This window comes from Eubalaena glacialis, chromosome 1 (assembly GCF_028564815.1).
Source record: "Eubalaena glacialis isolate mEubGla1 chromosome 1, mEubGla1.1.hap2.+ XY, whole genome shotgun sequence".
NCBI lineage: Eukaryota > Metazoa > Chordata > Mammalia > Artiodactyla > Balaenidae > Eubalaena > Eubalaena glacialis.
The window spans coordinates 95,358,258-95,430,346 of record NC_083716.1 but is presented as its reverse complement, the minus strand read 5'-3'; positions in this window follow the sequence as shown (position 1 = coordinate 95,430,346).

Here is a 72,089-nt window from a genome sequence, read left to right as displayed (position 1 = left end):
GTCATGGGGCATTTTGATGACAAGGGCCAAGGAGCATTGTGATGATAGGGGTCATGGGGCCTTGTGATGACAAGGTGCATGGAGCATTGTGATGAGAGGGGCACTGGAGCATTGTGATGATAGGGGTCATGGGGCCTTGTGATGACAAGGTGCATGGAGCATTGTGATGAGAGGGGCACTGGAGCATTGTGATGATAGGGGTCATGGGGCCTTGTGATGACAAGGTGCATGGAGCATTGTGATGAGAGGGGCACTGGAGAATTGTGTTGAAAGGGGTCATGGATCATTGCGATGACAGGGATCATGGATCACTGTGATGACAGGGGTCATGGAACATTGTGATGAATTGGGTCATGGATTATTGTGATGACAAGGGCCATGGAGCATTGTGATGTCAGTGGTCATGGGGAATGGTGATGACAGGGGTAATGGAGAATTGTGATGAAAAGTGTCATGGAGCACTGTGATTACAGGGGACATGGAACATTGTAATGACAAAGGCCATGGTGCATTGTGATGACAGGTGTCATGGAGCATTGTGATGAAAGGCGTCATGGAGCATTGTGAGGAAAGGGGTCACGGGGCACTGTGATGACAGGGGCCATGGAGAATTGTGATGAAAATGGTCATTGATGTTTGTGATGAAATGCACCAGGGAGCATTGTGATGACAAGGGTCATGGATCATTGTGATGACAGGGGTCATGGAATATTGTGATGAAAGGGGTCATGGGTCATTGTGATGACAGGGGTCATGGGCATTGTGATGACAAAGGCCATGGAGCATTGTGATGACAGTGGTCATATAGCATTGTGAATGACAGGGGACATGTAGAAGTGTGATGACAAGTGTCATGGAGCATTGTGATGACAGGGGTCATGGAGCATTGTGATGACAAGGGCCATGGAGCATTGTGATGATAGGAGTCATGGGGCATTGTGATGACAGGGATCATGGAGCTTTGTGGTGAAAGGGGTAATGGAACATTGTGATGAAAACGGCCTGGAGCATTGTGATGACAAGGATCATGGAGCATTGTGATGACAATCGACATGGATCATTGTGATCAATGGGGTAATGGAGCATTGTGATGAAAGGGGTCATGGATCATTGTGATTACAGGGATCAAGGAGCATTGTGTTGACAAGCGCCATGAATCATTGTGATGAAAGGGGTAATGGAGCATTGTGATGAAAGGAATCATGGATCATTGTGATGAGAGGGCTCATGGAGCATTGTGATGACAATGGTCATGGAGAAGTGTGATGAAAGGGGTCATGGAGCATTGTGCTGAAAATGGTCATGGATTTTTGTGATGACATGTGCCAGGGAGCACTGTGATGCCAAGGGCCATGGATCATTGTGATGACAGTGATTATGGAGCATTGTGATGAAAGGGGTCATGGGGCATTGTGATGAAAGTGGTCATGTACCATTGTGATGACAGGGATCATGGAGCATTGTTATGACAAGCGCAATGGAGCATTGTGATGACAAGGGCCATGGAACATTGCGATGACAAGTGGCATGGAGCATTGTGATTATAGGGGTCTTGGAGCATTGTGATTACAGTGGCCATGGAGCATTGTGATGAGAGGGTGCATGGAACATTGTGATGAAATGCGTCATGGAGCATTGTGGTGACAGGTGTCATGGGGCATTGTGATGACAAGGGTCATGGACATTGTGATGAAAGGGGTCATGGAACACTGTGATGAAAAGGGCATGGAGCATTGTGATGACAATGATCATGGAGCATTGTGATGACAAGGGCCATGGAGCATTTTGATTAAAGGGGTCGTGGGGCATTGTGATGAAACGGGTCATGGATCATTGTGATTACAGGGATCATGGAGCATTGTGATGACAATGGTCATGGAGCATTTTGATGAAAGACGTCAGGGAGCATTGTGATGAAAGGGGCCATGGGTTATTGTGATGACAAGAGCCATTGAACCTTCTCATGAAAGGGGTCATGGACCAATGTGCTGAATGCTCCACAGTAATCAAAATGCTCCATGAGCCATGTCATCACAATGCACCATGACCACATTCATCACAATGCTCCATGACCACTTTCATCACAATGCCCCATGACCACTTTCATCATAATGCCCCATGAACCATTTCATCACAATGCTCCATGACCCCTTTCATCAAAATGCACCATGACCCCTGTCATCACAATGCTCCATGCCTTTATCATCAAAATAATCCATGACACCTGTCATCGCAATGCTCCACGCACTTATCATCACAATGCTCCATGAACCTTGCCTAAAATGTTACATGCCGGTGACAACACAATGCTCCATGCCCCCTGTCATCAGAAGGCTCCATGACCCTTGTCATCACAATGCTCCATGGCCCCTGTCATCACAATATTCCATGGCTTTTGTCATCACAATGCTCCATGGCCCCTGTAATCACAGTGCTCCATGACCCGTTTCATCACAATGCTCCATGACCCCTGTCATCACAATGCCCCATGACCCCTGTCATCACAATGCTCCATGATTGCTGTAATCACAGTGATCCATGACACCTTTACTCACAATGCTCCAGGACGCCTTTTAGCACAATGCTCCATGCCCCTTGTCATCACAATGGTCCATGACCTTGTCATCAAATGCTCCATGGCCCATGTAATCACAACACTCCATGTACTAGTCATCACAATGCTACAGAACCCTTCTCATCACAATTCTCCATGCCCATGTCATCACAATGCTCCAGGACACTTGTCTTCCCAATGCTCCATGACACTTTTCATCACAACGCTCCATAACCCATTTAATCACAATGCTTCATGTCCCTTGTCATCCCAATGCTCAATGGCCCATTTACTCACAATGCTCCAGTACCCCTCTCAACACAATGCCCCATGATCCCTTTAATCACAATGCTCCATGACCACTTTAATCACAATGCTCCATAACCATTGTCATCACAATACCCCATGCCCCTATCATCACAATGCTCCATGACCCCTGTCATCGCAATGATCCATGGCCTTTTTCATCACAATGCTCCACGCCCCTATCGTCACAATGCTCCATGACCCCAGTCATCTCAATGATCCATGACCCCTTTCATCACAATGCTCCAAGATGCCTGTCATAACAATGCTCAATGGCGCTTTTCATCGCAATTCTCCATGTACGTTTCATCAACATGCTCTAGAACTCACTTTCATCACAATGCTCCAATACCTCTTTCATCACAATGCTCCATGCCACTTGCCATCACAATGCTACATACCCTTGTCATCACAATGCCCCATGATCCCTTTAATCACAATGATCCATGAACACTTTCATCACAATGCTCCATGACCCCTGTCATCACAATGCACCATGACCCCTGTCATCACAATGCTCCATGACCACTGTCATCACAATGCTCCATTATCCTTTTCATCACAATGCTCCATGATCCTTGTAATCACATTGATCCATGACCACTTTCATCACAATGCTCCATGACACTTTTCATCACAATGGTCCATGCCCTTGTCATCACAATGCTCCATGGCCCCTTTAATCACAATTTCCATGCCCTTGTCATCACAATGTTCCAGAACTCTTCTCATCACAATTCTCCATGCTGGTGTCATCCCAATGCTCCATATCAATTTTGTCACAATGCTCCAGGACTCTTGTCATCACAATGCTCCATGACCCCTGTCATCACAATGCCCCATGGCTCTTGTCATCACAAAGCTCCATGACCCCTGTCATCACAATGATCCATGACCCCTTTCATCACAATGCTCCATGATGCCTGTCATCACAATGCTCCATGGCCTTTGTCCTCACGATTATCCATGGCCCCTGTAATCACAGTGCTCCATGAAAACTTTCATCACAATGCTCCATGACCACTGTCATCATAATGCCAGATGAGCCCTGTCATCACAATGCTCCATGGCCCTTGTCATCACAATGCTCCATGACCCCTGTCGTCACAATGCTCCATGACTGTTTTCATCACAATGCTCCATGATCCCTGTAATCACAATGATCCATGACCCCTTTCCTCACAATGCTCCAATAAACCTTCCATCACAATGCTCCATGCCCTTGTCATCACAATGCTCAATGGCCGGTTTATTCACAATGTTCCAGTAACCCTTTCATCACAAGGCTCCATGCCGCTTGTCATCACAATGCTACATGCCCTTGTCATCACAATGCTAGATGCCCTTGTCATCACAATGCCCCATGATCCCTTTGATCACAATGATCCATGACCACTTTCATCACAATGCTCCAATACCTCTTTCATCACAATGCTCCATGCCACTTGCCATCACAATGCTACATACCCTTGTCATCACAATGCCCCATGATCCCTTTAATCACAATGATCCATGAACACTTTCATCACAATGCTCCATGACCCCTGTCATCACAATGCACCATGACCCCTGTCATCACAATGCTCCATGATCGCTGTAATCACAATGATCCATGACACCTTTCCTCACAATGTTCCAGTACGCCTTTCATCACAATGCTCCACTCCTATTGTCATCACAATTATGAATGCAGTTGTCATCACAATGCTCCAGGACTCTTGTCATCACAATGTCCATGGCGGTTTTCACCACAATGCTCCATGATCACTTTCATCACAACGCTCCATAACCCATTTAATCACACTGCTCCATGGCCCTTGTCATCCCAATGCTCCAGGACTCTTGTCATCACAATGTCCATGGCGGTTTTCATCACAATGCCCCATGACCCCTGTCATCACAATGCTCCATGATTGCTGTAATCACAGTGATCCATGACACCTTTACTCACAATGCTCCAGGACGCCTTTTAGCACAATGCTCCATGCCCCTTGTCATCACAATGGTCCATGACCTTGTCATCAAATGCTCCATGGCCCATGTAATCACAACACTCCATGTACTAGTCATCACAATGCTACAGAACCCTTCTCATCACAATTCTCCATGCCCATGTCATCACAATGCTCCAGGACACTTGTCTTCCCAATGCTCCATGACGCTTTTCATCACAACGCTCCATAACCCATTTAATCACAATGCTTCATGTCCCTTGTCATCCCAATGCTCAATGGCCCATTTACTCACAATGCTCCAGTACCCCTCTCAACACAATGCCCCATGATCCCTTTAATCACAATGCTCCATGACCACTTTAATCACAGTGCTTCATGACCATTCTCATCACAATTCTCCATGACTTTATCATCACAATGCTCCATGACTTTATCATCACAATGCTCCATGACCCCTGTCATCGCAATCATCCATGACCCCTTTCATCACAATGCTCCATGGGCCCTGTAATCACAGTGCTGCATGACCAGTTTCATCACAATGCTCCATGACCCCACTCATCACAATGCCCCAAGACCCCTGTAATCACAATGCTCCATGGCCCTTGTCATCAAAATGCTCCATGACGCCTGTAATCACAATGCTGCATGGACTTGTCATCACAATGCTCCATGACCCCTGTCATCACAATGCTCCATGATCGCTGTAATCACAATGATCCATGACACCTTTCCTCACAATTCTCCAGGACGACTTTCATCACAATGCTCCATGCCAATTGTCATCACAATGACCCATGATCCCTTTTATCTCAATGTTCCATGACCCCTTTTATCACAATACTCCAAGACCATTGTCATCACAATGGTCTATGCTCCTATCATCACAATGCTCCATGACCCCTGTCATTGCAATGATCCATGACCCCTTTCATCACAATGCTCCATGATGCCTGTTATCACAATGCTCAATGACCACTTTCATCACAATGCTCGCTGACCACTCTCATCACAATGCTTCATGGCCCTTGTCATCTCAATGCTCCAGGACTCTTCTCATCACAATTCTCCATGCCCGTGTCATCACAATGCTCCATGATGACTTTCATCGCAATGCTCCATGGCCCTTGTCATCACAATGTCCCATGACCCGTTATATCTCAATGCTCCATGACACCTTTCATCACAATGCTCCATGACCATTGTCATCACAATGCTCTATGCCCCTATCATCACAATGCTCCATGGCCCTTGTCATCACAATGCTCCATGGCGCTTGTATTCACAATGATCCATGACCCCTTTCATCACAATGCTCCATGCCACCTCTCATTACAATGCTCCATGCCACCTCTCATCACAATGCCCCATGACCCCTGTCATCACAATGCCCCATGACCCCTGTCATCACAATGCTCCATGATTGCTGTAATCACAGTGATCCATGACACCTTTACTCACAATGCTCCAGGACGCCTTTTAGCACAATGCTCCATGCCCCTTGTCATCACAATGGTCCATGACCTTGTCATCAAATGCTCCATGGCCCATGTAATCACAACACTCCATGTACTAGTCATCACAATGCTACAGAACCCTTCTCATCACAATTCTCCATGCCCATGTCATCACAATGCTCCAGGACACTTGTCTTCCCAATGCTCCATGACACTTTTCATCACAACGCTCCATAACCCATTTAATCACAATGCTTCATGTCCCTTGTCATCCCAATGCTCAATGGCCCATTTACTCACAATGCTCCAGTACCCCTCTCAACACAATGCCCCATGATCCCTTTAATCACAATGCTCCATGACCACTTTAATCACAGTGCTTCATGACCATTCTCATCACAATTCTCCATGACTTTATCATCACAATGCTCCATGACTTTATCATCACAATGCTCCATGACCCCTGTCATCGCAATCATCCATGACCCCTTTCATCACAATGCTCCATGGGCCCTGTAATCACAGTGCTGCATGACCAGTTTCATCACAATGCTCCATGACCCCACTCATCACAATGCCCCAAGACCCCTGTATTCACAATGCTCCATGGCCCTTGTCATCAAAATGCTCCATGACGCCTGTAATCACAATGCTGCATGGACTTGTCATCACAATGCTCCATGACCCCTGTCATCACAATGCTCCATGATCGCTGTAATCACAATGATCCATGACACCTTTCCTCACAATTCTCCAGGACGACTTTCATCACAATGCTCCATGCCAATTGTCATCACAATGACCCATGATCCCTTTTATCTCAATGTTCCATGACCCCTTTTATCACAATACTCCAAGACCATTGTCATCACAATGGTCTATGCTCCTATCATCACAATGCTCCATGACCCCTGTCATCGCAATGATCCATGACCCCTTTCATCACAATGCTCCATGATGCCTGTTATCACAATGCTCAATGACCACTTTCATCACAATGCTCGCTGACCACTCTCATCACAATGCTTCATGGCCCTTGTCATCACAAAGCTCCATGGCTTATGTCATCATAATTCCCCATGACCCCTGTCATCAAAATGCTCCATGGTCTTTGTCATCACAATGCTCCAATGTGCTTTTCATCACAATGCTCCATGACCACTTTCATCACAATGCTTCATGACCACTTTCATCCCAATGCCCCATAGCCATTGTCATCACAATGCCCCATGACACCTTTCATCACAATGCTCCATGGCCCTTCTCATCACAATGCTCCAGGACACTTGTCATCACAATGCTCCAGGAGCCCTGTATTCACCATGATCCATGACCCCTTTCATCACAATGCTCCAGTACCGCTTTCATCACAATGCTCCATGCCCCTTATCATCACAATGCTCCATGCAATTTTCATCAAAATGCTCCATTGCCCCTGTAATCACAATGCTCCATGACCTTATCATGACAATGCTCCAGAACTCTTGTCATCACAATGCCCCATGACCCCTGTCATCACAATGCTCCATGATCCCTTTACTCACAATGCTCCATGACCACTCTCATCACGATGCTCCATAACCCCTGTAATCAAAATGCTCCAATGACTTGTCATCACAATGTTCCATGACCCCTGTCATCACAATGCTCCATGATCACTGTAATCACAATGATCCATGACACCTTTCCTCACAATGCTCCAGGACGCCTTTCATCACAATGTTCCATGCTAATTGTCATCACAATGCTACATGCCCTTGTCATCACAATGCCATATGATCCCTTTAATCACAATTCTCCATGGCCCTTGTCATCACAATGACCCATGACCCCTTTTATCTCAATGCTCCATGACCCCTTTCATCACAATGCTCCAGTACCGCTTTCATCACAATGCTCCATGCCACTTGTCATCACAATGCTCCATGCAGTTTTCATCAAAATGCTCCATTGCCCCTGTAATCACAATGTTCCATGCCCTTGTCATCACAATGCTCCAGAACTCTTCTCATCATAATGCTCCATGTCCATGTCCTCACAATGCTCCATGACACTTTTCATCACAATGCTCCATAGCCTTTGTTATCACAATGCTCCATGACCCTATCATCACAATGCTCCGTGAACCCTGTCATCGCAATGATCCCTGACCCCTTTCATCACAATGCTGTATGACACCTGTCATCACAATGCTCCATGGCCTTTGTCATCACAATGCTCCATGGCCCCTGTAATCACAGTGCTCCATGACCCGTTTGATCACAATGGTCCATGACCCCTGTCATCACAATGCCCCATGACCCCTTTCATCACAATGCTCCACATCCCTTGTCATCACAATGCTCCCTGCTGATTTTCATCGCAATACTCCATGACAACTTTCATCACAATGCTCCATGACACTTTTCATCACAATGCTCCATGGCGCCTGTAATCACAGTGGTCCATGAACCCGTTCATCACAATGCTCCATGCCCACTGTCATCAAAATGCCTCATGACCCCTGTCATCACAATGCCCCATGGCCCTTGTCATCACAAATCTCCATGACCCCTGTCATCACAATGATCCATGACCACTTTCATCACAATGCTCCATTTCCCCTTTCATCACAATGCTCCATGCCACTTTTCATCACAATGCTCTATGCCCTTGTCATCACAATTCTCCATGGCCCTCTTCCTTACAATGCTACAGTACCCCTTTCATCACAAGGCTCCATGCCACTTGTCATCAAAATGCTACATTTCCTTGTCATCACAATGCCCCATGATCCATTTAATCACAATGCTCCATGACCACATTCATCACAATGTTTCATGACAATTGTCATCACAATTCTCCATGGCCCTATCATCAGAATGCTCCATGACCCCTGTTATCGCAATGATCCATGACCCGTTTCATCTCAATGCTCCATGATAACTGTCATCACAATGTTCCATGCCCTTGTCATCACAATTCTCCATGGCCCCTGTAATCACAATTCTCCATGCCCATATCAACACAATGCCCCATGACAATGTCATCAGAATGCTCCAGGACTCTTGTCATCACAATGCTCCATGGCACTTTTCATCACAATGCTCCATGACCACTTTCACCACAACGTTCCATAACCCATTTAATCACAATGCTCCATGGCCCTTGTCATCACAATGTACCATGACCCATTTAATCTCAATGCTCCATGACCCCTTTCATCACAATGCTCCATAACCATTGTCATCACAATACCCCATGCCCCTATCATCACAATGCTCCATGACCCCTGTCATCGCAATGATCCATGGCCTTTTTCATCACAATGCTCCACGCCCCTATCGTCACAATGCTCCATGACCCCAGTCATCTCAATGATCCATGACCCCTTTCATCACAATGCTCCAAGATGCCTGTCATAACAATGCTCAATGGCGCTTTTCATCGCAATTCTCCATGTACGTTTCATCAACATGCTCTAGAACTCACTTTCATCACAATGCTCCAATACCTCTTTCATCACAATGCTCCATGCCACTTGCCATCACAATGCTACATACCCTTGTCATCACAATGCCCCATGATCCCTTTAATCACAATGATCCATGAACACTTTCATCACAATGCTCCATGACCCCTGTCATCACAATGCACCATGACCCCTGTCATCACAATGCTCCATGACCACTGTCATCACAATGCTCCATTATCCTTTTCATCACAATGCTCCATGATCCTTGTAATCACATTGATCCATGACCACTTTCATCACAATGCTCCATGACACTTTTCATCACAATGGTCCATGCCCTTGTCATCACAATGCTCCATGGCCCCTTTAATCACAATTTCCATGCCCTTGTCATCACAATGTTCCAGAACTCTTCTCATCACAATTCTCCATGCTGGTGTCATCCCAATGCTCCATATCAATTTTGTCACAATGCTCCAGGACTCTTGTCATCACAATGCTCCATGACCCCTGTCATCACAATGCCCCATGGCTCTTGTCATCACAAAGCTCCATGACCCCTGTCATCACAATGATCCATGACCCCTTTCATCACAATGCTCCATGATGCCTGTCATCACAATGCTCCATGGCCTTTGTCCTCACGATTATCCATGGCCCCTGTAATCACAGTGCTCCATGAAAACTTTCATCACAATGCTCCATGACCACTGTCATCATAATGCCAGATGAGCCCTGTCATCACAATGCTCCATGGCCCTTGTCATCACAATGCTCCATGACCCCTGTCGTCACAATGCTCCATGACTGTTTTCATCACAATGCTCCATGATCCCTGTAATCACAATGATCCATGACCCCTTTCCTCACAATGCTCCAATAAACCTTCCATCACAATGCTCCATGCCCTTGTCATCACAATGCTCAATGGCCGGTTTATTCACAATGTTCCAGTAACCCTTTCATCACAAGGCTCCATGCCGCTTGTCATCACAATGCTACATGCCCTTGTCATCACAATGCTAGATGCCCTTGTCATCACAATGCCCCATGATCCCTTTGATCACAATGATCCATGACCACTTTCATCACAATGCTCCAATACCTCTTTCATCACAATGCTCCATGCCACTTGCCATCACAATGCTACATACCCTTGTCATCACAATGCCCCATGATCCCTTTAATCACAATGATCCATGAACACTTTCATCACAATGCTCCATGACCCCTGTCATCACAATGCACCATGACCCCTGTCATCACAATGCTCCATGATCGCTGTAATCACAATGATCCATGACACCTTTCCTCACAATGTTCCAGTACGCCTTTCATCACAATGCTCCACTCCTATTGTCATCACAATTATGAATGCAGTTGTCATCACAATGCTCCAGGACTCTTGTCATCACAATGTCCATGGCGGTTTTCACCACAATGCTCCATGATCACTTTCATCACAACGCTCCATAACCCATTTAATCACACTGCTCCATGGCCCTTGTCATCCCAATGCTCCAGGACTCTTGTCATCACAATGTCCATGGCGGTTTTCATCACAATGCCCCATGACCCCTGTCATCACAATGCTCCATGATTGCTGTAATCACAGTGATCCATGACACCTTTACTCACAATGCTCCAGGACGCCTTTTAGCACAATGCTCCATGCCCCTTGTCATCACAATGGTCCATGACCTTGTCATCAAATGCTCCATGGCCCATGTAATCACAACACTCCATGTACTAGTCATCACAATGCTACAGAACCCTTCTCATCACAATTCTCCATGCCCATGTCATCACAATGCTCCAGGACACTTGTCTTCCCAATGCTCCATGACGCTTTTCATCACAACGCTCCATAACCCATTTAATCACAATGCTTCATGTCCCTTGTCATCCCAATGCTCAATGGCCCATTTACTCACAATGCTCCAGTACCCCTCTCAACACAATGCCCCATGATCCCTTTAATCACAATGCTCCATGACCACTTTAATCACAGTGCTTCATGACCATTCTCATCACAATTCTCCATGACTTTATCATCACAATGCTCCATGACTTTATCATCACAATGCTCCATGACCCCTGTCATCGCAATCATCCATGACCCCTTTCATCACAATGCTCCATGGGCCCTGTAATCACAGTGCTGCATGACCAGTTTCATCACAATGCTCCATGACCCCACTCATCACAATGCCCCAAGACCCCTGTAATCACAATGCTCCATGGCCCTTGTCATCAAAATGCTCCATGACGCCTGTAATCACAATGCTGCATGGACTTGTCATCACAATGCTCCATGACCCCTGTCATCACAATGCTCCATGATCGCTGTAATCACAATGATCCATGACACCTTTCCTCACAATTCTCCAGGACGACTTTCATCACAATGCTCCATGCCAATTGTCATCACAATGACCCATGATCCCTTTTATCTCAATGTTCCATGACCCCTTTTATCACAATACTCCAAGACCATTGTCATCACAATGGTCTATGCTCCTATCATCACAATGCTCCATGACCCCTGTCATTGCAATGATCCATGACCCCTTTCATCACAATGCTCCATGATGCCTGTTATCACAATGCTCAATGACCACTTTCATCACAATGCTCGCTGACCACTCTCATCACAATGCTTCATGGCCCTTGTCATCTCAATGCTCCAGGACTCTTCTCATCACAATTCTCCATGCCCGTGTCATCACAATGCTCCATGATGACTTTCATCGCAATGCTCCATGGCCCTTGTCATCACAATGTCCCATGACCCGTTATATCTCAATGCTCCATGACACCTTTCATCACAATGCTCCATGACCATTGTCATCACAATGCTCTATGCCCCTATCATCACAATGCTCCATGGCCCTTGTCATCACAATGCTCCATGGCGCTTGTATTCACAATGATCCATGACCCCTTTCATCACAATGCTCCATGCCACCTCTCATTACAATGCTCCATGCCACCTCTCATCACAATGCCCCATGACCCCTGTCCTCACAATGCCCCATGACCCCTGTCATCATAATTCTCTATGGCACTTGTCATCACAATGCTCCATGATCCCTGTCATCACAGTGTTCCAGAACTCTTCTCATCACAATTCTCCATGCTCGTGTCATCACAATGCTCCACGAAAATGTCATCACAGTGCTCCAGGACTCTTGTCATCACAATGTTCCATGGCGCTTTTCATCACAATGCTCCATGACCACTTTCATCAAAAGTCTCCATAACCCATTTAATCACAATGCTCCACGGCCCTTGTCATCACAATGCCCCATGCCCCTTTCATCACAATGCTCCATGACCACTTTCATCACAATGCTCCATGACACCTGTCATCACAATGCTCCGTGGCCCTTCTCATCACAATGCTCCATGACCCTTGTCATCACAATGCTCCATGCACTATTCATCCAAATGCTCCATGGCCCCTGTAATCTCAATGCTCCATGCCGTTATCATGACAATGCTCCAGAACTCTTGTCATCACAATGCTCCATGCCCGTATCATCACAATGCTCCAGGGCCCTTGTCATCACAATGCTCCATGATGCTTTTCATCACATTGCTCCATGACCATTGTCATCACAATGCTCCATGGCCTTTGTCATCACAATGCTCTGTGACCCATGTCATCACAATGTCTCATGACCCCTGTCATTAAAATGCTAAATGGCACTTGTCATCACAATGCTCTATGACACCTGTCATCACAATGATCCATGACCCCTTTCCTCACAATGCTCCAGTACCCCGTTCATCACAATGCTCCATGCCCGTGTCATCCCAATGCTCCATGACAATGTCATCACAATGTTCTTTGGCACTTTTCATCAAAATGCTGCATGACAACTTTCACCACAATGCTCCATGCCTCCTGTCATCACAATGCTCCATGATGACTGTCATCACAATGCTCCATGGCCCTTGTCATCACCATGCTTCATGACCCCTGTCATCGCAATGCTCCATGATCCCTATAATCACAATGGTCCATGATACCTTTCATCCCAATGCTCCAGTACCACTTTCATCATAATGCTCCATGCCCTTTGTCATCACAATGGTCCATGAACTTGTCATCACAATGCTCCATGACCTCTTTCATCACAATGCTCCATGGCCCTTGTCGTCACAATGCCACGTCCCCTTTCATCACAATGCTCCATGACCATTGTCATCACAATGCTCCATGACAGTTGTCATCACAGTGCTCCATGACCCTTGTCATCACAATGTTCACTGCCCTTGTCATCACAATCCTCCATGGCCCCTGTAATCAAAATGATCCATGCCCTTGTCTTCACAATGCTCCAGAACTGTTGTCATCATAATGCTCCATGCCCGTGTCATAACAATGCTCCATGACACTTGTCACCACAATGCTCCATGGCCTTTGTCATCACAATGCTCCATGGCGCCTATCATCATAGTGTTCCACGAAACAGTTCATCACAATGCTAGATGACCACTGTCATCACAATGCCCCATGACACGTGTCATCACAATTCGCCATGGCCCTTGTCATCACAATGCTCCATGAACCGTGTCATCACAAGGTTCCAGGATTCTTGTCATCACAATGATCCATGACAACTTTTATCACAATGCTCCATGACACCTGTTATCTCAAAGCTCCATGGCCTTTGTATTCACAATGCTCCATGGCCCCTGTAATAAAGTGCTGCATGACCCCTTTCATCACAATGCTCCATGACCACTGTCATCACAATGCCCCATGACGCCTGTCATCACAATGCTCCAAGGCCCCTCTCATCACAATGCTCCATGAAACCTGTCAGCACAATGTTCCATGACACTTGTCATCACAATGCTCCATGACCACTCTCATCAAAATGTTCCCTGCCCATGTCATCACAATGCTCCATGTCCCCTGTATTCACAATGCTCAATGCCCTTTTCAACGCAATGCTCCAGAATTCTTGTCATCACAATGTTCCATGACCGTGTCATCACAAGGCTCCATGACCTAATTTCATCACAATTCTCCATGACCCTTGTCATCACAATGCTCCATGGTTCTTGTCATCACAATGCTCATTGGTGCTTTTCATCGAAATGCTCCAGGACAACTTTCATCACAGTGCTCCTTGACCCCTGTCATTACAACGCCCAATGCCCTATGTCATCACAATGCCACATGACCCCTGTCATCACAATGATCCAAGACCCCTTTCCTCACAATGCTCAAATACCTCTTTCATCACAATGCTCCATGCCACTTGTCATCACAATGCACCATGCCCTTGTCAACACAATGTTCCTTGGCCCCTCTCATCAAAATGCTAAATGCCCTTGTCATCGCAATGCTCCAGATCTCTTCTCATCACAATGCTCCATGCCCGTGTAAACACAATGCTCCAGGACACCTGTCAACACAAAGCTCCATACCCTTGTCATCACAATGCTTCATGAACCTTGTCATCACAATGTTCCATGATCCCTGTCATCACAATGCCCCATGACACCTGTCATCACAATGCTCCATGGTCTTTGTCATCACAATGCTCCATGACCCCTGTTATCACAGTGCTCGATGACCCTTGTCATTACAATGCTCCATGCCGTTGTCATCACAATGCTCCATGGCCTCTGTAATCACAATGCTCCATGCCCTTGTCATCACAATGCTCCAGAACTCTTGTCATCACAATGTCCCATGGCCTTTGTCATCACAATGCTCCATGGCCCCTGTCATCACAGTGCTCCATGATACCTTTTATCAGAATTTTAGACGACCACTCTTACCACAATGTCCCATGAAACCCGTCATCACAATTCGCCACGGCCCTTTTCATCACAATTCTCCATGAACCGTGTCATCACAATGTTCCAGGACACTTGTCATCAAAATGATCCATGACCACATTCATCACAGAGCTCAATGACCCCTGTCATCACAATGCTCCGTGGCATATGTATTCACAATGATCCATGGCCCCTGTAATCAAATTGCTCCATGATCACTTTCATCACAGTGCTCCATGACCCTTGTCATCACAATGCCCCATGACGCCTGTCATCACAATGTTCCCTGCCCTTGTCATCACAATGCTCCATGCCCCTGTCATTACAATGCTCCAGAACTCTTGTTATCATAGTGCTCCATGCTCGTTTCATCACAGTGCTCCATGCCCCCTGTCATCACAGTGCCCAATGCCCCCTGACATCACAATTCCCCATGACCCCTGTCATCACAATGCTCCATGGCTTGTCATCACAAAGCTCCATGACCCCTGCCATCACAATGATCCATAACCCCTTTCCTCACAATGCTCCAGTACACCTTTCATCACAATGCACCATGCCCTTGTCAGCACAATGCTCCTTGGCCCCTTTAATCAAAATGCTCCATGCCCTTGTCATCACAATGCTCCAGATCACTTCTCATCACAATGCTCCATGCCTGTGTCAACACAAGGCTTCATGACCCCTGTCATCAAAATGCTCAACGACCAATATCATCACAATGCTCCATGCCCTTCTCATCACAATGCTTCATGAACCTTGTCATCACAATGTTCCAAGACCCCTGTCATCACAATGCTCCATGACCCTTGTCATCACAAAGCTGCATGATCCTTATCATCACATTTCTCCGTGACCGCTCTCATCACAACCCTCCAGGATCATTTTCATCACAAGGCTCCATGCCCCCTGTCATCACAATGCTCCAGAACACTTGTCATAATAATGCTCCATGCCCGTGTCATCACAATGCTCCATGACAGTTGTCAACACAATGTTCCATGGCCCCTGTCATCACAATGCTCCATGATACCTTTCATCACAATTCTAGATGACCACAGTCATCACAATGCCCCATGACACCTGTCATCACAATTCGCCATGGCCATTGTCATCACAATGCTCCATGAACCATGTCATCACAATGTTCCAGGACACTTGTCATCACAATGATCCATGACCACTTTCATCACAATGCTCCATGACCCCTGTCATCACAAAGCTCCATGGCCTATGTATTCACAGTGTTCCATGGCCCCTGTAATCACATTGCTCCATGCACCATTTCATCACAATGCTGCATGACAACTGTCATCACAATGCCCCATGATGCCTCTCATCGCAATGTTCCATGACCCCTTTCATCACAATGCTCCATGACCACTTTCATCACAATGCTCCATGACAAATGTCATCACAATTCTCCATGACCTGTGTCATCACAATATTCTCTGCCCTTGTCATCAGAATGCTCCATGGCCCCTGTAATCACAATTCTCCATGCCCTTGTCATCACAATGCTCCAGAACTCTTGTCATCATAATGCTAAATGCCCGTGTTATCACAATGTTCCATGACCCATGTCATCACAATCCTCCATGACCCTTGTCATCACAATGCTCCATAGCTCTTGTCATCACAATGCTCCATGGTGTTTTTCATCACAATGCTCCAGGACAACTTTCATCACAGTGCTCCATGCTCCCTGTCATCACAATGCTCCATGACAATTGTCATTTCAATGCTCCATGACCTATGTATTCACAATGCTCCATGGCCCCTCTAATCACGGTGCTCCATGACCCCTTTCATCACAATCTTCCATGACCACTGTCATCACAATGCTCCAAGAACCTTGTCATCACAATGCTGCATGATCCCCATCATCACAATGCTCCAGGACCATTTTCATCACAATGCTCCATGACCCCTGTCATCACAATGCTCCATGACACTTGTCATCACAAGGTTCCATGGCCTTTGTCATCAGAAACTCCATGGCCCCTCTCATCACAGTTCTCCATGGTAACCTTCAACACAATTCTAGATTACCACTGTCATCACAATGCCCCATGACACCTGTCATCACAATTTGCCATGGCCCTTGTCATCATAATGCTCCATGAACCGTGTCATCACAATGGTCCAGGACACTTGTCATCACAGTGATCCTTGACCACTTTCAGCACAATGCTCCATGACCTCTGTCATCTCAGTGCTCCATGGCCCACGTATTGCCAATGCTCCATGGTCCCTGTAATCACATTGCTCCATGAATCCTTTCATCACAATGTTCCATGACCACTGTCATCACAATGCCCCATGATGCCTGTCATCACAATGTTTCATGACCCCATTCATAACAATGCTCCATGACCCCCGTCATCACAATGTTCCATGACAGTTGTCATCACTATGCTCCATGACCCCTGTCACCACAATGTTCCCTGCCCATGTCATCACAATGCTCCACGCCCTTTTCATCACAATGCTCCATGACCCCTTTCATAACAATGTCCCATGACCCCGGTAATCACAATGTTGCATGGACTTTGTCTTCACAGTGCTCCATGCCCACTGTCATCACAACGCCCCATGAACCCTGTCATCACGATGCTTCATGGCCCTTGTCATCACAAAGCTCCATGACTGCTGTCATCACAATGATCCAAGACCACTTTCCTTACAATGCTCCAGGACCCCTTTCATCACAATGCTCCATGCCACTTGTCATCACAATGCACCATGCCCTTGTCAGCACAATTCTCCTTGGCCCATGTAATCAAAATGCTCCATTCCCTTGTCATCACAATGCTCCAGACCTCTTGTCATCATAATGCTCCATGCCCGTGTCATCACAATGCTCCATGACACTTGTCATCACAAAGCTCCATGGTCTTTGTCATCACAATGCTCCATGGCCCCTGTCATCACAGTGCTCCATGATAAGTTTCATCACAATTCTAGATGACCACTGTCATCACAATGCCCCATGACACCTGTCATCACAATTTGCCATGGCCCTTGTCATCACAATGCTCCATAAAACGTGTCATCACAATGTCCAGGAAACTTTTCATCACAATGATCCATGACCACTTTCATCACAATGCTCCATGACCCCTGTCATCAAAATGCTCTATTGCCTATGAATTCACAATGCTCCATGGCCGCTGTAATCACATTGCTCCATGATCCCTTTCATCACAATGCCCAATGACCCCTGTCATCACAATGCTCCATGGCCTTGTCATCACAATGCTTCAGGAATCTTGTCATCACAATGTTCCATGACCCCTGTCATCACAATTCTCTATGACCCTTGTCATCACAATGCTGCATGATCACTGTCATCACCATTCTCCGCGACTGCTGTCATCACGATGCTCCAGGTTCATTTTCATCACAATGCTCCATGCCCCCTGTCACCACAATGCCCCATGACCCCTGTCATCACAATGCTCCATTGCTTTTGCCATCACAATGCACCATGACCCCTGTAATCACAATGCTCCATGCCCTTGTTATCCCAATGCTCCAGAACTCTAATCATCATACTGCTCCATGCCTGTGTCATCGCAATGCCCTATGACACCTGTCATCACAATTCTCCATTACACTTCTCATCACAATGCTCCATGGTGCTTTTCATCACAATGCTACAGGACAACATTCTTCACAGTGCTCCATGCCCCCTGTCATCACAGTGCCCAATGTCCCCTTGTCATCACAAAGCTCCATGACCCCTGTCATCACAGTGTTCCATGACCCGTTTCCTCACAATGCTCCAGTACCCCTTTCATCACAATGCTCCATGCCACTTGTCATCACAATGCACCCTGCCCTTGTCAACACAATGCTCCATGACCCTGTCTTCACAATGCTCGATGAACCATGTCATCGCAATGCTCCATACACTTTTCATCGCAATGCTTCATGAACCTTGTCATCACAATGTTTCATGGCCTTTGTCATCACAATCCTCCATGGTCCCTCTCATCACAGTGCTCCATGATAACTTTCAACACAATTCTAGATGACCACTGTCATCACAATGCTCCATGACACATGTCATCACAATTCGCCATGACCCTTGTCATCATAATGCTCCATGAACCGTGTCATCACAATGGTCCAGGACACTTGTCATCACAGTGATCCATGACCACTTTCATCACAATGCTCCTTGACCCCTGTCATCACAATGCTCCATGGCCTATGTATTCACAATGCTCCATGGCCCGTGTAATCATATTGCTCCATGATCCCTTTCATCACAAGGCTCCATGACAGTTGTCATCACAATTCTCCATGACCCCTGTCATCACAATGTTATCTGCCCTTGTCATCAGAATGCTCCATGGCCCTTATAATAACAATTCTCCATGCCCTTTTCATCACAATGCTCCAGAACTCTTGTCATCATAATGCTTCATACCCATGTCGTCACAATGCTCTATTACAATTGTCATCACAATGCTCCATGTCCTTGTCATCACAATGCTTCATGAATCTTGTCATAACAATATTCCATAACCCCTGTCATCACAATGCTCCATGAACCTGGTCTTCACAATGCTGCATGATCCCTGTCATCACAATTCTCCATGACCACTGTCATCACTATGCTCCAGGATCGTTTTCATCAAAATGCTCCATGACCCCTGTCATCACAATGCTCCATGGTCCCTGTAATCACAATGCTCCATGCCTTTGTCATCACAATGATCTAGGACTGTTGTCATCATAATGCTCCATGTCGTGTCATCACAATGCTCCATGACACTTGTCAACACAATGTTCCATGGCCTTTGTCATCACAATGCTCCAAGACCCCTGTCATAACAGTGCTCCATGATACGTTTCATCACAATTCTAGATGACCACAGTCATCACAATGCCCTACGACACCTGTCATCAGAATTCGCCATGGCCCTTGTCATCACAATGCTCCATGAACCGTGTCATCACAATGTTCCAGGACACTTGTCATCACAATTATCCATGACCACTTTCTGCACAATGCTCCATGACCACTGTCATCACAATGCTCCATGGTCTATGTATTCACAATGGTCCATGGCCCCTGTAATCACATTGCTCCATGATCCCTTTCATCACAATGATCCATGACCACTTTAATCACAATGCTCCATGACCTCTGTCATCACAATGCTCCATGGCCTTTGTCATCACAATGCTGCATGATCCCTGTCATCACAATTCTCCGTGACCGCTGTCACCACAATGCTCCAGGATCATTTTCATCACAATGCTTTATGCCCCCTTTCATCACAATGCCCTATGATTCCTGTCATCACAATGCTCGATGACCCTTATCATCACAATGTTCCTTGCCATTGTCATCACAATGCTCCATGGCCCCTATAATCACAATGCTCCATGCCCTTGTCATCACAATGCTGCAGAACACTTGTCATCACAATGTTCCATGGCCTTTGTCATCACAAAGCTCCATGGCCGCTGTAATCACATTGGTCCATGATCCTTTCATCACAATGCTCCATGACCACTGTCATCACAGTGCCCCATGACCCTGTTATCACAATGCTCCATGGCCCGTGTAATCACAATGCTACATGAGTCCTGTCATCACAATGTTCCCTGCCCTTTTCATGACAATGCTCCATGGCCACTGTAATCACAATGCTCCATTCCCTTGTCATCACAATGCTCCAGAACTCTTGTCATCATAATGCTCCATGCCCGTGTCATCACAATGCTCCATGACACTTGTCATCACAATGCTTCATGGTCTTTGTCATCAAAATGCTCCATGACCACTGTCATCACAGTGCTCCATGATACCTTTCATCACAATGTTAGATGACCACTGTCATCACAATGCCCCATGACACCTGTCATCACAATTCGCCATGGCCCTTTTCATCACAAAGCTCCATGAACCGTGTCATGACAAGGTTCCAAGACACTTGTCATCACAATGATCCATTACCACTTTGATCCCAATGCTCCATGACCCCTTTCCTCAGAATGCTCCATAGACTATGTATTCACAATGCTCCATGGCCCCTGTAATCACATTGCTCTATGATACCTTTCATCACAATGCTCCATGATCACTGTCATCCAATGCCGCATGATGCCTGTCACCAAAATGCTCCATGGCCCCTTTCATCACAATGCTCCATGACCCCTGTCATCACAGTGTTCCATGACAGTTGTTATCACAGTGCTCCATGACCCCTGTCATCACAATGTTCCCTGCTCATGTTATCACAGTGCTCCATGACCCCTGTCATCACAATGTTCCCTGCTCATGTCATCACAATGCTCCATGGCCCCTGTAATCACAATGCTCCATGCCCTTTTCATCACCATGTTCCAGAATTCTTGTCATCACAATTTTCCATGACCGTGTCATCACAATGCTCCAGTACCCATTTCATCACAATGCTCCATGCCCTTGTCATCACAGTGCTCCATGGCCCCTGTAATCACAATGCTCCATGCCCTTGTCATCACAATGCTCCAGATCTCTTCTCATCATAATGCTCCATGCCCGTGTAAACGCAATGCTCCAGGACCACTGTCATCACAATTCTCGTTGACCCTTGTCATCACAATTCTCCATGTTACTTGTCATCACAATGCTCCATTACCCCTGTCATCACGATGCTCCATGGCCCTTTTCAACACAAATCTCCATAAACCCTGTGATCACAATGATCCATGACCCCTTTCCTCACAATGCTCCAATACCCCTTTCATCACAAGGCTCCATGCCATTTGTCATCACAATGCTACATGCCCTTTTCATCATAATGCCCCATGATCCCTTTAATCCCAATGCTCCATGACCACTTTAATCACAGTGCTTCATGACCATTCTCACCACAATTCTCCATGGCTTTTTCATCACAATGCTCCATGACCCCTGTCATCGCAATGATCCATGACCACTTTCATCACAATGCTCCATGCCACATGTCATCACATTGCACCATGACCTTGTCATGACAATGCTCCATGGCCCCTGAAATCACAAAGCTCCATGACTTTGTCATCACAATGCTCCAGATCTCTTGTCATCACAATGCTCCATGCCCGTGTCATCACAATGCTCCATGACCCCTGTCATCACAATGCTCTATGCCATTTTTCATCACAATGCTCCATGATACCCGTCATCACAATGCTCCATGCACTTGTCATCACAATGCTCCATGGTCTGTTTCCTCACAATGCTCCAGTACCCCTTTCATCACAAGGCTCCATGCCACTTGTCATCACAATGCTACATGCCCTTTTCATCACAATGCCCCATGATCCCTTTAATCACAATGCTCCATGACCACTTTAATCACAATGCTTCATGACCATTCTCATCACAATTCTCCATGACCTTATCATCACAATGCTCCATGACCCCTGTCATCGCAATGATCCATGACCCCTGTCATCACAATGCCCCATGGCCCTTGTCATCACAAAGCTCCATGACCCCTGTCATCACAGTGATCCATGACCCCTTTCATCACAATGCTCCATGATGCCTGTCATCAAAATGTTCCATGGCCTTTGTCATCACAATTCTCCATGGCCCCTGTAATCACAGTGCTCCATGACAACTTTCATCACAATGCTCCATGACCCCTGTCATCACAATGCACCATGACCCCTATCATCACAATGCTCCATTGCCCTTTTCATCACAATGCTCCATGACCCCTGTCATCACAATGCTCCATGATCGCTGTAATCACAATGATCCATGACACCTTTCCTCACAATGTTCCAGTACGCCTTTCATCACAATGCTCCACTCCTGTTGTCATCACAATTATGAATGCAGTTGTCATCACAATGGTCCATGACCACTTTCATCACAATGCTCCATAACCCATTTAATCACACTGCTCCATGGCCCTTGTCATCACAATGCTCCAGGACTCTTGTCATCACAATGTCCATGGCGGTTTTCATCACAATGCCCCATGACCCCTGTCATCACAATATTCCCAGACACTTGTCATCACAATGCTCCATGACCCCTGTCTTCACAATGCTCCATGGCCTTGGTCTTCACAATGCTCCATGGCTCCTGTAATCACGGTGCTCCATGATCACTGTCATCACAATGTCCCATGACCACTGTCATCACAAAATTCCATAGCCCCTGTCATCACAATGTTCCATGACCCTTGTCATCACAATGCTCAATGGCGCTTTTCATCACAATGCTCCATGACCATTTTCATCACAATGCTCCATGACCCCTTTCATCACAATGCTCCATGATCACTTTAATCACAATGATCCATGATCCCTTTCATCACAGTGCTCCAGTACCACTTTCATCACAATGCTCCATGCCTCTTGTCATCACAATGGTCCATGCCCTTGTCATCAAATGCTCCATGGCCCCTGTAATCACAATGTTCCATGCCCTTGTCATCACAATGCTCTAGACCTCTTCTCATAACAATTCTGCAAGCTCGTATCATCACAATGCTCCATGAAAATATCATCACAATGCTCCATTACCCTTGTCATCTCAATACTCCATGAACACTGTCATCACAATGCTCCATGACCCTTTTCATCAAAATGCTCCATGATCCCTGTAATCACAATGATCAATGACCCCTTTCCTCACAATGCTCCAATAACTCTTTCATCACAATGCTGCATTCCACTTGTCATCACAATGCTCCATGACCTTGTCATCACAATGCTCCATAGCGCTGTTATTCACAATGCTCCATGACCACTTTCATCACAATGCTTCATGAACATTGTCATCACAATTCTCCATGGCCTTATCATCACAGTGCTCATTGACCACTGTCATCGCAATGATCCATGACCCTTTCATCACAATGCTCCATGAACCCTGTCATCAAAATGCTAAATGGTTTTTGTCATCACAATGCTCCGTGACCCCTGTCATCACAATAGCCCCTGAGCCCTGTCATTAAAATGCTAAATAGCACTTGTCTTCACAATGCTCTATGACCCCTGTCATCACAATTCTCCATGTTACTTGTCATCACAATGCTCAATTACCCCTGTAATCACAGTGCTGCATAACCCCTTTCATCACAGTGCTCCTTACCCACTGTCATCACAATGCCCCATGACCCCTGTAATCACAATGCTCCATGGCCCTTGTCAACACAAATCTCCATGACCCCTGTGATCACAATGATCCATGACCCCTTTCCTCACAATGCTCCAGTACCACTTTCATCACAATGCTCCATGCCACTTGTCATCACAATGCTACATGCCCTTGTCATCACAATGCCACATGATCCCTTTAATCACAATGCTCCATGGCCCTTGTCATCACAATGACCCGTGACCCCTTTTTATCTCAATGCTCCATGACCACTTTCATCACAATATTCCAGGACCATTGTCATCACAATGGTCTACGCGCCTATCATCACAATGCTCCATGACCCCTGTCATCACAATGCTCCATGCCCCTGTCATCACAAGGCTCCAGGCCCCTTGTCATCACTATGCTCCCTGGCGCTTTTCATCACAATACCCCATGATCCCCTTCACCACAATGCTCCATGACGCCTTTCATCACAATTCTCCATGACCATTGTTGTCACAATGCTCCATGCCCCTTTCATCACAATGCTCCATGACAACTGTCCTCACAATGCTCCATGGCCTTTGGAATAACAATTCTCCATGACACCTTTCATCAAAATGCTCCATGACCATTGTCATCACAATGCTCCAGTACCCATTTCATCGCAATGCTCCATGCCCGTTTCATCACAATGCCCCATGGCCCCTATCCTCACAATGCTCCAGGACCCCTGTCATCACAATGCTCCATGGCCTATGTCATCACAATGCTCCAAGTTCAATGTAATCACAGTGCTCAACAATGCCTGTCATCACAATGCTCCATTATGCTTGTCATCACAATGCTCCATGATCCTTGTCATCACAATGATCCATGACCCATTTCATCACAATGCTCCATGACCCACGTCATCACAATTCTCCATATCCCTTGTCATCACAATGCTCTATGACATCTGTCATCACAATGCTCCATGGCGCTTTGCATCACAATGCTCCATGACACCTTCAGCACAGTGGTCCATGACCCCTTTCATCACAATGTTCCATGGCTCTTGTCATCACAATGCCCCATGTCCCCTTTCATCACAGTGCTCCCTGACGTCTTTCATCACAATGCTACATGACCATTGTCATCACAATGCTCCATGATCCCTGTAATCACAATGATCCATGACCCGTTTCATCACAATGCTCCATAATCCCTGTAATCACAATGCTCCATGCCCCATTTCATCACAATGTTCCATGCCCCCTGTCATCACAATGCTCCATGGCCACTGTAATCACAATGCTCCAAGACCCCTATAATCACAATGCTCCATGCCACTTGTCATCGCAATGTTCCATGGCCCTTGTCATCACAATGCTCCATAGCGCTTGTCATAACACTGCTCCATGATCCCTGTCATCACAATGGTACATGACCAGTTTCATCACAATGCCCCATAACCCCTTTCATCACAATGCTCCATGGCCCTTGTCATCCCAATGCTCCATGACCCCTTTCCTCACAATGCTCTATGACACGTTTCATCACAATGCTCCATGACACTTTTCATCACAATGCTCCATGGCCTTTGTCATTACAATGCTCCATGTCCCCTGTAATCACATTGCTTCATGACACCTTTCATCACATCTTTCCTTGACACTTGTGTCACAATGCTCCATGCCCCCTGTCATCACAATGCTCCAAGCCCTCTCTGAACACAATGCTCCATGACACTTGTCTCATAATGCTCCATGCCCCATGTCATCACAATGTTCCATGCCCCCTTTCTTCACAATGTTCCATGCCCCCTGTCATCACAATGCTCCATGGCCCTGTCATCACAATGCTCCATGACACTTTCATCACGATGCTCCATGCCACTTGTCAAGGCAATGATCCATGACCCTTGTCATCACAATGATCCATCTCGCTTGTCATAACAATGCTCCATGATCCATGTCATCACAATGCTCCATGACCTCGTTCATCACAATCCTCCATGACCATTCTCATCAAAGGCTCCATGCCCTTATCATCACAATGCTCCATTAACCCTTTCATCACAATGCTCCATGGCCTTTGTTATCACAATGCCCCATGAACGCTTTCATCACAATGCTCCATGACCCCTTTCATCACAATGCTCCATGACAATTGTCATCACAATGCTCCATGACCTGTGTCATCACAGTGATCCATGTCCCTTGTCATCACCATGCTCCATGGCTCTTGTCATAACAATGCTCCATGATCCCTGTAATCACCATTTTCCATGACCCCTTTCATCAGAATGTTCCATGACCCCTGTCATCACAATGCCCCATGACCCATTTCCCCACAATTCTCAATGAGCCCTGTCATCACAATGCTACATGGCCTTTGTCATTACAATGCTCCATGTCCCCTGTAATCACAGTCCTCCATGACCATTTTCATCACGACTCTCCTTGACACTTGTCTCACAGTGCTCCATGCCCTTGTCATCACAATGCTCCATGCCCCCTGTCATCAAAATGCTCCATGCCCCTTGCATTACAATGTTCAATGTCCCCTGTCATCACAATGCTCCATGGCCCTGTCATCACAATGCTCCATGACCCTTTCATCAGGAGGCTCCATGCTATTTGTCACGGCAATGCTCCATGGCCTTTGTCATCACAATGATCCCTCTCACTTGTCATAACAATGCTCCATTATCCATGTCATCACAATGCTCCATGACCACATTCATCACAATGTTCCATGACCACTTTCATCACAATGCCCCATGAACCATTTCATCACAATGCTCCATGACCCCTTTCATCCAAATGCTCCATGACCATTGTCATCACAAGGCTCCACACCCTTATCATCACAATGTTCCATGACCCTTGTCTAAAATGCTACATGCCGGTGACATCACAATGCTCCATGCCCCCTGTCATCACAAGGCTCCATTACCCTTGTCATCACAATGCTCCATGGCCCCTGTCATTCAAAATGCCATATGACCCCTGTCATCACAATGCTCCAGGCCCCCTGTCATCACAATGGGCCATGACCCCTTTCATCACAATTCTCCATAACCACTGTCATCACAAAGATCCATGGCCCTTGTCATCACAATGCTCCCTGGCGCATGTCATCACAAAGATCCATGACCACTTTCAGCACAATGGTCCATGACCACTTTCATCACAATTCTCCATGACCATTGTCATCACAATGCTGCATGAGCCCTGTCATCACAATGCTCCCTGACCCCTGTCATCACAATGATCCATGGCCCTTGTCATCACAATGCTCCAGGCCTTTGTCATCACAATGTTCCATGACCCTTTTCACCACAAAGCTCCATGATCCCTGTCATCACAATGCCCCATGACGCCTATCATCACAATGCTCCATGGCCCTTGTCATCACAATGCTCCATGACCACTGTCATCACAATGCTACATGACACTTGTCTTCACAATGATACATGATCCCTGTCATCACAATAATCCATGACCACTTTCAACACAATTCTCCAGTACCCCATTTATCACAATGCTCCATGCCCCCTGTCACCAAAATGCTCCATGAACCCTGTCATCACAATGCTCTATGCCCTTTTAATCACAATGCTCCAAAGCCCTTGTCATCACAATGCTCCTTTCCCGTGTCATTACAATGCTCCATGACCCCAGTCATCACAACACGCCATGACACTTGTCATCACACTTCTCCATGGCCCCTATCATTCACAATGCTATATGACCACTGTCATCACAATGCTCCATGCCCCTCGTCATCACAATGCCCATGACCCCTGTCATCACAATGCTCCATGCTCTGTTTCATCACAATGCTCAGAATTACACCTGTAATCACAGTGCTCCTTAACCCCTTTCATCACAATGCTCCAGGTCCTCTTTCATCACAATGAGCCAAGACCCCTTTCATCACAATATTCCATGACCCCTGTCATCAAAATGTTCCATGGCCCTTGTCATCACAATGCTCCCTAGCGCATTTCATCACAAACATCAATGACCATTTTCATCACAATTCTCCATGGCCCCTGTCATCACAATGCCCCATGACCGCTTTCCTCACAATGCTCCATGATGCCTTTCATCACAATACTCCATGACCCCTGTCATCACAATGCACCATGGCTTTTGTTATTACAATGTTCCATGTCCACTGTAATCACAGTGCTCCATGACACCTTTCATCACAATTCTCCATTACCCCTGTCATCACAATGCCCCATGACCACTGACATCACAATGCTCCATGGCCCTTGTCATCACAATAATCCATGATCCAATTCATCACAATGTTCCATGACCCCTGCCATCACAATGATCCATGATCACTGTCATCACAATGATCCATGACCCCTTTCAACACAATTCTCCAGTGCCCCTCTCATCACAATGCTCCATGTACCCTGTCATCACAAGGCCCCATGACCCCTATCATCACAATGCTCCATGGCCCTTGTCATCACAATGCTCCAGGCCCTTGTCATCACAATGCTCCATGAAACTTTTCAACACAGTGTTCCATGGCGCTGGTATTCACAATGATCCAGGACCCCTGTAATCACAGGGTTCCATTACTCTTTTTTTACAATGATCCATGCCCCCTGTCACCACAATGCCCTATTACTGCTGTCATCACAATGATCCATGACCCCTTTCATCACAATGATCCATGATCCCTGTAATCACAATGATCCATGAACCCTTTCATCACAACTTTCCTGTATCCTTTTCATCACATTGCCCATGCCACCTGTCAGTACAATGCTCCATGACCCCTGTCATCACAATGCTCCATGACCGCAGTCATCACAATGCTCCATGACCCTTGTAATCTCAATGTTCCATGGCCCTTGTCATCACAAAGCTCCACGACCTTGTCATCACAATGCACCATGACAACATTCATCACAATGCCCCAAGATTGCTGTCATCACAATGCTCCATGGCCCTTTTCCTCACAATGCTCCATGACCCCTGTCATCAAAATGCTCCATGACACTTGCCATCACAATGCTCCATATCCTTATCCTCACAATGCTCCATGACACTTGTCATCACAATGCTCCATGCCTCCTTTCCTCACAATGCTCCATGACCCCTTTCATCACAGTGCTCCATGACACCTGTCATCACATTGCTCCATGGCCCTTGGCACTGCAATGCTCCATGCCGCCTGTCACCACAATGCTCCATGACCCCTGTCATCACAATGCTCCATGGCCCTTGTCATCAAAATGCTCCATTGCCCCTGTCATCACAATGCTCCATGACTCTTGTAATCTCAATGCTCCATGGCCCTCGTCATCACAAATCTCCATGCATTTGTCATCACAATGCTCCATGACCCCTGTCATCACGATGCTCCATACTGCTTTTCATCACAATGCTCCATGACCACTTTAATCACAATGCTCCATGAACACTTTCATCACAATGTCCCATGAACCCTGTAATTACAATGCTCCGTGGCCCTTGTCATCACAATGCTCCATTGCCCTTGTCATCACCATGCTCCATGCCCTTGTCATCACAATTCTCCATGACCCTTATCATCATAATGCTCCATGGCGCTTGTCATCACAATGATCCAGAGCCTTAGTGCCTGACTTGGGAGTTGTGTCAGGGCCATAGTTAGGGATGGTGTCAGTGGCTGAGATGGGAGTAGTGTCAGGGCCTTGGTTATGGACAGTGTCAGTGCCTGAGTTGGGATTAGTGTCAGGGTCTTTATTATGGACAGTGTCAGGGCCTGAGTTAAGAGTAGTGTCAAGGCCTTAATTTGGGAGAGTGTCAGTGTCTGAGTTGTGAGTAGTGTCAGACCCTTAGTTAGGGACAGCGTCAGTGCCTGAGTTGGGAGTAGTGCCAGGGCCTAAGTTACAGACAGTGTCAGGGCCTGAGTTAGGAGTAGTTTCAGGGCCTTAGTTAGGGACAGTGTCAGTGACTGTGTTAAGAATGGTGTCAGGGCCTGAGTTAGGAGTAGTCTGAGACCGGTAGTTAGGAATAGTGTCAGGGCCTGAGTTGTGAGTAGTTTCAGGGCCTTAGTTAGCGAAAGTGTCAGTGCCAGAGTTGGGAGTAATGTCAGGGCCTTAGTTAGGGACAGTGTCAGTGCCTGAGTTGGGAGTAGTGTCAAGGCCTAGTTAGGGACAGTGTCAGTGCCTGAGTTGGCAGTAATGCCAGGGCATTAGTAAGGGACAGTGTTAGCGTCTGAGTTGAGAATAGGGTCAGGGCCTTAGGTAGGGACAATGTCAGTGCCTGAGTTGGAAGTAGTGTCAGGGCCTTAGGGACAGTGTCAGTGGCTGAGATGAGAGTAGTGTCTGGGTCTTAGTTAGGGAGAGTGTCAGTGCCTGAGTTGGGAATAGTGTCAGGGTCTTTGTTATGGATAGTGTCAGGGCATGAGTTAAGAGTAGTGTCGGGGCTTCCCTGGTGGTGCAGTGGTGAGAATCTGCCTGCTAATGCAGGGGACACGGGTTTGAGCCCTGGTCTGGGAAGATCCCACATGCTGCAGAGCAACTAGGCCCGTGAGCCACAACTACTGAGCCTGCGCGTTGCAGCCTGTGCTCCGCAACAATAGAGGCCGCGATAGTGAGAGGCCCGCGCACCATGATGAAGAGTGGCCCCCGCTTGCCACAACTGGAGAAAGCCCTCGCACAGAAATGAAGACGCAACACAACAAAAAACAATTAAATAACTTAATTTAAAAAAAAAAGTGTAGTGTCAAGGGCTTAGTTAGGGAGAGTGTCAAAACCTGATTTGGGAGTAGTATCAGGCCTTAGTTAGGGACAGTGTCAGGGCCTGAGGTAGAAGTCGCCTCAGGGCCTTAGTTAGTGAGCGTGTCAGTGCCTAAGTAAGGAGTAGTGTCAGGGCTTAAGTTATGGACAGTGTCAGTGCCTGAGTTAGGAGTAGTGTGAGGTCCTTTCTTAGTTATCGTGTCAGGGCCTGAGTTAGGAGTAGTGTCAGGGCCTTAGTTAGAGCCAGAGTCAGGGCGTGAGTAAGGAGTGTTCTCAGGGCCTTAGTTAGGGACAGTGTCAGTGACTGTGTTAGGAATAGTGTTAGGGCCTGATTTAGGAGTAGTGCGAGAGCGGTATTTAGGCACAGTGTCAGTGCCTGAGTTGGGAGTAATGTCAGGGCCATAGTTAGGGACAGTGTCAGTGCCTTAGATGGGAGTAGTATCAGGGCCTATTAAGGGCCAGTGTCAGTGCCTATGTTGGGAGTATTTTCACTGTCTTAGTTAGAGACAGTGTCAGGGCCTGTGGTGGGAGTAGTGTCAGGGCATTAGTAAGGGACAGTGTCAGTGCCTGAGTTGGGAGTAGTATCAGGGTCTTAGTTAGGGATAGTGTCAGTGCCTGAGTTGGGAGAAGTTTCAGGGCCTTATTTAGGGACAATATCAGTGGCTGAGTTGGCAGTAGTGTGGGGGCCGTAGTTAGGGACAATGTCAGTGGGTGAGGTTGGAGTTATGTCATGGTCGTTGTTAGGGACAGTGTCAGGGCCTGAGTTGGCAGTAGTATCAAGGCCTTATTTATGGACAGTGTCAGGGCCTGAGGTAGGAGTACTCTCAGGGACTTATTTAGGGCGAGTGTCAGTGTGTGATTTATGGGTAATGTCAGGGCCTAAGTTATGGACAGTGTCAGGGCCTAATTTATGGACAGTGTCAGTGCCTGAGTTAGGAGTAGTGTGAGGGCCTTTCTTAGTTATAATGCCATGGCCTGAGTTAGGAGTAGTGTGAGGGCCTTAGTTAGGGACAGCTTCAGTGCCTGAGGTGGGAGTAATGTCAGGGCCGTGGTTAGAGACAATGTCAGTGCCTGAGTTAGGAGTAGTGTCAGAGCCTTTGTTAGGCACATTATCAGTGCCTGAGATGGGAGTAGTGTCAGGGCCATAGTTAGGGACGTGGTCAGTGGCTGAGATGGGAGTAGTGTCTGGGCCATAGTTACGGACAGTGTCAGTGCCTGAGTTGGGATTAGTGTCAGGGTCTTTATTATGTACAGTGTCAGGGCCTGAGTTAAGAGTAGTATCAAGGCCTTAATTTAGTAGAGTGTCAGTGCCTGAGTTGGGAGTAGTGTCAGACCCGTAGTTAGGGAAAGCGTCAGTGCCTGACTTGGGAGGAGTGCCAGGGCCAAAGTTATGGACAGAGTCAGGGCCTTAGTAAGGAGTATTCTCAGGGCCTTAGGTAGGGACAGTGTCAGTGACTGTGTTAGGAATAGTGTCAGGGCCTGAGTTAGGAATAGTCTGAGACCGGTAGTTAGGAACAGTGTCAGGGCCTGAGTTGTGAGTACTTTCAGGGCCTTAGTTAGGGACAGTGTCAGTGCCTGAGTTGGGAGTAGTATCAGGGCCTAGTTAGGGACAGTGTCAGTGCCCGTGTTGGTTCTATTGTCTGGGCCTTAGTTAGGGACAGTGTCAGTGCCTGAGTTGAGGGAAGTGTTCTGGCCTTAGTTAGGGACAGCGTCAGTGCCTGAGTTGTGAGTAGTGTCAGGGCCTTATTTAGGGATGGCGTCAGTGCCTGGGTTGGGAGTAGTATGAGGGCCGTCGTTAGGGACACTGTCAGTGCCGGAGTTGGAGGTAGTGTCAGGGTCTTTGTTAGGGACTGTGTCAGGGCCTGAGTTAAGAGTAGTGTCAAGTCCTTATTTAGGGACAGTGTTAGTGCCTGAGTTGAGAGTAGTGTCAGGATCTTAGTTAGGGACAGTGTCAGTGCCTGAGTTAGGAGTAGTGTCAGGGCCTTAATTAGGGATAGTGGCAGTTCCTGAGTTGGGAGTAGAGCCAGTGCCTTAGTTAGGGACAGTGCCAGTGCCTGAGTTGGGAGTAGTGTCAGGGCCATATTTAGGGACAGTGTCAGTGTCTGAGTTGGGAGTAGTGTTAGACCCTTAGTTAGGGACAGCGTCATTGCCTGAGTTGGGAGGAGTGCCAGGGCCTATGTTATGGACAGTGTCAGGGCCTGAGTTAGGAGTAGTCTCAGGGCCTTAGTTAGGGACAGTGTCAGTGACTGTGTTAGGAATAGTGTCAGGGCCTGAGTTAGGAGTAGTCTGAGACCGGTAGTTAGGAACTGTGTGAGGGCCTGGGTTGTGAGTAGTTTCAGGGCCTTAGTTAGTGGAAGTGTCAGTGGTGGAGTTGAGAGTAATATCAGGGCCTTAGTTAGGGACAGTGTCAGTGCCTGAGTTGGGAGTAGTGTCTGGGCCTAGTTAGGGACATTGTCAGTGCCTGAGTTGGCAGTAGTGTCAGGGCATTAGTAAGGGACAGTGTTAGTGCCTGAGTTGGGAGTAGTGTGAGGACCGTAGTTAGGGACACTGTCAGTGCCTGAGTTGGAGTTAGTGTCAGGGCATTAGTAAGGTACAATGTTAGTGCCTGAGTTGAGAATAGGTTCAGGGTCTTAGGTAGGGGCAATGTCAGTGCCTGAGTTGGACATAGTGTCAGGGCCTTAGGGACAATGTCAGTGGCTGAGATGGGAGTCGTGTCAGGGTCTTAGTTAGGGACAGTGTCAGGGCATGAGTTAAGAGTAGTGTCAAGGATTTAGTTAGGGAGAGTGTCAGTGCCTGAGTTGGGAATAGTGTCAATGCCTTAGTTAGGAGTTCGGTCGGCCTTAGTTAGGGACCTTTACAGGGCCTGAGTTAGGAGTAATGTCAGGGCCTTCCTTAGGTATTGTATCAGCGCCTGAGTTAGGAATAGTGTCAGGGCCTAAGTTAGGGACAGTGTAAGTGCTTGAGTTAGGAGTACTGTCAGTGCCTTAGTTAGGGATAGTGTGAGTTCCTGACTTAAGAGTACTTTCAGGGCCTTAGGGCGAATGTCAGGGCCTAAGTGAGGAGTAACATCAGTGTCTTCGTTAGGTATATTATCAATGCCTGAGTTAGGAGTAGTGTCAGGGCCTTAGTTATGGACACTGTCAGTGCCTGAGTTGGGAGTAGTGTCAGGGCCTTAGTTAGGGACAGTGTCAGGGTCTGGGGTAGAAGTAGTGTCAGGGCCTTATTTAGGGACTGTCTCATTGCCTGAGTGAGGATTAGAGTCAGGTTCTAAGTTAGGAACAGTGTCAGTGCTTGAGTTACGAGTACTGTCAGGGCCTTAGTTAGGGATAGTGTGAGTTCCTGACTTAAGAATACTTTCAGAGCCTTAGGTAGGGACAGTGTCATTGCCTGAGTTAGGAATAGTGTCAAGGCCTTAGTTTGGGAGAATGTCAGGGCCTACGTGAGGAGTAGCATCAGTGCCTTCGTTAGGTATATTATCAGCGCCTGAGTTAGGAGTAGTGTCAGGGTCTTAGTTATGGACAGTGTCAATGCCTGAGTTGGGAGTAGTGTCAGGGCCTTAGTTAGGGACAGTGTAATTACCTGAGTTAGGAGTAGTGTCAGGGACTTAGTAAGGAGTAGCATCAGTGCCTTCGTTAGCTATTGTATCAGCGCCTCAGTTAGGAATAGTTTCAGGGCCTTATTTAGGGACAGTGTCAGTGCCTGAGTTAGGAGTTGTGTCGGCCTTAGTTAGGGACCTTTTCAGGGCCTGAGTTAGGAGTAATGTCAGGGCCTTCCTTAGGTATTGTATCAGCGCCTGAGTTACGAATAGTGTCAGGGCCTTAGTTAGGGACATTGCCAAGGCATGATTTAGGAGTAGTATTAGGACGTGAGTTATGAATAGTGTCAGGGCCTTAGTTAGGGACATTGCCAAGGCATGATTTAGGAGTAGTATTAGGACATGAGTTATGAATAGTGTCAGGGCCTTAGTTAGTGACTGTGTCAGTTCCTGAGTTAGGAGTAGAGTCAGGGCCTAAATTAGGGACAGTGTCTGTGCTGAGTTCGGAGTAGTATCAGGGCCTTAGTTAGAGACAATGTCAGGGCCTGAGTTAGGAGTATTGTCAGGGCCTTAGTTAGGAACAGTGTCAGTGCCTCAGTTAGGAGTAGTGTCAGAGGCTTTGTTAGGGACAGTGTCAGGGCCTGAATTAACAGTAGTGTCACAGCTTTAGTTAGAACCAATGTCAGGGCCTTAGTTAAGACCAGCATCAGGGCATATGATAGGAATCAGATCAGGGCCTGTGTTACGAGCAGTGTCAGGGCCTTAGTTAAGGACAGTGACAGGGCCTGAGTCCTGACTTACTCCTTACTCTCCTCACTAAGGACTTTTGACACTACTGCTAATTCAGGCCCTGATAATGTCCCTAACTAAGGCCCTGACACTTCCCCTGGCTAAGGCCCTAAACTTCTCGTAAGTCAGGCCCTGACACTACACCTAACTTAGGCCCCGACATGATACTTAACAAAGGCTCTGTTGCTAGTCCACACTAAAGCCCTAAAATTGGTCCTAAATAAGACCTTTACACTAATCCTAACTCAGGCCCTAACACTGTCCGTAACTAGGTCTCTGACAGTACACCTAACTCAGACCCTGACACTGTCCCTAAGCAAGGCCCTGACACTACTCCTAACGCAGTCCCTTACACTGTACCTAACAAAGTCTCTGATGCTAGACTTAACTCAGGCCTGAAACTGTCTGTAACTAAGGTCCTGCTGCCATCACTATCTAAAGTCCTGACATTATCCGGAGCTAATATCCTGACCCATGTCTTACCAAGGTCCTGAAACTGTCCCAAAGTAAGCCCTGACGCTGTCCCTAAGTGAGGCCCTGAAGATTTCCCTAACTAACTCAGACCTTGATGCTGTGACTAACTCAGACCCTGATCATGTCTCTAACTAAGACCCTAAGGCTGATCCAACAGAGGCCCTGATGCTGCTCCTAAGTCATGCCCTGACAGTGTCCCCAGCTAAGGGCCTGATGCTAGGCCTCACTCAGACCCTATCGCTCTCCCTAAGACAGGCCCTGATGCTGTCCCTACCTGAAGCCCTAACACTGTTTCTGAATAAGGCCCTGAGAGTCTCAGTAACAAAGGTCTTCACACTATCCTTAGGTCATTTCCTGACACTATCCCTAGATGTTAAACTGACACTGTCACTAGCTAATGTCCTGCCTCTTATGCTAACTGAAGCCCTTATGCTGTGCCTACCTCAGGCACTGAACTTAGTCCCACGACCGTGAAACTGTCCCGAACAAAGGCCTAGATGCTCGTCCTACATCCAGCTCTTACACTGTCCCTAACTAAGGCCCTAACACTATTGCTAACTGAGGACCTGACACTGGACCTATCAGAGGCCCGCTACTCCTAACTAACGCCCTGACACTGTCCCTAACTTAGGCCCTGCTACCATCAATATCTAAATTCCTGACATTATCCTGAGCTAATATCCTGACCCATGTCTTACCAAAGTCCTGAAACTCTCCCAAAGTTAGCCCTGACACTGTCCCTAAGTGAGGCCATGAGGCTGTCCCTCATAGAGGTCCTGATAATGTCTTTAACTAAGACCCTAATGCTGATCCTACAGAGACACTTATGCTGATCCTATGTCATGCCCTGACGCTGTCCCTAGCTACGGCCCTGACTCTAGGCATCACTCAGGCCCTGTCGCTCTCCCTAAGTCAGGCTAAGACTCTGTCCCTACCTGAAGCCCTGACACTGGGCCTAAATTAGGCACTGATGCTCTAATTAGCTATGGTCTTGACACTATCCCTAGGTCATTTCCTGACACTATCCCTAGATCTTAACCTAAACTTGTCTTTAGCTATTGTCGAGCCTCTTATGCTAACTAAATCCCTGATGCTGTCTCTAACTAAGAGCCTGAAATTAGTCCCGAGGCTGTCAACCTGTCCCTAACTGAGGCTTGGAGGCTCATCCTAAGTGAGGCGCTGACACTGTCCCTAACTAAAGCCCTGACACTACACCTAACTCAGTCCCTGACACTGTACTTTACAAAGGCTCTGATGCTAGTCCTAACTCAGGCCCTGACACTGTCTCTAAGTAAGGCCCAGAATTTGCCCCTAAGATAGGCCCTGCTGTCAGCAATAACAAAAAACTGGACACTAGCCTGAGTTAATATCCTGACATATTTCTAACCAAGGTCCTGACACTGTCCCTAAGAAAGCCCTGTCACTGTCCCTAAGTTAAGAACTGAGGCTGTCCCTCACTCAGGCCCTGAAGCTTTCCCTAACTGAGGCCTTGACGCTGTGACTAACTCAGGCCCTGATCATGTCTGTAACTAAGACACTAAGGCTGATCCAACAGAGGCGCTGATGCTGTTCCTAAGTCATGCCCTGACAGTGTCCTCAGCTAAGGGCCTGACGCTAGGCCTCACTCAGGCCCTGTCGCTCTCCCTAAGTCAGGCTCTGACGCTGTCCCTACCTGAAGCCCTGACACTGGTTCTAAATAAGTCCCTGATACTCTCAGTAACTAAGGTTTTTGACACTATGCCTAGGTCCTTTCCTGACACTATCCTTAGACCGTAACCTGACCCTGTCCCTAGCAAATGGCGTGCCTGATGTGCTAACTAAAGCCCTGCTGCTGTCCTTAACTAAGGCCCTGAAATTAGTCTTGAGGCTGTGACCCTGTCCCTACCTAAGGCCTCAATGTTCGTCCTAGGTCAGGGCCTGATACTGTCCCTAACTAAGGCCCTGCTGCCATCAATATCTAAAGTCCTGACACTATCCTGAGCTAATTTCTTGACCCATCTCTTACCAAGGTCCTGAAACTTTCCCAAAGTAAGCCCTGACGCTGTCCCTAAGTGAGGCCTTGAGGCTGTCCATAACAGAGGCCCTGATCATATCTTTAACCAACACCCTAATGCTGATCCTACAGAGTCCTTTATGCTGCTCCTAAGTCATGCCCTGATACTGTCCCTTACTCAGGCCCTAAAGATAGGCCTCACTTAGGCCCTGTTGTTAGTTAGGCTCTGAGGCTGTCCGTACATCAAGCCCTGGCACTGGTCCTGATTAAGGCTCTCTCACTGCTGCTAACTAAAGCCCTGGTGCTCTCAATAACTAAGGTCTTCTCGTTATCCCTTGGTCATTTCCTTTCACTATCTCTGGCCTGGAACCTGACTCTGTCCCGAGATATTCTCCTGCATCTTATGCTGATTGAAACACTAATGCTCTCCCTAACTAAGGCCCTGACTACTCCTAACTAAGGCCATGACACTGTCTCTAACAAAGGCCCGGAATCTGTCCCTAATATAGGCCCTGCTGCCAGCAATAACTAAAATCCTGACACTCTCCTGAGCTAATATCCTGACCCATTTCTAACCAAGGTACTGACACTGTCCCTAAGAAAGCCTTGTCGCTGTCTTTAAGTGAAGACCTGAGGCTGTCCGTAACTCAGGCCCTGAAGCTTTCCCTAACTGAGCCCTTGATGCTGTGACTAACTAGGGCTCTGGTCATGTCTTTAACAAAGAGCCTGAAGCTGATCCAACAAAGGCACTGATGCTGCTCCTACGTCACTCCCCGACAGTGTTGCTAGCTAAGGGCCTGACATTAGGCCTCACTCAGGCCCTGTCACTCTCCCTAAGTCAGGCCCTGATGCTGTCCCTACCTGAAGCCCTAACACTGGTTCTGAATAAGGCCCTGAGAGTCTCAGTAACAAAGGTCTTCACACTATCCTTAGGTCATTTCCTGACACGATTCCTAGCCTTTACCCTAACCCTGTCCCGAGCTAATGTCCTACCTCTTATGCTAACTAAAGACCTTATGCTGTGTCTACCTCAGTCACTGAATTTAGTCCCAAGGCCGCTAGACTCTCCCTAACTAAGCTCCATGCCCTTATCGTCACAATGCTCCAACCCCTTTCATCACAATGCTCCATGGCCTTTGTTGTCCCAATGTCCCATGACCCCTTTATCACAATGCTTCCTGACCCCTGTCATCACAATGCCCCATGACCCTTTCATCACAATGATTCATTACCACTTTCATCACAATGCTCCATGACCCCGTCATCTCAATGCTCCATGGCCTTTCTGTTCACAATGCTCTATGGTCCCTGTAATCACAGTGATACATCACTACTTTCATCACAATGCCATATGCCCACTGTTGTCACAATGCCCCATGACCCCTTTCCTCACAGTGCTCCAGTACCCTTTTCATCACATTGCTCCATGACACTTGTCATCACAATGCACCATGCCCTTGTCAGCACAATGCTCCTTGGCCCCTGTAATCAAAATGCTCCATGCCCGTGTCAACACAATGCTCCATGCCCGTGTCATCACAATGCTCCATGACACTTGTCATCACAATGCTCCATGGCCCCTGTCATCACAGTGCTCCATGGTCTTTGTCATCACAATGCTCTATGACCCCTGTCATCACAATGCTCAATGACCCTTGTCATCACAATGATCCATGCCGTTGTCATCACAATGCTCCTTGGCCGCTGTAATCACAATACCCCTTGACCCCTGTCTTCACAATGCTCCATGGCCTTTGTCATCACAATGCAGCATGACCACTCTCATCACCGTGCTCCATGATTCTTGTCATCAAAATGCTCCATGGCCCTTGTCATCACAATGCTCCCTGCTGATTTTCATCACACTGCTGCATGACAACTTTCCTCACAATGCTCCATGAACCCTTTCATCATAATGCTCCATGCCACTTGTCATCACAATGCTCCATGCCCTTGTCATCACAATGCTCCAGAACTCTTGTCATCATAATGCTCCATTCCCGTGTCATCACATTGCTCTATGACACTTGTCATCACAATGTTCCATGGCCTCTGTCATCACAGTGCTCCATGATACCTTTAATCACAATTCTACATGATCACTGTCATCACGATGCCCCATGACACTTGTCATCACAATTCGCCATGGCCCGTGTCATTCCAATGCTCCATGAACCGTGTCATCACAATGTTCCAGGACACTTGTCATCACAATGCTCCATGGCCTTTGTCATCACAAAGCTCCATGGCCCCTGTCATCACAGTGCTCCATGACACCTGTCATCGCGATGTTCCCTGCCCATGTCATCACAATGCTCCATGTCCCCTGTACTCACAATGCTCCATGACCTTTTCCTCACAATGCTCCAGAATTCTTGTCATAACAATGTTCCTTGACCGTGTCATCCCAATGCTCCATGCCCTTGTCATCACAATGCTCTGGAACGCTTGTCATCATAATGCTCCATGCACGTGTCATCACAATGCTCCAAGACACTTGTCATCACAATGTTCCATGGCCTTTGTCATCACAATGCTCCATGTCACCTGTCATCACAATGCTCCAAGACACTTGTCATCACAATGTTCCATGGCCTTTGTCATCACAATGCTCCATGCCACCTGTCATCACAATGTTCCATGCCCTTTTAATCACAATGCTACATGATCCCTGTAATCACAGTGCTCCATGACCACTTTCATTACAATGCTCCATGTCCCTGTCATAACAATGTCCCATGACCCATGTTTTCACAATGCTCCATGACACATTTCATCACAATGCTCCATGACCATTGTGATCACAATGCTCCATACCCCTATCATCACAATGTTCCATGACCCCTGTAAATGCAATGATCCGTGACCCTTTTCATCACATTGCTCGATGACACCTGACATAACCATGCTCCATGGCTTTCATTATCACAATGCTCCATGGCCCTTGTAGTCACAGTGCTCCATGACCCATTTCATCACAATGCTCCATGACCACTGTCATCACAATTCCCCATGACCCTTTTCATCACAATTCTCCATGATACCTGTCATCACAATGTTCCATGACCCTTGTCATCACAATGCTCCATGATCCTATAATCATAATAATCCATGAACCCTTTCCTCACAATGCTCCAGTACCACATTCATCACAATGCTCCATGCCTCTTGTCATCACAATGCTCCAAGCCCTTGTCATCACAATGCTCCAGAACTCTTGTCATCACAATGTTCCATGCCCGTGTCATCACAATGCTACATGACCCTGGTCATCACAGTTCTCCATGACACTTGTCATCACAATGCTCTATGGCACTTTTCATCACAATTCTCAATGACCACTTTTTTTTTTTAATTTATTTATTTATTTATTTTATGGCTGTGTTAGGACTTCGTTTCTGTGCGAGGGCTTTCTCTAGTTGTGGCAAGCGGGGGCCACTCTTCATCGCGGTGTGCGGGCTTCCCACTATCGTGGCCTCCCCCGTTGCGCAGCACAGGCTCCAGACACGCAGGCTCAGTAATTGTGGCTCACGGGCCCAGTCGCTCCGCGGCATGTGGGATCCTTCCAGACCAGGGCTCGAACCCGTGTCCCCTGCATTGGCAGGCAGATTCTCAACCACTGCGCCAGCAGGGAAACCCAAAGGCTACTTAAATCACTATGGTCGCTGACCACTTTCATCACAATTCTCTATTGCGCTTGTCATTACAATTCCCCATGACCCCTTTCATCACCATGCCCCATGACGCCTGTCTTTTCAATGCTCCATGGCCCCTTTCATTACAATGCTCCATGACCCCTGTCATCACAATGCCCCATGACGCCTGTCATCAAAATGCTCCATGGCCCCTTTCATCCCAATGCTCGATGACCCCTGTCATCACAATGTTCCATAACAGTTGTCATCACAATGCTCTATGAGCCCTGACATCACAATGTTCCCTGCACTTGTCATCACAATGCTCCATGGCCGCTCTAATCACAATGCTCCATGCCCTTTTCATCACAATGCTCCAGAATTCTTCTCATCACAATGTTCCATTACCGTGACATCACAAGGCTCCATGACCCTTGTCATCACAATGCTTCATGAACCTTGTCATCACAATGTTCCTTGACCCCTGTCATCAAAATGCTCCATGCCCCTGTCATCACAATGTTCCCTGCCCATGTCATCACAATGCTCCATGTCCCCTCTAATCACAATTCTCCATGCCCTTTTCCTCACAATGCTCCAGAATTCTTGCCATCACAATATTCCATGACCCGTGTCATCACAATGATCCATGACCCTTGTCATCAGAATGCTGCATGATCACTTTCATCACAATTCTCCGTGACCGCTGTCATCACAATGCTCCATGCCCTCTGTCATCACAATGCCATATAACCACTATAATCACAATGCTCCATGCCCTTGTCCTCACAATGCTCCAAGGCGCTTTTCATCACAATGCTCCATGACCACTTTCATCACAATGATCCATGCCCCCTGTCATCACAATGCCCCATGACGCCTGTCATCACAATGTTCCATGGCCCCGTTCATCACAATGCTCAATGACCCCTGTCATCACAATGCTCCATGACACTTGTCATCACAATGCTCCATTGCCTTTGTCATCACAATGCTCCATGGTCCCTGTCATCACAGTACTCCATGATACCTTTCATCACAATGCTAGGTGACCACTGTCATCACAATGCCCCATAACACCAGTCATCAAAATTCGGCATGGCCCTTGTCATCACATTGCTCCATGAACCGTGTAATCACAAGATTCCAGGACACTTCTCATCACAATGATCCATTACCACTTTCATCACAATGCTCCATGTCCCCTGTCATCACAATGCTCCATGACACTTGTCATCACAATGATCCATGACCCCTGTCATCACAATGTTCCCTGCCCATGTCATCACAATGATCCATGTCCCCTGTAATCACAATGCTCTATGCCCAAGTCATCACAATGATGCAGAATTCTTGTCATCACAATGTTCCATGACCGTGTCATCACAATGCTCCATGACCCATGTCATCACAATGCTCCATGCCACCTGTCATCACAATGCCCAATGCCCTCTGTCATCACTATGCCCCATGACGCTGTCATCACAATGCTCCATGGCCCTTGTCACCACAAAGCTCCATGACCCCTGTTCTCACAATGATCCATGACCCCTTTTGTCACAGTGCTATAGTACCCATTTCATCACAATGCTCCATGCCACTTGTTATCACAATGCACCATGACCTTGTTTGCACAATGCTCCTTGGCTCCTGTCATCAAAATGCTCCATGCCCTTGTCATCACAATGCTCCAGATCTCTTCTCATCACTGTGCTCTATGAACGTGTCAACACAATGCTCCATGACACCTCTCATCACAACGATCCATGGTCACTGTCATCACAATGCCCCATGACGCCTGTCATCACAATGCTCCAAGGCCCCTCTCATCACAATGCTCCATGACCGCTGTCATCACAATGTTCCCTGCCCATGTCATCACAATGCTCCATGTCCCTGGTAATTACAATGCTCCATGCCCTTTTCATCACAATGCTCCAGAATTATTGTCATCACAATGTTCCATGACTTTGTCATCATAGTGCTCTGTGACCCATGTCATCACAATTCTCCATGACCATTTTCATCACAATGCACCATGGCTCTTGTCATCACAATGCTCCATGGTGCATTTCATCACAATGCTCCAGGACAACTATCATCACAGTGCACCAGGCCCCCCGACATCACAATGCTCCTAACAAAGTGACTCCTAACACAGTCACTGACACTGTCCCTAACTAAGGCCCTGAGACTACTCCTAACTCAGACCCTGACACTGTCCGTAATTTAGGCCCTGAGACTACTCCCAACTCAGGCACTGACACTGTCCCAAACTAAGGGTCTGACATTACTCTCAACTCAAACACTGACACTCCCCCTAATTAAGGCCTTGACACTACTTTTAACTCAGGACCTGACACTGTCCATAATAAAGACCCTGACACTAATCCCAACTCAGGCACTGACACTGTCCGTAACTATGGCCCTGACACTACTCCTAACTCAGGCCCTGACAAGATAAGTAAGAAAGGCCCTCACACTACTTCTAACTCAGGCAGTGACACTGTCCATAACTTACGCCCTGACACTACTCCTAACTCAGGCACTGACACTCTCCCTAACTAAGGCCCTGAGACTACTCCAACCTCAGGCACTGAAACTGTCCCTAACTAAGGCTCTGACACTGCTCGCAACTCCAGCACTGACACACTCCCTAAATAAGGCCTTAACACTACTCCTAGCTAAGGCCCTGACACTGTCCCTAACAAGGACACTGACACTACTCCCAACTCTGGCAGTGATGCTGTCACTAACTAAGGCCTTGACACTACTCACAACTCAGGCACTGACGCTGTCCGTAACGAAGGCTGTGACACTACTCCCAACTCAGGCACTGACACTGTCCCTAACTAAAGCCCTGAGACTACTCCTAACTCACGCCCTAACATTGTCCCTAAATAAGGCCCTGACACTACTCCCAAATCAGGCACTGACAGTGTCCCTACCTACGGCCCTGACACTACTCCCAACTCAGGAACTGACGCTGTCTCTAACTAAGGCTGTGACACTATTCCCAACTCAGGCACTGATGCTGTCCCTAACTAAGGCCATAACACTACTCCCAAATCAGGCACTGACACTGTCCCTAACTAAGTTTCTCACACTACACCTAACTCATGCCCTGAAACTGTCCCTAACAAAGACCCTGACACTATTCCCAACTCAGGCACAGACACTGTCCTTAACTAAGACCCTGACACTACTCCCATCTCAGCCACTGACACTGTCCCTAAGGCCCTGACACTACTTCCAACTCAGGCACTGACATTGTCCCTACCTAAGGCCCTGACCCTATTCTCAACTCAGGCACTAACACTGTCTCTTACTAATGCCCTGACAGTACTGCCAACTCAGGCACTGACACTGTCCCTAACTAGGCCCTGACACTACTCCCAATTCAGGCACTGACACCGTCTCTAACTAAGGCGCTGACATTTCTCCAAACTCCGGCACTGACACTGTTGCTAACTGAAGCCCTGCAACTACTGACAACTCAGGCCCTGACACTGATCCTAACTGCCAGTCTCAAACTACTCCTAACTGAGACCCTGACACTTTTCCTAACACAGTCACTGACACTGTCCCTAACTAAGGCCCTGAGACTACTCGTAACTGAGGCCCTGACACTGTCCGTAACTTAGGCTTTGGCACTACTCCCAACTCAGGCAAATACTCTGTCCCTAACAAAGGGTCAGACACTAACTCAACTCAGACACTGACACTGTCCCAAATTAAGGCCTTTAACTACTCTTAACTTGGGCCCTGACTCTGTCCATAATAAAGACCCTGACATTAATACCAATTCAGGCACTGACACTGTCCGTAACAAAGGCCATGGCACTACTCCCATCTCAGCCACTTAAACCGTCCCTAACTAAGGCCCTGACATTACTCCCAACTAAGGCCCTGACATTTCTCCCAACTCAGGCACTGACACTGTCGCTAACTTAGGCCCTTACGGTACTCACAACACAGGCCCTGACACTGTCTCTAAATACCACTCTAATACTACTCCTAAATCAGGCCCTAACACTATTCCTAACACAGTCACTGACACTGTCCCTAACAAAGGCTCTGAGAATACTCCTATCTCAGACCCTGACACTACTCCCAACTCAGACATTGAAGCTGTCCCTAAATAAGGCTCTGACACTACTCCGAACTCCGGCAGTGAGGCTGTCCCTAACTAAGGCCTTGACAATACACCCACGTCAGGCACTGACGTTGTCCTTGACTAAAGCCCTGACTCTCTTCCCAACTCAGGCACTGATGCTTTCCCTAACTAAGGCTCTGACGCTACTGCAAACTCAGGACCTGACACTCTCCCTAACTAAGGCCTTGACAATACTCTTAACTCAGGCCCTGATGCTTTCCCTAACTAAGGCTCTGACGGTACTGCAAACTCAGGACCTGACACTCTCCCTAACTAAGGCCTTGACAATACTCTTAACTCAGGCCCTGACACTGTCCCTAACTAAGGCAGTGAAAACAATCCCAACACAGGCGCTGACACTGTCCCCAACTAGGCCCTGACACTACTCCCAACTAAGGCACTGACACTGTCCCTAACTAAGGCCCTGACATTACTCCCAAATCCGGCACTGACACTGTCGCTAACTAAGGCCGTTCAACTACTCACAACTCAGGCCCTGACACTGTTCCTAACTACCAGTCTCAAACTACTCCTTACTGAGGCTCTGACACTATTCCTAACACAGTCACTGACACTGTCCCTAACTAAGGCCCTGAGACTACACCTAACTCAGGCCCTGACACTGTCCGTAACTTAGGCTTTGGCACTACTCCCAACTCAGGCAATGACGCTGTCCCTAACTAAGGAGATGACACTACTCTCAACTCAGACACTGACACTCTCCCAAATTAAGGCCTTGACACTACTCTTAACTCAGGCCCTGACACTGTCCATAATAAAGACCCTGACACTAATCCCAATTCAGGTACTGACACTGTCCATAACTAAGGCCCTGGCACTACTCCCATCTCAGCCACTTAAACCGTCCCTAAGTATGGCTCTGACACTACTCTCAACTCAGGCACTGGCGCTGTCCCTAACTAAGGCACTGGCACTACTCCCAACTCAGGCACTGAAGCTATCCCTAACTAAGGCCCTGAAACTTCTCCCAAGTCAAGCACTGATGCTCTCCCTACTAAGGCTCTGACACTACTCCCAACTCAGGAATTAACACTCTCCCTAACTAAGGCCTTGACACTACTCTTAACTCAGGCCCTGACACTGTCCCTAACAACGACCCTGACATTACCCCCAACTCAGCCACTGATATTGTCCCTTACTAATGCCCTGACACTACTCCTAACTCAGGCACTGACACTGTCCCTAAATAAGGCCCTGATACTTCTCCCAACTCAGGCACTGACACTGTGCCTAACTAAGACCCTGATAATACTCCCAACTCAGGCACTAACACTATCCCTTACTAATGCCCTGACACTGCACCCACCTCAGGCACTGACAGTGTACCTAACTAAGGCAATGAAAACACTCCCAACATAGGCACTGACACTGTCCCTAAATAGGCCCTGATACTACTCCCACATCAGGCACTGACCCTGTCCCAAACTAAGGCCCTGACATTACTCCCAACTCAGGCACTGACACTGTCGCTAACTTAGGCCCTTACACTACTCACAACACAGGCCCTGACACTGTCCCTAAATACTGCTCTCACACTACTCCGAAATCAGGCCCTAACACTATTCTTAACACAGTCACTGACACTGTCCCTAACTAAGGCCCTGAGAATACTCCTATCTCAGTCCCTGACACTACTCCCAACTCAGGCACTGACACTGTCCCTAGCTAAGGCCCTCACACTACACCTAACTCAGGCTCAGACACTGTCCCTAACTTAGGCCCTGACACTACTCCTTACTTAGGCACTGACACACTCCCTAACTAAGGCCTTGACGCTACTCTTAACTCATGCCCTGACATTGTCCCTAACAAAGACCCTGACACTAGTCCCATCTCAGCCACTGACACTGTCCCTAAGGCCCTGACACTACTCCCAACTCAGGCACTGACACTTTCTCTAAATAAGGCCTTGACATTTCTCCCAACTCAGGCACTGATAATGTCCCTAACTAAAACCCTGATACTACTCCCAACTCAGGCACTGACACTGTCCCTTACTAATGCCCTGACAGTACTCCCACCTCAGGCACTGACACTGTCCCTAACTAAGGCAGTGAAAATACTCCCAACATAGGCACTGACACTGTCCCTAAATAGGCCCTGATACTGCTCCCACCACAGGCAGTGACACTGTCCCTAACTAAGGCCCTGACATTACTCCCAACTCAGGCACTGACACTGTCGATAACTTAGGCCCTTACATTACTCACAACACAGGCCCTGACACTGTCATTAAGTACCACTCTCACACTACTCCTAAATCAGGCCCTAACACTATTCCTAACACAGTCACTGACACTGTCCCTAGCTAAGGCCCTGAGAATACTCCTAACTCAAGCCCTGACACTGTCCCTAACTAAGGCCCTGACACTACTCCTAACTCAGGCCCTGACACGATAACTAAGAAAAGCCCTCATGCTACTCCTAACTCAGGCACATACACTGTCCATAACTTAGGCCCTGACACTACTCCTAACTCAGGCACTGACATTCTCCCTAACTAAGGCCCTGAGACTACTCTAACCTCAGGCCCTGAAACTGTCCCTAATAAAAACCCTGACTCTACTCCCAACTCCAGCACTGACACTCTCCCTAACTAAGGCCTTAACACTACTCTTAGCTAAGGCCCTGACACTGTCCCTAAGAAAGACCCTGACACTACTCCCCACTCAGACACTGACACTGTCCCTAACTAAGGCCCTGACACTACTCCCAACTCACACACTGAAGCTGACCCTAAATAAGGCTCTGACACTACTCCCAACACTGGCAGTGACACTGTCCCCAACTAAGGCCTTGACACTACTCCCAAATCAGGCAATGACACTGTCCATAATAAAAACCCTGACACTAATCCCAACACAACTACTGACACTACTGCCAACTCAGGCAATGACGCTGTCCTTAACTAAGGCCCTGACACTACTCCTAACTCAGGCCCTGACACGAGAACTAAGAAAGGCCATCACACTACTCCTAACTCAGGTACTGACACTGTCCATGACTTAGGCCCTGACACTACTCCTAACTCACGCACTGACACTCTCCCTAAATAAAGCCCTGAGACTACTCCAACCTCAGGCCCTGAAACTGTCCCTAACTAAGGCTCTGACACTGCTAGCAACTCCGGCACTGACGCTGTCCCTAACTAAACCCCTGAGAAGACTCCTAACTCACGCCCTGACATTGTCCCTAATTAAGGCCCTGACACTACTCCCAAATCAGGCACTGACACTGTCCCTAACAACGACCCTGACATTACTCCCGACTCAGCCACTGACATTGTCCCTATCTATGGCCCCGACACTACTGCCAACTCAGCCACTGATATTGTCCCTAACTAAGGCCCGGACACTACTCCCAACTCAGGCACTGACACTGTCCCTTACTAATGCCCTGATACTTCTTCCAACTCAGGCACTGACACTGTCCCTATCTAAGGCCCTGACACTACTCCCAACTCAGGTACTGACACTGTCCAGAACTAAGGCGCTGACATTACTCCCAAATCAGGCACTGAACTGTCGCTAACTATGTCCATGACACTACTCACAACTCAGGCTCTGACACTGTCCCTAACTACCGCTCTCACACTACTCCTAACGCAGGCCCTGACACTATTCCTAACACAGTCACTGACACTGTCCCTAACTAAGGCCCTGAGTATTCTCATAACTCACGCCCTGACATGGTCCCTAACAAAGAACCTGACACTAATCCCAACTCAGGCACTGACACTGTCCCTATCTAAGGCCCTGAAACTATTCACAACTGAGGCACTGACACTGACCCTTACTAGTGTCCTGACACTACTGCCAACACAGGCACTGACACTGTCCCTAACTAAGGCCCTGAGACTACTCCTAACTCATGCCCTGACACTGTCCGTAGCTTAGGCCCTGACACTACTCCTAATTCAGGCACTGACACTCTCCCTAACTAAGGCCCTGAGACTACTCATACCTCAGGCCCTGACACTCCCCCAAACTAAGACCCTGATACTACTCCTAACTCAGGCTCTGACAATGTCCCTAACTATGGCCCTGACACTACTCCCAACTCAGGCACTGACAGTGTCCTTAACTGAAGCAATGATACTACTCCCAACTCAGGCACTAAGGCTATGTATTATTGTGATGACAAGCGCCATGGACCATTGTGATGACAAGGGTCATGGAGGATTGTGATGACAAGGGCATGGAGCATTGTGATGACAAGGGTAATGGAGCATTGTGCTGACAAGGACCATGGAGAATTGTGATGAATGGGGTCAAGAGAATTGTGATGACAAGGGCCATGGAGCATTGTGATTACAGGATTCATGGGGCATTGTGATGAAAGTGGTCATAGAGCATTGTGATGAAAAGCGCTATGGAGCATTGTGATGACAGGGGTCATGGAGCATTGTGATGACAGGGGTCATGGAGCATTGTGATGACAAGTGCCATGGAGCATTGTGATGATACGAGTCATGGGGCATTGTGATGACATGGATCATGGAGCTTTGTGGTGAAAGGGGTCATGGAACATTTTGATGACAACGGCCTGGAGCATTGTGATGACAAGGGTCATGGAGCATTGTGATGATGATCGCCATGGATCATTGTGATTAATGGGATAATGGAGCATTGTCATGAAAGGGGTCATGGATCATTGTGATTACAGGGAATCAAGGAGCTTTGTTTTGACAAGTGCCATGGATCATTGTGATGAAAGGGAAAGTGTAGAATTGTGATGAAAGGAATCATGGATCATTGTGATGACCGGGATCATGGAGAATTTTTATGACAAGAGCCAAGGAGCACTGTGATGCCAAGGGCCATGGATCATTGTTTTGACAGGGGTCAGGGAGCATTGTGATGACAGGGCTCATGGAGCATTGTGATGACAATGGTCATGGAGAATTTTGATGAAAGTGGTCATAGAGCATTGTGCTGAAAGTGGTCATGGATCTTTGTGATGACATGCGCCAGGGAGCATTGTGATGACAAGGACCATGGGTCATTGTGATTACAGTGGTTATGGAGTATTGTGATGAAATGGGTCATGGCTCATTGGGATAACAGGTGGCCTGGAGCATTGTGATGACAGAGGTCAGGGGACATTGTGATAACAAGGGCCTAGGAGCATTGTGATGACAGTGGTCATATGGCATTTTGAATGATAGGGGCCATGGAGCATTGTGATGACAAGGGTCATGGAGCCTTGTAATGACAGGGGGCATGGAGCATTGTGATGTCACTGTCATTTAGCCTTTTAGACAAGGGTCATGGAACATTGTGATGATAAGTGTGTGGAGCATTGCGATGACAGTTGTCATGGAGCATTGTGATGATAAGGGCATGGAGCCTTGTGATGAAACGGGGCATGGAACATTGTAATGAAAGGGGGCATGGAGCATTGTGATGACAGGGGACATGGAGCATTGTGATGAAAAGGGCATGGAGCATTCTGAGACAAGTGTCAAGGAGAGTTGTGATGAAAGGGGTCATGGAGGACTGTGATTACAGGGGACATGGAGCATTGTAATGACAAAGGCCAAGTAGCATTGTGATGACAGGGCTCATGGAGCATTGTGATGACATGTCTCAGGGAGCATTGTGGGGAAGTGGGTCATGGGGCATTGTGATGACAGGTGTTATGGAGCATTGTGATGAAAGCTGCCATGGAACATTGTGATGAAATGGGTCAAGGATCGTTGTGATTACAGGGATCATGGAGCATTGTGATGACAAGCGCCAAGGATCATTGTGATGAAAGGGGTAATGGAGAATTGTGATCAAAGGGGTCATGGATCTTTGTGATTACAGTGGTCATGGAGCATTGTGATGACAGAGGTCATGGAGCCTTGTGATGACAAGCGCCATGGAGCTTTGTAATGACAAGAGCCATGGAGCAATGTAAGGAAAGGGGTCATGGAGCATTGTGATGAATGTAGTCATGGAGCATTATTATGACAATGGTCATGGTGCATTTTGATGAAAGGCGTCATGGAGCATTGTGATGGAAGGGGTCATGGGGCATTGTGATTAGAAGGGCCATGGAGCATTGTGATAAAAGGGTTCATGGAGCACTGTGATGATAAGGGCATGGAGCCTTGTGATGAAAATGGTCATGGAGCATTGTGATGAAAATGGGTCATGGAGCATTGTGATGAAAAGTGGACATGGGGCATTGTGATGAAAGTGGTCATGGAGCATTGTGATGAAAGACATCTGGGAGCATTGTGATGAAAGGGGCCATGGGGCATTGTGATGACAAGGGGTCATGGATCATTGTGATGACAAGCACCATGGGGCGTTTTGATGACAAGAGCCATGGAACATTGTGATGAAAGGGGTCATGGACCACTGTGCTGAAAGTGGTCATGGAGTATTGTGATGCCAAGCGCCATGGAGCATTGTGATGACAAGTGTCATGGAGCATTGTGATGACAAATTCCATGGAGCATTGTGATGACAGGGGTCGTGGAGCCCTGTGATTACATTGAACATGGAGCATTGTGATGACAAAAGCTATGGAGCATTGTGATGACAGGTGTCATGGAGCATTGCGATGAGAAGGGAATGGTGCATTGTGATGGCAAAAGTCACAGAGCAGTGCGATGAAAAGATTAATGGAGCATTGTGATGAATGGGGTCATGGATAATTGTGATGACAGAGGGCATGGAGCACTGTGATGAAAGGGGTTATGGAGCACTGTGATTACAAGGGTAATTGTGATGCATTGTGATGAATGGGGACATGAGACAGGGGTAATGGAGCATTCTGATGAAAGTTGTCATGGCTCATTGTGATGAAAAGGGGCATGGAGAATTGTGATGAAAAGGGTTATAGAGCACTGTGATTACAAGGGTTATTTTGAGCATTGTGATGAACGGGGGCATGGAGCAATTTGATGACAGGGGTCATGAGGTATTGTGAGGAAAAGGGCCATGAAGCATTGTGACGACAGGTGTCATTTGGCTTTGTGAATGACAGGGGACATGGAGCATTGTGATGACAAGGGTAATGGATCATTGTGATGACCGGGGTCATGGAGCATTTTGATGACAGGGGGCATGGAGCATTGTGATGACAAGAGCATGGAGCATTGTGAGACAAGGGTCATGGACCATTGTGATGACATGGGGTATGGAGCATTGTGATGACAATGGTCTGTAGCATTGCGATGACAAGGGTCATGGAGCATTGCGACGACAGTGGTCATGGAGCATTTTGATGAAAGGGGTCATGGAGCATTGTGATGGAAGGGTTCATGGAGCAATGTGATGATAAGGGCATGGAGCCTTGTGATGAAAATGTTCATGGAGCATTGTGATGAAAAGGGGTCATGGAGCATTGTGATGAAAAGGGGACATGGAGCATTGTGATGAAAAGGGGACATGGAGCATTGTGATGAAAAGGGGACTTGGAGCATTGTGATGAAAGTGGTCATGGAGCATTGTGATGAAAGAAGTCAGGGAGCATGTGATGAAAGTGGCCATGGGTCATTGTGATGACAAGAGCCATGGAACACTGTGATGAAAGGGGTCATGGAGCATTGTGATGGCAAGGGCTATGGTGCATTGGGTTGACATGTGTCATGGAGCATTGTGATGAAATGTGTCATGGATCATTGTGATGACAGGGATCATGGAACATTGTGATGACAAGTGTAATGGAGCATTGTAATGACAGGGGTCATGGAGCATTGTGATGACAAGTGTCATGGAGCATTGTGATGATAAATTCCCTGGAGCATTGTGATGACAGGGGTCGTGGAGCACTGTGATTACATCGAACATGGGGCATTGTGATGACAAAGGCCATGGAGCATTGTGATGACAGGTGTCATGGAGCATTGTGATGAAAAGGGTCATGGGGTATTGTAATGACAAGGGCCATGGAGCATTGCGATGAAAGGGGTCATGGATCATTGTGATGACAGTTGTCATGGAGCATTGTGATGATAAGGGCATGGAGCATTGTGATAACAAGGGCCATTGAGCATTGTGATGACTGGGTGCATGGAGCATTATGACGAAAGCGGTAATAGAGCATTGTGATGAAAGGGGTCATGGATCATTGTGATTACAGGGATCATGGAGCATTGTGATGGCAATGTTCATGGAGCATTGTGATGAAAGGGTACATGGGGGATTGTGATGACAAGGACCATGGAGCATTGTGATGAAAGGGGTCATAAAGCATTGTGCTGAAAGTTGTCATGGAGCATTGTGATGAAAAGCTCCATGGAGCATTGTGATGACATGGATCATGAGGCATTGTGATCACAAGGGTCATGGAGTATTGTGAAGACAGTCATCATGGGGCATTGTGATGAAAGGTGTCATGGAGCATTGTGATGAAAGGGGTCATGGAGCACTGTGATTAAAGTGGCCATGAAGCTTTGGGATGACAAACACCATGGATCATTGTGATGACAAATGTCATGGAGCATTGTGATTATAAGGGCCATGGAGCAGTGTGATGACAGGGGTCATGGGGCATTGTGATGAAATGTGTCATGGATCATTGTGATTACATGGATAATGGAGCATTGTGATGACAATCGCCATGGATCATTTTGATGAATGGGGTAATGGAACATTGTAATCAAAGGATTCGTGGATCATTGTGATTACAGGGATCACGGAGCATTGTTATCACAAGCTCCAAGGAACACTGTGATTACAAGGACCATGGAGCATCGTGATGAGAGGGGTCATGGAGCATTGTGATGACAGGTGGCCATGGAGCATTGTGATGAAGGGGATCATGGAGCATTGTGATGAAAGTTGTCATAGAGCATTGTGATGACAAGGGCGTGGAGCTCTGTGATGACAAAGGCCATGGAGCATTGAGATTACAAGGGTCATGGAACTTTGTGATGACAGGGGACATGGAGCACTGTGGTGACAGGGGGCATGGCATTGTGATGAAAGGGGTCATGGATCATTGTGATGACAATGGTCATGGAGCATTGTGATGAAAGGTGTCAGGGAGCATTGTGATGAAAGGGGCCATGGGGCATTTTGATGACAAGGGCCATGGAGCACTGTGATGAAAGGGGTCATGGATCATTGTGACGAGAGTGGTCATGGAGCATTCTGATTAAAGGGGTCAGGGAGCATTGTGATGAAAGGGGCCATGGGGCATTTTGATGACAAGGGCCATGGAGCACTGTGATGAAAGGGGTCATGGATCATTGTGATGAGAGTGGTCATGGAGCATTCTGATTAAAGGGGTCAGGGAGCATTGTGATGAAAGGGGCCATGGGGCATTTTGATGACAAGGGCCATGGAGCGTTGTGATGACAGGGGTACTGGAGCATTGGGATGACAGGGGTCATGGAGTATTCTAATGAAAGGGGTCATGGATCATTCTGATGATAGGGGTTCCATTGCATTGTGGTGACAGGGGGCATGGAGCATTGTGATGAAAAATGTACTGGAGTACTGTGATTACAGGGGTCCTGGATCATTGTGATGACAAACGCCATGGAACCTTACGATGACAAGTGTCATGGCACAGTGTGATGACAAGGGCCTGGAGTATTGTAAAGATAAATGTCATGGAGCATTGTAATGGCCAGGGCCATGGAGCATTGTGATGACAGGTGGCATGGAGCATTGTGATGACAAGGACATGGAGCATTGTGAGAAAAGTGTCATGGAACATTTTGATGATAGGGGATATAGAGCATTTTGATGACAATGGCATGTAGCATTGTGATTACAAGGGTCATGGAGCCTTGTGATGACAGGGGTTATGGGGCATTGTGATTAAAGGGGTCATGGGGCATTGTGATCAAATGGGTCATGGGGCATTGTGATGAAACTGCTCATGGGGCATTGTGATGAAAGTGGTCATGGATCATTGTGATTACAGGGATCATGAAGGATTGTGGTGATAAGGGCGTGGAGCATTGTGATGAAATGAGTCATGGAGAATTTTGATGACAAGGGTCATGGAGCATTGTGATGAAAGTGCTCATGGAGCATTGTGATGAAAGGGGTCATGGAGAATTATGATGAAAGTGGTCATGGGCCATTGTGATGACAGGAAACTTGGAGCATTGTGATGAAAGTGGTCAGGGATCATTGTGATGAAAGGGACCATGGTGCATTTTGATGACAAGGGCCATGGAGCATTGTGATGACAGGGGTCCTGGAGCATTGGGATGACTGGGTTCATGGAGTATAGTGATGTAAGGGGTCATGGATCATTCTGATGACAGGGGTTCCCTTGCATTGTGGTGACAGGGGGCATGGAGCATTGTGATGAAAATTGTACTGGAGAACTGTGATTACAGGGGTCCTGGATCATTGTGATGAAAAACGCCATGGAACATTATGATGACAAGTGTCATGGAGCATTTTGATGACAAGGGCCTGGAGTATTGTAAAGATAAGTGTCATGGAGCATTGTAATGGCAAGGGCCATGGAGCATTGTGATGACATGGGGCATGGAGCATTGTGATGAGAACGTCATGGAGCATTGTGAGACAAGTGTCATGGAACATTTTGATGAGAGAGGGTATGGAGCATTTTCATGACAATGGCATGTAGCATTGCGATGACAAGGGTAATGGAGCCTTGTGATGACAGGGGTTATGGGACATTGTGATTACAGGGATTATGGAAGATTGTGATGATAAGGGCGTGGAACATTATGATGACATGGGTCATGGAGCATTGTGATGAGAAGCGTCATGGAGATTTGTGATGACAAGGGCCATGGAGCATTGTGAGGAAAGGTGTCAAGGAGCATTGTGATGAATGTGGTCATGGAGCACTGTTATGATTAGGGCCATGGAGCATTGTGCTGAAAAAGGCCATGGAACATTGTGATGAAAAGGGTGATGGAGCATTGTGATGAAATATGTCATGGGGCATTGTGATGACAAAGGCCATGGAACATTGTGATGACATGGGTCATGGAGCATTTTGATGACAATGGCATGTAGCATTGCGATGACAAGGGTCATGGAGCCTTGTGATGACAGGGGTCATGGGGCAATGTGATGAAAGTGGTCATGGATCATTGTGATTACAGGGAAAATGGAGTATTGTCATGACAAACGCCATGGATCATTTTGATGAAAGGGGTAATGGAACATTGTAATCAAAGGAGTCATGGATAATTGTGATTACAGTGATCACGGAGTATTGTTATCAAAAGCTCCAAGGAGCATTGTGATTACAAAGGTCATGGAGCATCGTGATGAGAGGGGTCATGGAGCATTGTGATGACAGGTGTCCTGGAGCATTGTGATGACAGGGGTCATGGGGCATTGTGATGAATGTGTTCAAGGAGCATTGTGATGACACGGATCATGGAGGATTCTTATGACAAGGTTCATGGAGCTTTGTGATGACAGGTGGCTATGGAGCATTGTGATGAAGGGGATCATGGAGAATTGTGATGACAACTGTCATGGAGCATTGTGATGACAGAGGTCATGGGGCAATGTGATGAAGGGGGGCATTGAGCATTGTAATGAAAGGGGTCATGGAGCATTGTGATGAGAAGGGCATGGAGCATTGTAATGACAAGGGGCATGGAGCACTGTGATGACAAAAGTCATAGAGCAGTGCGATGAAAGGATTAATGGAGCATTGTGATGAAAGGGGTCATGGAGCATTGTGATGACAAGGGCCATGGAACATTGCGAATACAAATGGCATGGAGCATTGTGATTATAGGGGGTCTAGGATCATTGTGATTACAGCGGCCATGGAGCATTGTGATGACAAGGGCCAAGAAACATTGTGATGAGGAGGACATGGAGCATTGCTATGACAAGGGTCATAGAGTATTGCAATGAAAGGATTAATGGAGCATTGTGATGAAAGGAGTCATGGATCGTTGTGATTACAGGTATAAAGGAGCACTGTGATGATAATGGTCATGGAGCATTGTGATGAAAGGGCTCAGGGAGCATTGTGATGAAAGGGGCCATGGGGAATTGTGATGACAAGGGCATGGAACTTTGTGGTGAATTGGGTCATGGGTCATTGTGAAGTCAGGGGTCATGGAGCATTGTGATGACAAGGGCCATGGAGCATTGTGATGTCAGTGGTCATGGAGCATTGTGATGATAAGGGCATGGAGCCTTGTGATGACAATGCTCATGGAGCATTTTGATGAAAGTGGTCCTGGAGCATTGTGATGAAAGGGGTCATGGATCATTGTGATGAATGTGGTCATGGAGCAATGTGATGACAGGGATCATGGCGCATTGTTATGACAAGCGCCATGGATCACTGTGATGACAAGGGCAATGGAGCATTGCCGTGACAAGTGCCATAGAGCATCGTGATGAAAATGTCATGGAGCATTGTGGTGACAGGGTCCATGGAGCATTGTGGTGACAGGGTCATGGAGCACTCTGATTACAGGGGCCATGGAGCATGGTGATGACAAAGGCCACGGAGCATTCTGATGACAGGTGTCAAGGAGCATTGTGATGAAATGGGTCATGGATCATTGCGATGACAGGATTCATGGAGCACTGTGATTTCAGGGGCCATGGAGCATTGTGATGAAAGTGGTCATGGAGCATTGTGATGAAAAGGGTCATGTGGAATTGTGAGGACAAGGGTCATGGAGCATTGTGTAGAAAGAGGTCATGGAGCATTTTGATGAAAGTTTTCATGTAGCATTGTGATGAAAAGCACGAGGGAGCATTGTGATGACAAGTGCCATGGAGCATTGTGATGACAGGGGTCATGGAGCAGTGTGATAACAGTAGCCATGGAGAATTCTGATGACAAAGACCATGGAGCATTGTGATGACAGTTGTCATGGAGCACTATGATGAAAGGGGTATGGAGCATTGTGATGAAAGGCGTCATGGAGCATTGTGATGATAAGGGCGTGGAGCGTTGTGATGACAGTGGTCACGGAACATTGTGACGATAAGGGCATGGAGCCTACTTAGGGACAGTCTAGCGTCCTTGGGACTAAATTCAGTGCCTGAGGTAGGCACAGCGTAAGGTCTTTAGTTAGCATAAGAGGTAGGACATTAGCTCGGGACATGGTTAGGGTAAAGGCTAGGAATCGTGTCAGGAAATGACCTAAGGATAGTGTGAAGACCATTGGTACTGAGAATATCAGGGCCTTATTCAGAACCAGTGTTAAGGCTTCAGGTAGGGACAGCATCGGGGCCTGACTTAGGGAGAGCGACAGGGACTGAGTGAGGCCTAATGTCAGGTCCTTAGCTGGGGACACTGTCAGGGAGTGACTTAGGAGCAGCATCAGTGCCTTCGTTGGATCAGCTTTAGGCTCTTAGTTAAAGACATGACCAGAGCCCTAGTTAGTCACAGCGTCAAGGCCTCAGTTAGGGAAAGCTTCAGGGCCTCAGTTATGGACAGCCTCAGGGCTTTCTTAGGGACAGTGTCAGGACCTTTGTTAGAAATGGGTCAGGATATTAGCTCAGTAGAGTGTCAGGATTTTAGTTATTGCTGGCAGCAGGGCCTATGTTAGGGACAGATTCCAGGCCTTTGTTAGAGACAGTGTCATGGCCTTAGTTAGGAGTAGTCAGGGCCTTAGTTAGGGAGAGCATTAGGGTTTCAGTCAGCATAAGATGCAGGAGATTATCTCGGGACAGAGTCAGGTTCCAGGCCAGAGATAGTGAAAGGAAATGACCAAGGGATAACGAGAAGACCTTAGTTATTGAGAGCATCAGGGCCTTAGTTAGCAGCAGCGTGAGGTCCTTAATTAGGACCAATGCCAGGGCTTGATGTACAGACAGCGTCAGAGCCTAACTAAGGTACAGCAACAGGGCCTAAGTGAGGCCTATCTTTAGGGCCTGAGTTAGGGACAGTATCAGGGCATGACTTAGGAGCAGCATAAAGGACTCTGTAGGATCAGCATTAGGGTCTTCGTTAAAGATATGATCAGGGCCTCTGTTAGGGACAGCCTCAAGGTCTCACTTAGGGACAGCGTCAGGGCTTACTTTGGGAAAGTTTCAGGACCTTGGTAAGACATGGGTCAGGATATTAGCTCAGGATAATATCAGGTGTTCAGATATTGACGGCAGCAGGGCCTTAGTTAGAGGCAGTATCAGGGCCTAAGTTAGGACTAGCATCAGAGTCTTTGTTAGGTACAGTGTCAGTGACTGAGTTAGGTGTAGTGTCAGAGCCTTAGTTAGGGACAGTTTCAGGGCCTGCGTTAGGACGAGCCCCCAGGCTTCAGTTAGGGACAGGTTCACGGCCTCGGACCTAAATTCAGGGCCTCATTTAGGGACAGAATCAGGGATTTAGCTGGCATAAGAGGATCTACAGCTGAAAGCAACCTGAACACCACCACAAGCAGATGCAGAAGTGAACCATGCACGCTCCTATGAAGGAATATTCCACAGCAGTTGAGTACATTTTGATTAAAGTTAGTAACACTATAAAAATTATGTTTTTAAGAAAACTATATTCAGAAGATGAAAGAATCTCCTTCTAAAGAATCTCTTTAGCTAATCTCGACATTAGCTAAAGAGAAGGTTAGGTTAAGGCCTAGGGATAGTGTCAGGAAATGACCTAGGGATAGTGTCAAGACCTTAGTTACTTAGAGCATCAGGGCCTAATTTAGGACCAGTGAGTGTCAGGGCTTCGGGTAGCGACAGCGTCAGAGCCTGACTTAGGGAGAGCGACAGGGCCTGAGTGAGGCCTAGCGTCAGGGCCTTAGCTAGGGACAGTGTCAGGGCATGACTTAGGAGCAGCATAAGAGCCACGGTAGGATCAGCCTCAGGGGCTATGTTAAAGATATTATCAGGGCCTCTGTTAGGGACAGCCTCAAGGCCTCACTTAGGGACAGCATCAGGGCTTCCTTAGGGACAGTTTCAGGACCTTGGTAAGAGATGGGTCAAGAAATTAGATCAGGACAGTGTCAGGACTTTCGATATTGATGGCAGCAGGGCCTTAGTTAGGGACAGTGTCAGGCCCTGACTTAGGACAAACATCGAGGCCTTAGGTAGGGACAGGGTCACAGACTCGAGACTAATTTCAGGGCCTTAGTTAAGGACAGCAGCAGGGCTTTAGTTAGCACATCAGGCACGCCATTTGCTAGGGACAGGGTCAGGTTACGGTCTAAGGATAGTGTCAGGAAAGGACCTAGGCATAGTGTCAAAAACCTTAGTTACTGAGAGTATCAGGGACTTATTTAGAACCAGTGTCAGGGCTTCAGGTAGGGACAGCAGCAGAGCCTGACTTAGGGAGAGCGACAGGGCCTGAGTGAGGCCTAGCTTCAGGCCCTTAGCTGAGGACACTGTCAGGGCATGACTTAGGAACAGCATCAGCGCCTCTGTTGGATCAGCCTTAGTGTCTTAGTTACAGACATGATCAGGGCCTGAGTTAGTCACAGCGTCAAGGCCTCAGTTAGGGAAAGCTTCAGGGCCTTAGTGAGGGACAGCCTCAGTTCTTAACTTAGGGACAGCGACAGGGCTTTCTTAGGGACAGTGTCAGGACCTTGGTTAGAAATATGTCAGGATATTAACTCAGGCTAGTGTCCAGTTTTTAGTTATTGCTGACAGCAGGGCCTATATTAGGGGCAAATTCTGGGCCTTACTTAGAGACAGTGTCAGGGCCTGAGTTAGGACTAGCATCAGAGCCTTTGTAAAGTACAGTGTCAGGGACTGAGTTAGGTGTAGTGTCAGGGCTTTAGTTAGGGACAGTGTCAGCGCCTCACTTAGGATGAGCCTCCAAGCCTCAGTTAGGGACAGGTTGACAGCCTCGGGACTAATTTCAGGCTCTTAGTTAGAGACAGCATCAGGGATTTAGTTAGCATAAGAGGCTCGACAATAGCTAAAGACAAGTTTAGGTTAAGATCTAGGGATAGTGTCAGGAAATGACCTAGGGATAGTGTCAAGACCATAGCTAATTAGAGCATCAGTGCCTAATTTAGGCCCAGTGTCAGGGCTTCAGGTAGGGACAGAGTCTTAGCCTGACTTAGGGAGAGCGACAGGGCCTGAGTGATGCCTAGAGTCAGGGCCGTAGCTAGGGACAGCGTCAGGGCATGACATAGGATCAGCATAAGTGTCCCTGTAGGATCAGCATTAGGGTCTTAGTTAAAGACATTATCAGGACCTCTGTGAGGGACAGCCTCATGGCCTCACTTAGGGAAAGTGTCAGGGCTAACTTTGGGAGAGTTTCAGGACCTTGGTAAGACATGGGTCAGGATATTAGCTCAGGATAATGTCAGGACTTTAGATATTGATGGTAGCAGGGCCTAAGTTAGGGACAGTGTCAAGGCGTTAGTTAGGAGTAGCGGGCCTCTGATAGGTCCAGTGTCAGGTCCTCAGTTAGCAATAGTGTTAGGGCCTTAGTTAGGGACAGTGTCAGGGCTGGATGTAGGACGAGCATCTAGGCCTTAGTTCGGGACAGTTTCACTGTCTTGGGACTAAATTCAGTGCCTGAGGTAGGCACAGCATAAGGGCTTCAGTTAGCATAAGAGGCAGGATATTAGCTAGTGACAGTGTCAGTTTAACATCTAGGGATAGTGTCAGGAAATGACCTAAGGATAGTGTGAAGACCTTTGTTACCGAGACTCTCAGGGCCTTATTCAGAACCAGTGTTAGGGCTTCAGGTAGGGACAGCATCAGAGCCTGACTTAGGGAGAGCGATAGGGTCTGAGTGAGGCCTAGCATCAGACCCTTAGCTGGGGACACTGTCAGGGCATGACTTAGGAGCAGCATCAGGGCCTCTGTTGGATCAGCCTTAGGGTCTTAGTTGAAGACATGATCAGGGTCTGAGTTAGTCACAGCATCAAGGTCTGAGTTAGTTAGGGAAAGCTTCAGGGCCTCACTTAGGAACAGCGTCAGGGCTTACTTTGGGACAGTTTTAGGACCTTGGTAAGACATGGGTCAGGATATTAGCTCCGGTTAATGTCAGGACTTAAGATACTGGTGGCAGCAGCCCTTAGTTAGAGACAGTGTCAGGCCCTGAGTTACGACAGCATCAGAGCCTTTGTTAGGTACAATGTACGGGACTGAGTTAGGAGTAGAGTCAGGGCCTTAATTAGCGACAGTGTCAGGGCCTGACTTAGGGACAGCGACAGGGCCTGAGTGAGGCCTAGCGTCAGGCCCTTAGCTGGGCACACTGTCAGGGCATGACTTTGGAGCAGCATCAGCGTCTTTGCTGGATCAGCATTAAGGTCTTCATTAAATACATGATCAGGGCCTGAATTAGTCACAGCTTCAAGGCTTCAGTTAAGGAAAGCTTCAGGGCCTGAGTTAGGGACAGCCTCAAGTCTTCACTTACGGACAGCATCAGGGCTTACTTTGGGACAGTTTCAGGACCTTGGAAAGACATAGGTCAGGATATTAACTCAGGATAATGTCAGGACTTCAGATACTGATGGCAGCAGGGCCTTAGTTCCAGACAGTTTCAGGGCCTGAGTTAGGCCTAGCATCAGAGACTTTGTTAGGTACAGTGTAAGGGACTGAGTTAGGAGTAGTGTCAGGGCCTTGCTTAGGGACAGTGTCAGGGTCTGAGTTAGGTGTACTGTCAGAGACCTAGTTAGGGACAGTGCTAGGGCCTGAGTTAGGATTAGTGTCAAGGCCTTATTTAGGACCAATTTCAGGGCCTTAGTTTGGACTAGCAACAGAGCCTTTGTTAGGTATCATGTCGGGGCCTAAGTTAGGTGTAGTGTCAGGGCCATTGTTAGGGACAGTATCAGGGCCTGACTTAGGAGAAGTTCAGGGCTTTAGCGAGGGAAAGTGTCAGGGCCTTAGTTAGGGACATTATCAGGGCCTGAATTAGCAGTAGTGTCAAAAGTCCTTAGTGAGGAGAGTAAGGAGTAAGTCAGGACTCAGGCCCTGACACTGTCCTTAACTAAGGCCCTTACACTACTTGTAACACAGGCCCTGATCTGATTCCTATCATAGGCCCTGATGCAGGTCTTAACTAAGGCCCTGACACTGGCCTTAACTAAAGCTGTGACACAGCTCTTAACTCAGGCCCTGACACTGTCCCTAACAAAGCCTCTGACACTACTGCTAACTCAGGCACTGACACGCTCCCTAACTACGGCCTTGACACAATATTTAACTCAGGCACTGAAACTGTCCTTAACTAAGACCCTGACACTACTCCCAACTCAGGCAGTGACACTGTCCCTAACTAGGCCATGACACTACTCCCAACAGTGGCACTGACACTGCTCTACAGCCCACATTCTACTCCAAACTCAGACACTGACACTGTCCCTAGCTGATGCCCTGACACTACTCCCAAATAAGGAACTGACACTGTCCTTAACTAGGGCCTTGACAATACTCCAAACTCAGGCACTGACATTGTCCGTAACTAAGGCTGTGACCCTACTCCTAACTCAGGCCCTGACACTGTCCCTAACTAAGGCCATGGCACTACTGCCAACTCAGCCCCTGACATTGTCCGTAACTAAGGCCCTGACACTACTCCCAACTCAGGCACTGACACTGTCGTTAAATAAGGCCCTGACAATTCTCTCAACTCAGGCACTGACACCCTCCCTAACTAAGACCCTGATACTTCTCCCAACTCAGGCACTGACACTGTCCCTTACTAATGCCCTGACACAACTCCCACCTCAGGCCCTGACACTGTCCCTACCTAAGGCAGTGAAAATAATCCCAACATAAGCACTGACACTGTCCATAACTTAGGCCCTGACACTACTCCTAACTCAGGCACTGACACTCTCCCTAACTAAGGCCTTAATACTACTCTTAGCTAAGGCCCTGACACTGTCTCTAACAAAGACCCTGACAGTACTCCCAACTCAGACACTGAAGCTGTCCCTAAAGAAGGCTCTGACACTACTCCCAACTCGGGCAGTGACGCTGTCCCTAACTAAGGACTTGACATTACTCTTAACCTAGGCCCTGACACAGTCTCTAACAAAGGCCCTGACACAACCCCCAACTCAGTCACTGACAGTGTCCCTAACAACGGCCCTCACACTACTCCCAACTCAGGCACTGATGCCGTCCCTAAGTAAGGTCCTGACGCTACTCCCAACTCAGGCACTGACGCTGTCCCAAACTAAGGCCCAGACAATAAAACCAAAAAAGGCACTGACACTGTCCCTAACTAAGGCCCTCACACTACTGCTAACTCAGGCACTGACACTGTCCCTTTCTTAGGCCCAGACACTACTCCTTACTTCAGCACAGACATGCTCCCTAACTAAGGCCCTGAGACTTCTTCTACCTCAGGCCCTGACACTGACCCTAACTAAGGCCCTGATACTACTCCCAACTCAGGCACTGACACCACCCTAAATAAGGCCCTATCACTACTCCCATCTCAGGCGCTGATAATGTGCCTAACTAAGGCTCTGACACTACTCCCAACTCAGGCACTGATATTGTCCCTAACAATGTCCCTGACATTTCTCCCACCTCAGGCACTGAAGCTGTCCCTAACTAAGGCCCTGACACTACTCCTAACTCAGGCCCTGACACTATAACTAAGAAAGGCCCTCACACAACTCCTAACTCAGTCACTGACAGTGTCCATGACTTAGGCCCTGACACTACTCCTAAGTCAGGCACTGACACTCTCCCTAACTAAGGCCGTGAGACTACTGCAACCTCAGGCCCTAAAACTGTCCCTAACTAAGGCCCTGACACTACTCCCAACTCAGGCACGGAGACTACCCTAAAAAAGGTCCTGACTCCACTTCGAACTCAGGCACTGTCACTACCACTAACTAAGGCCATTACACTACTCTTAACTCAAGAACTGACACTCTCCGTAACTAAGACCATGACACTACTCTTAACTCAGGCCCTGACACTGTCCCTAACAACAACCCTGACACTACTCCCAACTCAGCCACTGACATTGTCCCTAACTACGGCCCCGACACTACTGCCAACTCAGCCACTGATATTGTCCCTAAGTAAGGCCCTGACACTACTCCCAACTCAGGCACTGACACTGTCCCTAACTAAGACCCTGATACTACTCCCACCTCAGGCACTGACACTGTCCCTAACTAAGGCAGTGAAAATACTCCCAACATAGGCACTGACACTGTCCCTATCTAGGCCCTGATACTACTCCCACCTAAGGCACTGACACTGTCCCTAATTAGGCTCTGATACTACTCCCACCTAAGGCACTGACACAGTCCCTAACTAAGGCCCTGACATTACTCCCAACTCAGGCCCTGACACGATAACTAAGAAAGGCCCTCACACTACTCCTAACTCAGGCACTGACACTGTCCATAACTAAGGCCCTGAGACTACTCCAAACTCAGGCCCTGAAACTGCCCCTAACTAAGGCTCTGACATTGCTCCCAACTCCGGCAGTGACACTCTCCCTAACTAAGGCCTTAAAACTACTCTTAGCTAAGGCCCTGACACTGTCCCTAACAAAGACCCTGACACTACTCCCAACTCCGGCAGTGATGCTGCCCCTAACTAAGGCCTTGACACTACTCCCAACTCAGGTAATGACACTCTCCCTAACTAAGGCCCTGTCACTACTGCCAACACAGGCCCTGACACTGTCCCTAACTAAGGCCCGGAGACTACTCCTAAGTCAGGCCCTGACTCTGTCCATAACTTAGGCCCTGCCACTACTCCTAATTCAGACACTGACACTGTCCCTAACTATGACCCTGACACTACTCCCAACTCAGGCTCTGACAGTGTCCCTAACTGAGACAATGATACTACTCCCAAGTCAGGCACTAAGGCTCTGGATCATTGTGATGACAAGCACCATGCAGCATTGTGATGACAAGGATCATGGAGAATTGTGATGACAAGGGCATGGAGCATTGTGATGACAAGGGTAATGGAGCATTGTGATGACAAGGGCCATGGAGCATTTTGATTACAGGGGTCATAGGGCATTGTGATGAAAGTAGTCATGGAGCATTGTCATGAAAGTGGTCATGGAGCATTGTGATGAAAATGGTCATTGAGCGTTGTGATGAAAAGCGCTATGGAGCATTGTGATGACAGGGGTCATGGAGCATTGTGATGACAAATGCGTGAAGATTTGTGATGACAAGGGCCATGGAACATTGAGATTATAAGCGTCATGGAGCATTGTGATGATAGGGGCCATGGAGCATTGTGATGACAAGGGCCATGGAGCATTGTGATGACAGGCGTCATGGAGCATTGTGGTGACAGGCGGCATGGAGCATTGTGATGAAAGGGGTACTGTAACATTGTGATGAAAGAGGTCAAGGAGCATTTTGATTACAAAGATCATGGAGCATTGTGTTGATAAGGGCAAGTAGCCTTTAATGCAATGGTCAGGGAACATTACGATGAAAGGGGTCATAGAGCATTGTGATGCAAGGGGTCATGGATCATTGTGATTACAGGTTTCATGCAGGATTGTGATGACAAGCGCCATTGAGCATTGTGATGACAAGGCCATAAAGCATTGTGATGCAAGTGGTCATGGAGCATTGTGATGAAAGGGGGCATGGAGCATTGTGATGATAGTGGTCATGGAAGATTCTGAGGAAAAGGGCCATGGATCATTGTGCTGACAGCAGTCATGGGGCATTGTGATGAATGTTGTCATGGTACATTGGGATGACAAGGTCGTGGAGCTTTGTGACGACATAAGCCATGGAACATTGAGATTACAAGGGTCATGGAGCATTGTGATGACTGGGGCCATGGAGCAATATGATGACAAGGGCCATGGAGCATTGTGATGACAGGGGTCATGGAGCATTGTGGTGACAGGTGGCATGGGCATTGTGATGAATGGGATACAGTAACGTTGTGATGAAAGGGTTCATGGATCATTGTGATAAAAGGGATCATGGATCATTGTGATGAAAGGGGTAATGGAGAATTGTGATGAAAGGAATCATGGATCATTGTGATGACAGGGATCATGGAGCATTGTTATGACAAGCGCCAAGGAGCACTGTGATGACAAGGGCCATGGCCAATTGTGATGACAGTTGTCATGGGACATTGTGATGATAGTGGTCATCTAGAATTGTGATGAAAGGTATCATGGAGCCATGTGATCACAGGGGCCATGGAGCATTGTGAATACATAGGCCATGGAGCATTGTGATGACAGTGGTCATGGAACATTGTGATGAAAGTGGTCATGGATCATTGTGATGACAAGTGTCCTGGAACCTTGCCATGACACGGTTCATGGAGAATTGTGATGATAAGAGCCATAGCGAATTGTGATGACAGGTGTCATGGGGCATTGTGATGACAGTGTTCATCTAAAATTGTGATGAAAGGTATCCTGGAGCACTGTGATGACAGGGGCCATAGAGCATTATGATGACAAGAGTTCTGGAGCATTGTGATGACAAGGGCATGGAGCATTGTGATTACAGGTGTCATCGAGCATTGTGATGAAAGGGGTCCTGGAGCATTTTGTTTACACGGGCATGGAGCATTGTGATTAAAAGAGATCTGGAGCATTGTGATGACAATGGTCATGGTGAATTGTCATGACAGTCGTCATGGGGCATTGTGATGACAGTGTTCATCTAGAATTGTGATGAAAGTTATTATGGAGCACTGTGATGAGAGGGGCCATGGAGCATTGTGATGACAAAGGCCATGGAACATTGTGATGACAAGTGTCATGGAGCATTGTGATGAACAAGGCCATGGAGCATTGTGATTACAGGGGCCATGGAGCATTTTGATGACATGCGCAGGGAACATTGTGATGAGAGTGGTCATGGAGCATTGTGATGAAAAGTGTCATGGAACATTGTGCTGACAGGGATCATGGAGCATTGTGATGAGAGGGGCCTTGGAGTATTTTGATAACAGGCGTCATGTGGCATTGTGATGACAGAGGTCATGGAGCATTGCGATGAAAGGGTCATGGAGCACCGTGATTACATGGGCCATGGAGCATTGTGAATATAAAGGCCATGGAGCATTGAGATGAGAGGGGTCATGGAGCATTGTGATGAAAGTTACCATGGATCATTGTGATGTCAAATGTCCTGGAACCTTGTGATGACATGGTTCATGGAGCATTGTGATGACAGTGGTCATCTAGCAGTGTGATGAAAGGTATCATGGAGCACTGTGATGACAGGGGCCACGGAGCATTGTGATGAGAAAGGCCATGGATCATTGTGAGGACAAGTGTCATGGGTCATTGTGATGACACGGGCATGGAGCATTATGATTACAAGAGTTCTGGAGAATTGTGATGACAAGGGCGTGTAGCATTGTGAATACAGGGGCCATGGAGAATTGTGATTAAAAGGGCAGGGAACATTGTGATGACAGGGGTCATGGAGCATTGTTATGAAAGGGATCACGGAGCAATGTGATTACAGGGGTCATGGAGCATTGTGAATACATAGGCCATGGAGCATTGTGATTAGAGTGGTCATAAAACATTGTGACGAAAGTGGTCAGGTATCATTGTGATGACAAGTGTCCTGGAACCTTGTGATGACAAGGTTCATGAAGCATTGTGATGACAAGGTTTATGGTGAATTGTGATGACAGGTGTCATGGGGCACTGTAATGACAGTGCTCATCTAAAATTGTGATGAAAGGTATCCTGGATCATTGTCATGACAGGAGCCATGGAGCATTGTGATGACAAAGGCCATGGAGCACTGTGATGACAACTGTCATGGAGCATTGTGATGACATGGGCATGGAGCATTATGATGACAAGAGTTCTGGAGCATTGTGATTACAAGTCATGGAGCATTGTGATTACAGGGGCCATGGAGCATTGTGATGACAGGGTTCATGGAACATTGTGCTGACAAGGATCATGCAGCACTGTGATGAGAGGGGCCTTGGAGCATTGTGATGACAGGCGTCATGGGGCATTGTGATGAAAGTGGTCATGGATCATTGTGATGACAAGTGTCCTGGAACCTTGTGATGACACGGTTCATGGAGCATTGTGATGACAAGGGCCATGGCGAATTGTGATGACAGGTGTCATGGGGCATTGTGATGAGAGTGGTCATCTAGCATTGTGATGAAAGATATCATGGAGCACTGTGATGACAGGAGTCATGGAGCATTGTGATGACAAGTGTCATGGAGCATTGTGATGACACGGGCATGGAGCATTATGATGACAAGTGTTCTGGAGCATTGTGATGACAAGGGCATGCAGCATTGTGATTACAGGGGTAATGGAGCATTATGATGAAAGGGATCATGGAGCAATGTGATTACATGGGACATAGAGCATTGTGAATACATAGGCCATGGAGCATTGTGATGGCAGTGGTCATGGAACATTGTGCTGAAAGTGGTCATGGATCATTGTGATGACAAGTGCCCTGGAACATTGTGATGACACGGTTCATGGAGCATTGTGATGACAAGGGCCATGGCGAATTGTGATGACAGGTGTCATGGGGCATTGTGATGACACGGTCATGGAACATTGTGATGATAAGAATTCTGGAGCATTACGATGAAAAGGGCTTGGAGCATTGTGATTACAGGGGACATGGAGCAATGTGATGACATGGGCAGGGAACATTGTGATGACAGTGTCATGGAGCATTGTGATGACAAGTGTCATAGAACATTGTGCTAACAGGGATCATGGAGCATTGTGATGAGAGGGGCCTTGGAACATTGTGATGACTGGCGTCATGGGGCATTGTGATGACAATGGTCATGGAGCATTGTGATGAAAGGGATCATAGAGCAATGTGATTACAGGGGCCATGGAGCATTGTGAATACATAGGCCATGGAGCATTGTGCTGAAAGTGGTCATGGATCATTGTGATGACAAGTGTCATGGAGCATTGTTATGACACGGGCATGGAGCATTATGATGACAAGTGTTCTGGAGCATTGTGATGACAAGGCATGGAGCATTCGGATTACAGGGGCCATGGAGCATTGTGATGACAAGAGCAGAGAACACTGTGATGACAGGGGTCATGGGGCATTGTGATGAAAATGGTCCTGGAGCATTGTGATGACAGCGGTCAAGGAGAATTGTGATGAGAGGGATCATGCAGCATTGTGATGACAAGGGTCATGGAGCATTGTTATGACAGGGATCATGGAACATTGTGATGACAAGTTTCATGAAGCATTGTGACGACAAAGGCATGGAGCATTGTGATGACAGGGGTCATTGAACATTGTGATGACAGGGGTCCAGGATCATTGTGTTTACACGGGCATGGAGCATTGTGATGAGAAGTGATCTGGAGCATTGTGATGACAAGGGCATGGAGCATTTTGATTACATGGGCCAAGGAGCATTGTGCTGACCAGGGGATGGTGCATTGTGATGACAAGTGGCATGGAGCATAGTGATGACAACGTTCATGGAGCATTGTGATGAAAGGAGTCATGGATCATTGGGTTGAAAGGGATCATGGGACATTGTGATGACAAGCACCATGGAGCATACTGATGACAATGCCCTGGGGCATTGTGATGACAAGTGTTCGGGGACATTGCCATGACAAGGGCATGGAGCATTGTGATTACAGGGGCAATGGAGCATTGTGATCACAATGGCCATGGAGCATTGTGATGTCAGGGATTATAGAGCATTGTGATGACAGTGGTCATGGAGCATTGTGATGAAAGGGGTCATGGAGCACTATGATTACAGTGGCCATGGAGAACTGCGATGACAAAGGCCATGGAGCACTGTGATGACAGTGGCCATGGAGCATTGTGATGACAAGTGTCATGGAGCATTGTGATGAAACGGGCATGGAGGATTATGAAGACAAGTGTTCTGGAGCATTGTGATGACAAGGGCATGGAGCATTGTGATTACGGGGGCCATGGAGCATTGTGATGACAAGGGCAGGGAACATTGTGATGACAGTGGTAATGGAGCATAGTGATGAAAGGGGTCTTGGAGCATTGTGATGACAGTGGTCATGGATCATTGTGATGACAAGTGTCCTGGAACATAGTGATGACATGGTTCACAGAGCATTGTGATGACTAGGGCCATGGCGAATTGTGATGACAGGTGTAATGGGGCATTGTGAGGACAGTGGTCATCTAGAATTGTGATGAAAGGTATCATGGAGCACTGTGATGACAGGGGCCATGGAGCATTGTGATGACAAAGGCCATGGAACATTGTGATGACAAGTGGCATGGAGCATTTTGATGAAAGGTGTACTGGAGCATTGTGAGGAAATGGGTCATGGATCATTTTGATTA